The 72,089-nt window shown below is 45.1% G+C and overlaps 1 protein-coding gene across 1 annotated transcript; it reads left to right on the top strand.

Annotated features, from left to right (window-relative positions):
• Window positions 1–18,561: 18,561 nt before the first annotated feature.
• Window positions 18,562–67,763, top strand: snapc3 (small nuclear RNA activating complex, polypeptide 3). The gene is made up of 9 exons (XM_070880022.1): window positions 18,562–18,842; window positions 19,654–19,731; window positions 27,380–27,464; window positions 35,421–35,525; window positions 38,094–38,243; window positions 51,159–51,241; window positions 52,324–52,488; window positions 64,347–64,454; window positions 67,436–67,763. Exons 1-9 carry the CDS (start codon window positions 18,592–18,594, stop codon window positions 67,581–67,583), a joined length of 1,173 nt encoding a protein of 390 aa, XP_070736123.1. The 5' UTR covers window positions 18,562–18,591; the 3' UTR covers window positions 67,584–67,763.
• The last annotated feature ends 4,326 nt before the right edge of the window (window positions 67,764–72,089 follow it).

Below are 72,089 nucleotides of genomic sequence, written 5' to 3'. Positions count from 1 at the left end.
TGTTACCCCTTGGTGACATCATCCAAAGCCACAACATCAGGTTCCAGATCTACACTGATGACACCCAGCTCAATCTCACCAGCACCTCTCTCAATCCCGACACTGTATTTGATTTGTCAGACTGCTTGTCGGACATCCAGTACTGGACGAGCAGAAATTTCCTCCAACTAAATATTAGGAAGATCAAAGCCATTTCCTTCAATTGCCTCCACAATCTCTGTTCCCTAGCCACCGACTCCATCACTCTCCCTGGCAACTGTCTGTGGCTGGTTTGGGTGAAGAACCTTTTCCCCATTAAATCTCTGGTTTGGGTGAACAGTTGCACTCTAGGGCAGTCGAGGCGGTCGCTCGACCCAACTGCCTGCCTCTGTTCCACAACTATGTTCATCCCCGGTGTCCCTGGAGATGGAGTATGTGACCGATACGCATCGGAGAGACTGGGCCTATATTCCCTTCAGTTTCGAAGAATGAGAGGTGATTTCATTTTCCAGTCGGCAAACAGTGACTAGTAAGGTGTGCAGGGATCAGTGCTGGGTCCTCACAACTTAGAATCTATATTAGTGACATAGATGAAGGGACCGAGTGTAATGTAGCCAGGTTTTCTGATGATACAAGAATGGGTGTGAAAGCAAATTGTGAGGAGGACACAAAAAATCTGCAAAGGGATATAGACAGGCTAAGTGAATGGGCAAAAATTTGGCAGATGGAGAATAATGTGGGAAAATGTGAGGTTATCCACTTTGGCAGAAACTATGGGCCCAAGTTTCGGGTCGCGCCTAGAACGGCGCAGCCCCGACCTGGACGCCCGTTTTTCGCGCCACAAAGTGCGCCTAAAAAAACTTACCAAATTCTCCGGCTCCCTGCAGGTCGTTTGCAGCTCGGCGTGCGCAGCACGAGCTGTAGTGGGGTGGAGCTAAGTCTCTACGCTACAGTGGGCACGCATGTGCAGTAGCTCCAGGCGCCCAAAACTGTGTGGGAGGGGCCCGAAGCACGCAGCCCCTAGCCCTGGCCGAATGGCCTCACTGGGGCTGCGTGCATAAGGCTGCCTCCCACGCCCAGCTCCTGCTTCCTCCCGACCCGACTCGACTCCCGCTTCCCCCCCGCCCCCCCCGGACCCGACCCAACCCGACCCCCCGGACTGGACCTGACCCGCGCTCCCCCCCCCCACCCCCCACCCGACCTGACCTCCCTCTCCCTCCCTCCCTCCCTCCCCCTCCACCCCCCGGACCCGAACCGACCCGACCCGACCCGACCCGCGCTCCCTCCCTCCCCCCTACCCGAACCAACCCGACCTCCCTCCTCCCCACGCCCCCGACCCGACCCGTGCTCCCGACCACCCCCCCCCCCCGGACCAGACCCGACCCGACCCGACCCGACCCGCGCTCCCGACCCCGAGCCGCGCTCCCCCCGACTCGACCCACACTCCCCCCGACCCGACCCGCGCTCCCGACCCCGGACCCCAGACTCGGCCCAACCCAACGCCACCTACCTGTAAATCTGGTGCTGGGGACGGGCCCTGCTCAATGTCTTGGGCCCGGCCGGCCCGGCCCGTTCAGCCTCCCTCCCCCTTCTCCTTTCCCCTCCTTCTCCTTGCCCCCCTTCTCCTTCCCCCCTCCTTTCCCCCCCTTCTCCCCCCTTCCCCTCCTCCCTCCTTCCCCTTCCCCTCCTCCCCTGCTTCCCCTTCTCCCCCTTCCCTCCCTCTTCTCTCCCTTCCCTCCCCCTTCTCCCCCATCCCTTCCCCTTCCCTCCCTCCCCCTCTGCCCCCCTCCTCTCCCCCTGACCCCCCTCTCTCCCTCTACCCCCCTCCTCCCCCTCCCCTCACTGTCAGAAACAGACACTGACAGACAGAGAGTGAGAGACACAGACAGACAGACAGACAGAGAGATAGAGACCCTGACAGAGACACACTGGGGGGGGGGCATCCCAGCACGCTGTTGGAGGGCTCCCGGTGCTGCAGTCGGTAAGTAGAAAAAGTTTTATTTATTGATTTAAAAAAAAAAAAATTTTCTTATTAATTTTTTTTGATTGATTTATTGGTTGATTTATTGATGTATTTATCATTTATTATTGATGATGGCTCTTTATTTGTAAAACTGAAGTGTTTAATGTTTGTAAACTTCCCTTTAAACCCCCCCCCCCCCCAATTCCCTACGTCTGATTTGTAACCGACGCCTGATTTTCTAAAGTGTAGACAAGGTTTTTTCGAGCATACAAAAATCTTCACTTACTCCATTCTAAGTTAGTTTGGAGTAAGTTTTCACTGCCGAAACTTTGAAAACAGGCGTAAGTGGCCGGACACGACCCCTTTTGAAAAAAAAATTCTGTTCCAAAGTGAAACTGTTCTTACTGACGAGAACTGGAGCAAACTAAATGCCGAGAATTTGAATTTCTTAGATACTCCGTTCTACACCAGTTGCTCCAAAAAATCAGGAGCAACTGAGGCCGAAACTTGGGCCCATAGAAACATAGAAACATAGAAAATAGGTACAGGAGTAGGCCATTCAGCCCTTCGAGTCTGCACCAACATTCAAAAAGATCATGGCTAATCATTCAACTCAGTACCTCTGTCCGCTTTCTCTCCAGATCCCTTTAGCCGTAAGGGCCATATCCAACTCCCTCTTGAATATATCTAACAAATTGGCATCAACAACTCTCTGCGGTAGAGAATTCCACAGGTTAACAACTCTCTGAGTGAAGAAGTTTCTCCTCATCTCGGTCCTCAATGGTTTACCCCTTATCCTAAGACTATGTCCCCTGGTTCTGGACGTCCCCAACAACGGGAACATTCTACCCGCATCTAACCTGTCCAGTCCCGTCAGAATTTTATATGTATCTATGAGATCCCCTCTCATTCTTCTAAACTCCAGTGAATATAGGCCCAGTCGATCCAGTCTCTCCTCATATGTCAGTCCAGCCATCCCGGGAATCAGTCTGGTGAACCTTTGCTGCAATCCCTCAATAGCAAGAATGTCCTTCCTCAGATTAGGAGATCAAAACTGAACACAATATTTCAGGTGAGGCCTCACCAAGGCCCTGTACAACTGCAGTAAGACCTGCCTGCTCCTATACTCAAATCCCTAGCTATGAAGGCCAATATGCCATTTGCCTTCTTCACCGCCTGCTGCACCTGCACGCCAACTTTCAATGACTGATGTACCATGAAACCCAGGTCTCGTTGCACCTCCCCTTTTCCTAATTTGCCGCCATTCAGATAATATTCTGCCTTTGTGTTTTTGCCACCAAAGTGGATAACCTCATCCACATTATACTGCATCTGCCATGCATTTGCCCACTCACCCAACCTGTCCAAGTCACCCTGCAGCCTCTTAGCATCCTCCTCACAGCTCACACTGCCACCCAGCTTAGTGTCATCTTAAAACGTGGAGATACTACACTCAATTCCTTCATCTAAATCTGCCTGCCATTCTGAAAAGTACCCATTTACTCCTACTCTTTGCTTCCTGTCTGCCAACCAGTTCTCAATTCACATCAGCACACTCCCCCCAATCCCATGTGCTTTAACTTTGCACATTAATCTCTTGTGTGGGACCTTGTCAAAAGCCTTCTGAAAGTACAAATACACCACATCAACTGGCTAGCATGTGACGCGTCATTGTACGGAGTCGGGTGTGTATTACAACAAGCTAACGTTGCGGGGAAGTTGCAACCTGTCGCATATGCTTCCAGGAGCTTGTCAAAGCCGAGAGGACCTACAGCATGATTGAGAAAGAGGCATTAGTGTGTGTGTGTGTGTGTGTGTGTTCGGGGTAAAGAAAATCCATCAGTACCTGTTTGGCCTCAAATTTGAGCTGGAAACCGATCACAGGCCCCTCACATACCTGTTCGCTGAAAACAAGGGGATAAATACTAATGCCTCAGCCCGCATACAAAGGTGGGCACTCGCGCTATCAGCGTATAACTATACCATCCGCCACAGCCCAGGCATGTGCGGATGCTCTCAGTCGGCTACCATTGCCCACCACGGGGGTGGAAATGGCACAGCCTGAAAACTTGTTGATGGTGGCGCAGCCTGCAGACTTGGTGATGGTCATGGAAGCAATTGAAAATGATGAATCACCTGTCATGACCCGCCAGATTAGGACTTGGATCAGCCAAGAGCCTCTGCTGTCCCTAGTAAAAAACTGTATACTGCATGGGAGCTGGGCCCGCATCCCAGTTGAAATGCAAGAGCTAATCAAGTCGTTCCAGCGGCGAAAGGACGAGCTGTCCATTCAGGCAGGCTACCTGTTGTGGGGTAACCGTGTAGTGCTACCCAAATTGGGCAGCGAGATGTTCATCTCGGATCTCCACAGCACACACCCGTGTATAGTAATGATGAAAGCAATAGACAGATCCCACGTGTGGTGGCCCGGTATCGACTTTGACTTCGAGTCCTGTGTACATCAATGCAGCGTATGTGCTCAGTTGAGCAACACGCCCAGAGAGGCACCACTAAATTTGTGGTCCTCGCCCTCCAGACCATGGTCGAGGATCCATGTCGACTCTGCGGGCCCGTTTCTCGGTAAAATGTTCCTGGTGGTGGCGGATGCTTTTTCAAAATGGATTGAATGTGAAATAATGTCGGGAAGCACCGCCACCGCCATCATTGAAAGCCTGAGGGCCATGTTTGCCACTCAAGGCCTGCCTGACATACTAGTCAGTGACAACGGGCCATGTTTCACCAGTGCCGAATTTAAAGAATTCATGACCCACAATGGGATCAAACATGTCACCTCGGCCCCGTTTAAACCAGCCTTCAATGGGCAGGCAGAGCGGACAGTACAAACAATCAAACAGAGCCTTAAACGGGTCACAGAAGGCTCACTCCAAACCCGCCTGTCCCGAGCTACCGCACAAGACCCCACTCACTCACAGGGGTGCCACCGGCTGAGCTACTCATGAAAAGGACACTTAAAACCAGACTCTCGCTGGTTCACCCTAACCTGCATGATCAGGTAGAGAGCATGCAGCAGCAACAAAATGTAAACGATGGTCGCACCACTGTGTCACGGGAAATTGATCTGAATGACCCTGTGTATGTGCTAAACTATGGACATGGTCCCAAGTGGATCGCGGGCACGGTGATAGCTAAAGAAGGGAATAGGGTGTTTGTAGTCAAACTTGACAATGGACAAATTTGCAGAAAGCACCTGGACCAAACGACGCTGCGGTTCACAGACTGCCCTGAACAACCCACAGCAGACACCACCTTTTTCGAGCCCACAACACACACCCAAAGGATCAACGACACCACGCCGGACCAGGAAATCAAACACATCACGCCCAACAGCCCAGCAAGGCCAGGCTCACCCAGCAGCCCTGCAGGGCCAATAACACGCCAGTCCAGTGAGGGCACAGCCAACACATCAGAACAGACATTTGTACCGTGGCGGTCCACCAGGGAAAGAAAGGCTCCCGACCGCCTCACCTTGTAAATAGTTTTCACTTTGACTTTGGGGGCGGGGGAGTGATGTTGTGTATCTGCAAAGCATGCACTTCCATGTTCCCTTGGGAGCTCATCCCCTGAACTCCCAAAGGAACCCAGCATCCCTTGGGAGCACTGTATATCAGCCGGCCTCTAAGGCCTGTTCCTCACTCTGGAGTGTCTTATTAAAGACTGAGGTCACTGTTACTTTAACCTCCCTGTGTGCAGCCTCATCTGTGTTAGGAACACAATAAATCTCTTGTGTGGGACATTGTCAAAGGCCATTTGAAAGTCGAAGCACACCACATCCACTGGTTCTCCCTTGTCCACTCTACGAGTTACATCCTCAAAAAATTCCAGAAGATTTGTCAAGCATGATTTCCCTTTCATAAATCCATGCTGACTTGAACCGATCCTGTCACTGCTTTCCAAATGCGCTGCTATTTCATCTTTAATAATTGATTCCAACATTTTCCCCATTACCAATGTCAGGCTAACCGGTCTACAATTACCCGTTTTTTCTCTCCCTCCTTTCTTAAAAAGTGGGGTTACATTAGCTACCCTCCAATCCATAGGAACTGATCCAGAGTCGATAGACTGTTGGAAAATGATCACCAATGCATCCACTATTTCTAGGACCACTTCCTGAAGTACTCTGGGATGCAGACTATCAGGCCCTGGGGATTTATCGGCCTTCAATCCCATCAATTTCCCGAACACAATTTCCTGACCAGTAAGGATTTCCTTCAGTTCTTCCTTCTCGCTAGACTCTCGGTCCCCTAGTATTTCCGGAAGGTTATTTGTGTCTTCCTTAGTGAAGATAGAACCAAAGTATTTGTTCAATTGGTCTGCCATTTCTTTGTTCCCCATTATAACTTCACCTGATTCTGACTGCAAAGGACCTACATTTGTTTTCACTAATCTTTTTCTCTTCACATATCTATAGAAGCTTTTGCAGTCAGTTTTTATGTTCCCAGCAAGCTTCCTCTCATAATCTATTTTCCCCTTCCTAATTAAATCCTTTGTCCTCCTCTGCTGAATTCTAAATTTCTCCCAGTCCTCAGGTTTGCTGCTTTTTCTGGCCAAGTTATATGCCTCTTCCTTGGATTCAACACTATCCCTAATTTCTCTTGTTAGCCACGGTTGAGCCACCTTCCCAATTTTATTTTTACTCCAGACAGGGATGTACAATTGTTGAAGTTCATCCATGTGATCTTTAAATGTCTGCCATTGCCTATCCACCGTCAACCCTTTAAGTATCAATCACCAGTTTATTCGAGTCAATTCATGTCTCATACCATAATAGAAAAGCAAATTATAATTTAAATGGAGAAAAATTGCAAAGTGCTGCAGTACAGAGGGATCTGGGGGTCCTTGTGCATGAAACACAAAATGTTAGTATGCAGGTACAGCAAGTAATCAGAAAGGCAAATGGAATGTTGGCCTTTATTGCAAGTGGGATAGAGTATAAAAGCAGAGAATCTTACTACAACTGTACAGGGTATTGGTGAGGCTATACCTGGAGTACCGTTTTGGTCTCCGTATTTAAGGAAGGATATACTTGCATTGGAGTCTGTTCAGAGAAGGTTCACTAGGTTGATTCCGGAGATGAGGGGTTTGATTTATGAGAATAGGTTGCATAGGTTGGGCCTATACACATTCGAGTTTAAAAGAATGAGAGGTGATCTTATTGAAACTTATAAGATAATGAGGGGACTCGACAAAGTGGATGCAGGAAGGATATATCCACTCATAGGGGAAACTAAAACTAGGGGACATCATCTTAGAATAAGGGGCCAGCTATTTAAAACTGAGAGGAGGAGAAATTTCTTCTCTCAGAGGTTTGTAAATCTGTGGAATTCTCTGCCCTGGAGAGCTGTGGAGGCTGGGTCATTGAATATATTTAAGGTGGAGATAGACAGACTTTTGAGCGATAAGGGAGTAAAGGGTTATGGGGAGCGGACAGGGAAGTGGAGCTGAGTCCATGATCAGAACAGCCATGTTCATATTGAATGGCGGAGCAGACTCGAGGGGCCAAATGCCCTCCTCCTGCTCCCATTTCATATGTTCTTATGTTCTTATGTTCTTATGAAATGCATAAAATTCTTAAGGGGCTTAACAGGGTGGATGCTCGGAGGAGGTTTCCCCTGGCTGGGGAGTATAGAACCAGGGGTCACAGTCTCAGAATAAGGGGTCAGCCATTTAGGACTGAGATGAGGTGGGATTTCTTCACTCAAAGGATGAATTTGTTATTCTCTACCCCAGAGGGCTGTGGTTGCTTAGTCGTTGAGTATATTAAAGACAGAGATCGATACATTTTTGGATAAGGGAACCAAGGGATATGGGAATGTGGAGTTGAGGTAGAAGATCTGTTATGTCTTTAGATGCTCTTATAATGACTCCATGAGGTAATGAGTTGTACTTTAACTGTAGTGACCTTAGTCCTTTATTGATAACTCCAGAGGATCACACCTGGTGGCCTGCCTTTTATATTAAGCCTGACACACCTGTACAGTAACCTACAAGTCTCTCACTGAGGTGCCCCCTGGTGGCACACCTTGTAATAGTACAAGCAGTATCCATGTAGGATACATGACATCACTCTCCCCCAAGCCTTTAATTCAAATCGCATTCATGCATTGACTGTGCTCTGGGCTTAGCTCTATCTGGTTGACCCTTGGAGGGTCATTTCCATCTTGGGTGAGTAGGTGGTGTATCGTTGGCAGTAGAGGTGCTGGTGGTTTGTGTTTGTGCATCCATGACCACTCCATTCTCTTCCCCCACCGCCAACTCCCCCCCCCCCCCCCACATATAGATAATGCCGGTGGTTCAGTACATTCATGTACATTTAAGTCCAGAAAAGAAAATTGCATTTACATCATTACATTTGTGGTACAGTTGTGAGGCAAGTACAGTTGACTGGTGAGGTACATACTTGATATATGCTTCGAATCAGTACTGGTGTGTGAGGACAAACTAGTGCCAGAACTGCTGGATGGTGTCCAGGTAGTCTGGTGGTGGCGCGGTGCCCAGTGCTGGCAGTGGGAACCCGGTTTGCTAAAGTTGCCTGCTCTCGGGGCCTTTGCCATTGCTCCTAGCGTCGGGCAGGTTCACAGATGCCTGTGTCCTCCCTGTACTTTCCTTGCCCCCCGGGATGCTGCTGCTCCCTGAGGAACAGTCGTCTGGCAGTGCACAGGCAACTGCTGACTCGCTTGCCTGGGCTTTATTTGGTTTGGGATCCTGGCTGGTCCCGGCCCCATTTGGGAGACCCGTTGCGGGTGACCCTTCGTTCTCGGGTGTAGCCTTCGTGGTGATGGTGTCTGGGGACTGTGCCTAAGCGCGGTTTGCTCTTTCAGGCTCGTGGCAGTTGGTGCCATTGGGTGCCTGAGAGGTAGAGCCGATCAGGGGCAGGGTATCGATACTGGTGCCATTGCCCTCCTGAGATCGCTTGCTCTGCAGATTGTATGTATTGGCTGCTGGTGGCCACACTCCATGGTGCCTAACTCTGATCCCAGGGATGCAGGCTACTACATTGGGTAGCTAGCTGGACCTGTGTACTCCCGATGGGTGTCTGCCTGCTGCATTGAGTGTATACAGTTGAAATCCTACATCGCACGTTTCATTACACATAGTAAATAATCTGTAGCTCCGATCGCGATCGCGTGACTTTTCTTTGCTTATTGCATGTACACAACTCCGATCATCAATTGCACATTTTACATCGAACTCACAGTTGCTGTTACATTGATTGAGAGTGTGGAACTGTCCCTTTAAGTGTGGTGAGTTGTGAGCCTCCTTTAAGAGAGCCTTGCTATCTTTACCCCAATCCTCTTCTCCGTTTGGTACCACGTGTTGCACCATTAGCGCTGCACCTTGTGGTCTGGCCGTGGCCATCTTTTTCTTCAGCGCATCACCTCGTGGTTTGGGCACCATCTTTCCTCCATCCACGATGTCGACTGCGGTGATCCTCTTTCCCCGGGTTCTGCCACCGAAGCTGGGAAGTCGCCTTTGGATCCGATTTTCTTCCTCCGGAGTCCTGCCACTGGAGCCCGGAAGGTGCGTTCGGGTCGTCTCAGCTAGACATCTCCACGCAGTCGTGCTGAGCGGTCTGTGCCTCGGGTGCTGTGCTGGTCTGCTCTCTGGTGCTGGGTCCACCCTCAGGTGAGGGCTTGCTTTGCCTCTGAACGCGGAGGACGTCGATCGCTGGAGGGATTAAATCTTCCCAACTCCAATGGATCTTCTCCATCCACCTTCTTCCGAGTAGCATTGGTCCATCACCTGCAACAATCCACAGAGGGAACGTGTGCACCGTGTCATCATGGAGTACTTTTACATCCGCATTACAAACGACTGGTATAGGTGCGCAGCTTTGCCTGAACCGGGACCAACTTAGGTCGTTCAGCTTGATTGTCCCATAGCCTCTCAATGCTTCTTGATTCATTACTGACTAGCTCTCCCCCGTGTCCACTTCCATGAAGACTGGAACGCCATTTATCTCGACTTCCATCCTCAACGGGGAACGCTCGGTGGTGCAGGTAAACATGCTATATACCTCATCGTGGGGCTGAGCTGCCTCTCTGACTATTGTTTCATAATCCGCGATGGATTCATGGCCATCTGCAGATTCTTCATCAACACAGTGAGTCATATTTCTTTTACACATTCACTGGAGGTGGCCTTTTGTGCTGCAGCCTTTTCATACATAGTCTTTAAAACGGCACCGGTGAGCCCTGTGATTCCCTCCGCAATGCCAGCATGGTGCTACTCAGCTAGCCCCCGTCAGCGGACTCTGAGTTAAGGGACTTGGGGGCCTGTTCTCTCTTCCTTGAGAAGGTTCACCTTCTACAGTCCAGCCTCTAAAAGGCGCCACTCTCTGCACAGTACTTGCCGGGTTTGAGTCCTGAGGGTGAGTCATCTGCCTAGAGCCGCAGGTCGAGGTCATGAATGCTTGGCTCACGGAGATAGCCTTCTGCAGTGTGACTCGGTATCTGCAGACAGTAGCTTATGAAGAAGGCCCTCATGGCCGATTCCAATGACAAAGATATCCTGCAGCGCTTCGGTGAGGTGGTTGCCGAAATCACATGGTGCCGCATTTTTCGCAATTTCCTGGCCTTCGGGCTGCCGGCGGGTGTAAAACCGGTGTCTGGCCGTGAGGATGCTCTCCTTGGGCATTCTTGGATCAGCGTTACAAGCTCCTTGTACATCTTGGTCATTGTCTTTGCTGGTGCCAACAAGTCCCTGATGAGGCGATAGACAGTGGGCCCACAACTGGTTAGCAGGATAGCTCTACACTTATCAGCCAGTGTGGCCGGATTGTCACCTGCCAGGTCATTTGCTGTGAAGAAGTGGTCGAGCATCTCCACAAAGGTGTCCCAATCATCACCATTGGCGAACTGCTGCAACGTGAAGGTCCGTAATCTCATCGCCAATTGTTATGTCTTTAGATGCTCTGATAATGACTCCACGAGGCAATGTATTGTACTTGAACTGTAGTGACCTTAGTCCTTTATTGATAACTCCAGAGTAAGGATCATACCTGGTGGCCTGCCTTTTATACTAGGCCTGGCACACCTGTACAGGTAACCTACAAGTCTACCACTGAGGTGCCCCCTAGTGGCAAATCTTGTAATAGTACAAGCAGTAACCATGTAGGATACATGACAAGATCAGCCATGATCTTTTTGAATGGCGGAGCAATCTCGAAGGGCTGAATGGCCTTCTCCTGCTCCATTTTCTTGGCCCGTAATTTGTGGTCAGAGGCGAAGCAAAGGTGTAGTTAAAGTCAATGGAAGTTAATGGGGAATCCGTAATGCAAACTGCTGTGACGTCAACAAGCTGTCTAAACAGCCGATCAAAACTCAGAATTCTCACAGACAGCGAACAAGGAAGTGGGTAAGATCCAAAAATTCTAACTTTCAAAAAATGTTACCGAGAGTAAAACAAAGATTGCGGCTCTCACATGGGGAAAAGGCAAACTTGAAATAAAGATGAACAAACTTTTAAAATGTATTTTTACGTTTCTTAAAATGTTTTATTTTCATTAAAATGGATAAATTCGACACTGCACAAATGTAAAATTAATTTTCCAGGGCCATAACCTTGGTTTAGCCATCGATACCCCGAAGGTAGCAGGCCAAGTACATAAGGCATACGGAGTACTAGGGGGAGTGTTTGCTAGTGCTGTTGGGGAGGGGTTAAACTAATATGGCAGGGGGATGGGAACCGAAGCAGGGAGACAGAGGGAAGTAGAATGGGGGCAGAAGCAAAAGATAGAAAGAAGAAAAGTAAAAGAGGAGGGCAGAGAAACCCAAGGCAAAAATCAAAAAGGGCCACATTATAGCAAAATTCCAAAAGAGCAAAGAGTGTTAAAAAGACAAGCCTGAAGCCTCTGTGCCTCAATGCAAGGAGTATTCGTAATAGGGTGGACGAATTAACTGCACAGGCAGCAATAAATGAATATAATATAATTGGCATCACGGAGACATGGCTCCATGGTGACCAAGGCTGGGAACTCAACATCCAGGGGTATTCAACAGCATAGTCAGAAAGGAAAAGGAGGTAGGGTAGTGTTGCTGGTTAAAGAGGAAATTAATGCAATAGTAAGGAAGGACATTAGCTTGCATGATATGGAATGTGTATGGGTGGAGCTGCGGAATACCAAAGGGCAGAAAACGCAAGTGGGAGTTGTGTACTGACCACCAAACAGTAGTAGTGAGGTTGGGGACAGCATCAAACAAGAAAGAAAGGTAACTTGGTATGAGACATGAATTGGCTAGAATAGACGGCGAGTGATACTTAAAGGGTTGACGGTGGATAGGCAATGGCAAACATTCAAAGATCACATGGATAAACTTCAACAATTGTACACCCCTGTCTGGAGTAAAAATAAAATGGGGAAGGTGGCTCAACCGTGGCTAACAAGGGAAATTAAAGATAGTGTTAAATCCAAAGAAGAGGCATATAAATTGGCCAGAAAAAGCAGCAAACCTGAGGACTGGGAGAATTTTATAATGCAGCAGAGGAGAACAAAGGGTTTAATTCGGAGGGGGAAAATAGAGTATGAGAGGAAGCTTGCTGGGAACATAAAAACTGACTGCAAAAGCTTCTATAGATATGTGAAGAGAAAAAGATTAGTGAAGACAAACGTAGGTCCCTTGCAGCCAGATTCAGGTGAATTTATAATGGGAAAAAGAAATGGCGGACCAGTTAAACAAATACTTTGGTTCTGTCTTCATGAAGGAAGATACAAATGAACTTCCGGAAATACTAGGGGACCGAGAGTCTAGTGAGAAGGAGGAACTGAAGGAAATCCTTATTAGGCGGGAAATTGTATTAGGGAAATTGATGGGATTGAAGGCCGATAAATCCCTGGGGCCTGATAGTCTGCATCCCAGAGTACTTAAGGAAGTAGCCCTAGAAATAGTGGATGCATTGGTGATCATTTTCCAACAGTCTATCGACTCTGGATCAGTTCCTATGGACTGGAGGGTAGCTAATGTCACACCACTTTTTAAGAAAGGAGGGAGAGAGAAAACGGGTAATTATAGACCGGTTAGCCTGACATCAGTAGTGGGAAAATGTTGGAATCAATTATTAAAAATGAAATAGCAGCGCACTTGGAAAGCAGTGACGGGATTGGTCCAAGTCAGCATGGATTTATGAAAGAGAAATCCATTCAGCATGGATTTATGAAAGAAAAATCTTCCAGAATTTTTTGAGGATATAACTGGTAGAATGGACAAGAGGGAACCAGTGGATGTGGTGTATTTGGACTTTCAAAAGGCTTTTGACAAGGTCCCATACAAGAGATTGGTGTGCAAAATTAAAGCACATGGTGTTGGGGGTAATGTACGCACGTGGATAGAGAACTGGTTGGCAGACAGGAAGCAGAGAGTCGGGATAAACGGGTCCTTTTCAGAATGGCAGGCAGTGACTAGTGGAGTGCCGCAGGGCTCATTGCTGGGACCTCAGCTCTTTACAATATACATTAATGATTTAGATGAAGGAATTGAGTGTAATATCTCCAAGTTTGCAGATGACACTAAACTGGGTGGTGGTGTGAGCTGTGAGGAGGATGCTAAGAGGCTGCAGGGTGACTTGGACAGGTTAGGTGAGTGGACAAACGCATGGCAGATGCAGTATAATGTGGATAAACGTGAGGTTATCCACTTTGATGGCAAAAATACGAAGGCAGAATATTATCTGAATGGTGACAGATTAGGAAAAGGGAAGGTGCAACGAGACTTGGGTGTCATGGTACATCAATCATTGAAAGTTGGCATACAGGTACAGCAGGTGGTGAAAAAGGCAAATGGCATGTTGGCCTTCATAGCTAGAGGATTTGAGTATAGGAGCAGGGAGGTCTTACTGCAGTTGGACAGGGCCTTGGTGAGGCCTCACCTGGAACATTGTGTTCAGTTTTGGTCTCCTAACCTTAGGAAGGACGTTCTTGCTATTGAGGGATTGCAGCGACGCTTCACCAGACTGATTCTCGGGATGGCAGGACTGACATATGAGGAGAGACTGAATTGACTGGGCCTGTATTCATTGGAGTTTAGAAAGATGAGAGGGGATCGCATAGAAAAATATAAAATTCTGATGGGACTGGACAGGTTGGATGCAGGATGAATGTTCCCGATGTTGGGGAAGTCCAGAACCAGGGGACATAGTCTAAGGATAAGGGGTAAGTCGTTTAGGACTGAGATGAGGAGAAACTTCTTCACTCAGAGAGTTGTTAACCTGTGGAATTCCCTACCGCAGAGAGTGGTTGATGCCAGTTCATTGGATATATTCAAGAAAGAGTTAGATATGGCCCTTACGGCTAAAGGGATCAAGGGGTATGGAGAGAAAGCCGGAAAGAGGTACTGATGTAAATGATCAGCCATGATCTTATTGAATGGTGGTGCAGGCTTGAAGGGCCGAATGGCCTACTCCTGCACCTATTTTATATGTATCTATGTTTCTAAATTAGGAATGCGTGCAATAAAGGTACAGCAGTTATCATGGGCAACTTTAATCTACATATAGATTGGGCTAACCAAACTGGTAGCAATACAGTGGAGGAGGAACCAACGAGAGGGCTGGCCATCCTAGACTGGGTGATGTGTAATGAGAAAGGACTAATTAGCAATCTTGTTGTGCGAGGCCCCTTGGGCAAGAGTGACCATAATATGGTAGAATTCTTTATTAAGAGGGAGAGTGACACAGTTAATTCAGAGACTAGGGTCCTGAACTTAAGGAAAGGTAACTTCGATGGTATGAGACGTGAATTGGCGAGAATAGACTGGCGAGTGATACTTAAAGGGTTGACGGTGGATAGTCAATGGCAACCATTTAAAGATCACATGGATGAACTTCAACAATTGTACATCCCTGTCTGGAGTAAAATAAAACGGGGAAGGTGGCTCAACTGTGGCTAACAAGGGAAATTAGGGATAGTGTTAAATCCAAAGAAGAGGCATATAAATTGGCCAGAAAAAGCAGCAAACCTGAGGACTGGGAGAAATTTAGAATTCAGCAGAGGAGGACAAAGGGTTTAATTTGGAGGGGCAAAATAGTGTATGAGAGGAAGCTTGCTGGGAACATGAAAACTGACTGCAAATGCTTCTATACATATGTGAAGAGAAAAAGATCAGTGAAGACAAACGTTGGTCCCTTGCGGTCAGATTCAGGTGAATTTATAATGGGGAACAAAGAAATGGCAGACCAGTTGAACAAATACTTTGGTTCTGTCTTCACAAAGGAAGACACAAATAACCTTCAGGAAGTACTAGGGGACCGAGGATCTAGTGAGAAGAAGGAACTGAAGGATATCCTTATTAGGCGGGAAATTGTGTTAGGGAAATTGATGGGATTGAAGGCCGATAAATCCCCGGGGCCTGATAGTCTGCATCCCAGAGTACTTAAGGAAGTAGCCCTAGAAATAATGGATGCATTGGTGATCATTTTCCAACAGTCTATCAATTCTAGATCAGTTTCTATGGACTGGAGGGTAGCTAATGTCACACCACTTTTTAAAAAAGGAGGGAGAGAGAAAACAGGGAATTATAGACCGGTTAGCCTGACATCAGTACTGGGGAAAATGTTGGAAGCAATTGTTAAAGATGAAATAGCAGCGCATTTAGAAAGCAGTGACAGGATTGGTCCAAGTCAGCATGGATTTATGAAAGGGAAATCATGCTTGACAAATCTTCTGCAGTTTTTTGAGGATGTAACTAGTAGAGTGGACAAGGGAGAACCAGTGGATGTGGTGTATTTGGACTTTCAAAAGGCTTTTGACAAGGTCCCACACAAGAGATTGGTGTGCAAAATCAAAGCACGTGGTATGGGGGTAATGTACTCACATGGATAGAGAACTAGTTGGCAGACAGGAGGCAGAGAGTCGGGATAAACGGGTCCTTTTCAGACAGGCAGTGACTCGTGGGGTGCCGCAGGGCTCAGTGCTGGGACCCCAGCTCTTTACAATATACATTAATGATTTAGATGAAGGAATTGAGTGTAATATCTCCAAGTTTGCAGATGGCACTAAACTGGGTGGCGGTGTGAGCTGCGAGGAGGATGCTAAGAGGCTGCAGGGTGACTTGGACAGGTTAGGTGAGTGGGCAAATGCATGGCAGATGCAGTATAATGTGGATGAATGTGAGGTTATCCACTTTGGGGGCAAAAACACGAAGGCAGAATATTATCTGAATGGCGTCAGATTAGCTAAAGGGAGGTGCAACGAGACCTGGGTGTCATGGTACATCAGTCATTGAAAGTTGGCATGCAGGTACAGCAGGCGGTGAAGAAGGCAAATGGTATGTTGGCCTTCATAGCTAGGGGATTTGAGTATAGGAGCAGGGATGTCTTATTGCAGCTCTACAGGGCCTTGGTGAGGCCTCACCTGGAATATTGTGTTCAGTTTTGGTCTAATCTGAGGAAGGACGTTCTTGCTATTGAGGGAGTGTAGCGAAGGTTCACCAGACTGATTCCCGGGATGACAGGACTGACATATGAGGAGAGACTGGATCGACTGGGCCTTTATACAAGGTAGTTTAGAAGGATGAGAGGGTATCTCATAGAAATATTTAAGATTCTGATGGGACTGGACAGGTTAGATGCAGGAAGAATGTTGCCGATGTTGAGGAAGTCCAGAACCAGGGGACACAGTCTAAGGATAAGGGGTAGGCCATTTAGGACTGAGATGAGGAGAAACTTCTTCACTCAGAGAGTTGTTAACCTGTGAAATTCCCTACCGGAGAGAGTTGTTGATGCCAGTTCATTGGATATATTCAAGAGGGCGTTAGATATGGCCCTTACGGATAAAGGGACAAGGGGTATGGAGAGATAGCAGAAAAGGGGTACTGAGAGAATGATCAGCCGTGATATTGAATGGTGGTGCATGCTCGAAGGGCTGAATGGCCTACTCCTGCACCTATTTTCTATGTTTTTAATGCTTGTCTTTATTTGCCAAGGCATAGAATACAAGAGCAGGGGAGGTTATGCTTCAACTGTATAAAACACTAGTTAGGCCAGGGGGCATAATTTCAAGTAATTGGCAGAAGGTTTAGAGGGGATGAGGGGAAATTTCTTCACCCAGCTCGAGTACCGTGTGCAATTCTGGTCACCACATTACAGGAAGGATGTGATTGCACTGGAGATTTACTAGAATGTTGCCGGGAGTGGAGAATGTGAGCTATGAGGACAGATTGGATAGGCTGGGTTTGTTTTCCTTGGAACAGAGGCGGCTGAGGGCTCATTGAAGTGTATAAAATTATGAGGGGCCTAGATATGGTGGATAGAAAGGGCCTATTTCCCTTAGCAGAGGGGTCAGCAACCAGGGGGCATAAATTCAAAGTAATCCGTAGAAGGTTTAGAGGGGATGACAGGAAACTTCTCCACCCAAAGGCTGAAACTCACTGGCTGAAAGATGGTAGAGCCAGAAACCCTCACCACATTTAAATAGTACTTGGATGTGCACTTGAAATGGACTTGCTGTAATCTGCAGGGCTGCATACCTAGAACTGGAAAGTGGGGTTAGTCTGGATAGCCTGTTGTTGGCCAGCACAGATACAATGGGCCTAATTGGCCTCCTAAATTTCTATGATTCCATGATTGTAAAATCCGAGTTAAAACCATCCATGGCCTCGCTCCCCTATCGCTGTAATCTCCTCCAGCCCCAATACCTCGAGATATTTGCGCTCCTGTAATTCTGCCCTCTTGAGCATCTCTGAATATAATCGCTCAACCATTGGTGGCCTTGCCTTCTGTTGCCTTGGCCCCAAGCTCTGGAACTCCCTGCCTAAACCTCCCCGCCTCTCTACCTTTTTTCTTCTTCAAGACACTCCTTAAAACCTATCTCTTTGACCAAGCTTTTGGTCACCTGCGCTGATTTCTACTTATGTGGCGCAGTGTCAAATTTTTAATCTCATAATACCCCTGTGGAGCGCCTTGGGACATTTTACCATGTTAATGGCACCATATCATCATCATAGGCAGTCCCTCGGAATCGAGGAGGACCTGCTTCCAGTCCCAAAGTGAGTTCTTTGATGGCTGAACAGTCCAATACGAGAGCCACAGACCCTGTCACAGGTGGGACAGACATTCGTCGAGGAAAGGGGTCGATGGGGCTGGTTTGCCGCGCACACCTTCCGCTGCCTGTGCTTGGCCTCTTCATGCTCTTTGCGTCAAGACTCGAAGCGCTCGATGCCCTCCCGGATGTACTTTCTCCACCTCAGACGGTCTTCGGCCAGGGTCTCCCAGGTGTCAGTGGTGATGTCGCACTTTACCAGGGAGGCTTTGAGGGTGTCCTTATAATGTTTCCGCTGTCCTCCTTTGGCTCGTTTACCAAGAAGGAGCTCCGCATAAAGCATTTGCTCATGTAAGTACAAGTTGGTTGTTGCTACACCTAATCCTAAAGGATCTAACTGAAGTGGTTATGCATTATATTCTTACGTTCGTATCACTGGAGTGCATCATCCCCCCCAACCTAATGTGAATGTGATGTATTCAGTTTCACTCAGTACAAAGTGTTTCTTTTGGTGTTCAGTGACGCACGTCTCAAACCGCGCGGTGCACTCTGGCACTTGTAGTCCACTTCCGCTCCGGTGACGACATTTCCGAGGCCCGGAACTTTAACTCCCACAGTGCCCCGCGTTCCCGGGCCCTGTTTGAACCAAAGGGACAAGATGGCGGCGGGGCCGAGCGCCGCAGGAGCCGCTTCCGCCTCCAGCTCCGGTCGCTTTCCCGAGTATGAGCAGATGGACGTGAACACGAAAGTTTTCCATGTCGGTTCATTCGGCAGCCTGTGGCGGGAGAAGCTGGATAAAGCGTACCTGGGCTTAGAAGAGGAGGAGCAAGAGGAGGCGGTGGGGCAGCAGCTGGCAGCCCAGCTGAGCCTCCCCTTGGATATGGTGGATGAGCTGCAGATGGTGTGCGGGTGAGCGAGCGATTGGGGCGTGGCTGTGGCAATGGTGGTGGCGGAGGCCAAGGCCTGCGTTGCGGTGGTGGGTGCAGGGCGCTAATGTTTGGGGGGTGGGGGGCGGTGGTGATAAATATCCCCACTGACAGCTGGGAGTCCGTGGCCAAAGACCGCCCTAAGTGGAGGAAGTGCATCGGGGAGGGCGCTGAGCACCTCGAGTCTCATCGTCGAGAGCCTGCAGAAAACGAGCGCAGGGGGCGGAAGGAGCGTGCGGCAAACCAGTCCCACCCACCCTTTCCTTCAACGACTGTCTGTCCCACCTGTGACTAGGTCTGTAATCCCCGCATTGGACTGTTCAGTCACCTAAGAACTCACTTTGCCTCGATTTCGAGGGACTGCCTATGATGAAGATGATGGTGGGTGCGGGGGACCAAGACGAGGGTGTGGCGGTGTGCCAAGACCATGGGGCGGGGGCCAAGACTGTCGTGGCGTATGCGGGAGGCCAAGGCGAGGGAGCTATGGTTGGGAGTTTAAATTTACTGAAAAGAAAAGGTGACGGGAAGGATTTAGTATACCATCTACACACATTTCTGAAATCCTATAAATGGCTGTTTTCTGCTAATAGTAAATCAGGTTGTTTATAAATTCACGATCCATCCATTCTTCCCTCCATTAGGGCTGAAATTCATACCAGCTCGCTGGTCTAAAACGATATTATTCAGATGAAGTTTAAAGTGCTTGTTTTCTTGTTTGAGAATCACAGATAGCTACCTCTGCATCACAGTTTCACACGGTACCTATTGGAACTATTTCTTCTTTCTTTGTACAGTGTTGATACATTGAACTGCTCAGAAGAGGCGACTGATACAGAGACCATCGCAGAAGATACAGATTTGGTCACATTGGAGTACGTATTTTTATTATGTATTTGTTTCCCCCTTTGATTTTACAAAAATAGAAAAATATAACTATAAAATTGCACTTTAATAGCAGATTAATGAACTCGGTTTGTAGAGGAAATCTCAAATCCTGCCCTGGATACATGAAAAAGGAACTACGGTGAAACCTGTAAATTAGGGACACCTAAGGAGCTTTCATCAGTTGTCCATTATTTGCTGGTGTCCTTATTTTCAAAATTGTAATTGTATGTACAGTATTACGGGATTGTGTATATCTCCTGCGGTGTTCCTTTTTTTCGTCCTCACCTCCTGCCTAATTCTGGAGCTTTGCCAGCGGGAAGTAATTTCAGTTCATTTTCTGTTCGTTGGGTATCCTAGTTCATTCCTAGTCCTGTTCCATTGAGAGAGGGAAGCCCTTATCCTGGGATCTGCTATGTTGGCAGCCTGCACAATGCGAGGTGGCTGGAGTGACTGGATCCGAGCTAAATTTGCGGGGAGGGGGGCAGCGGGGGAAGAATTAACGTCCTGCAGACTCCTATTCGGGACCCCCTTCCTCTGTGTGCTGCAGCTGTTAAAGTTTGAACTGCTGGGGGGTGGGTACCAAGCTGTTAGCAACTTACCTGACGTTCTGACCACGTGACATCGGATCATGTGACTTCTACAGATGTTATTGGATTTACCTTAGCAGTTGGGTCCCTTGTAATTCAAAATCTTTTTGTAGTTTTGCATTTGCAGCTGTTAGAAAAATTCCAAGAACTAGGAGGCCACCCGAGAGCAGGTGAAGAGGAGAAACTAATGGTGGGGAAAAGGGGAAACCATTCTCTGCACCTCTCCCCCCCCCGAGCCACCAATCTCCACCTCTGCTCCCAGCTCCCATTTGCCAGTCTTGCTCTACCCCCAACTCTTGAGTCCTCAGCGATTTCAATGCATCTGGCTCCCCCATCTGACCAGCAGTTCACAGCTTTTGTGTCATGGAGATCTCTTTATCCAGCATCCATAGTGGCAGAAAAACCCCTCTATCCCTGTGATAGAGCTGTGCAAGCATTCAATCCCAAAGATAGAAAGGTTTCTTTACCGCTGTGTGTGCAGGAAGAGAGATCTCCATTCCACAAATCAGTTTTTCTTTAAAATCCTCTGCCGTCTCACACTTGCCTACATGTCTGGTGTTTTAAGTTGTATACCAACTTTCTGCGTTTAAGGCTGTCTCTTGTTTGTAATTTGTGTGTCCGTGGTTTCAAGATGCAGTTTGTATCTATTACAGTGCAAGTTATTTGGGACTGTCAGTAAGTGTCTGTTTTTAGGGGTGTCAGATTGTCCAGGTTTCTCTGTACTCAGATACTGCACAGGCATATATCCGAGAGTTCGACATTCTGCCCAGTAAAGCCCTGGGCCAGCAGAACTCCTCTCTGTCCTAATCCGCCACCTCGATGATTATATGTAAAGTGCATAGCAGAAAGTATGTCCAGACTGCACTAATTGGAGACATATAGGGTGAATTCTAGAGTGGGAGGTGTAAAGAAGAGATTGGGGAAAAGAATAGGGACAGCAGAAGAAGCCAAAACCACAGGGAAAGTTTGAGTAGACCAGGAAGTGGAGAGAGAAGATTGTATACCATTCGGGCCTAGTAGGGATTTTAGATGGAAACCGCGACCCTGCCCTACCCCCTATGGGAATGAGATGCAAAAATCCTTCTTTTTTTTTTAAATTGGTGTATTCTACCTCATTGCCATTAATTGTTTTGGGTGGAGAGCTACGTTCCTGTGCCTCTCAAACTCAGCTAACCCTTGCTCCTAACACACCAATAGCAGAGGTGGTCACAATAGCCAGTCAAATGAGCAGGCTAGAAATACAAAAGTTGTGTTTAATGAAATAATAAAGGCTACCTCTTGAGTGCTACCAACATTAGTTTAGGGATTCCAATGAGTGACCATGCTGGGGATTGCTAATGATTTTAATGTTTCCGTTGTGTCATCTAAGATTTTTGCAGAATTTGGGGTAATTTATATTAAGATGTTACTATTGAGTTAATTCTGGCCCAGAAGCGATCAAATCAACAGAGCGAATGTGAATTCAAGCCAGTTGATGAGCCTGTCCAGGATGCTTTTACTCGAGGACCACTTCAGTTTGCGACAATGAGAATCATTGACATATTTTGGAAGGGAAATATGTTGGAATCGATTCATTCTTGTGAGCTCAGTGTGGAGTTGCTGCCAGGGAAACTGTCACCTAGGAAAGCAGTAGCCAGTTTGATTGGTAGCTCAATTTGCCAATTTCCAGACGAAGAGCTGGAGGAGGATCAGAGTTTAAGTCTTTGGTTTCCTGTCTCGGTGGGACAAGGTAACAGATTGTCAGGAGGAATCTAGAATGCAACTCCCTTAAGTTTAGTGCCTTTTAGTTTGAGAATTGCTGGTTAGAAAGTGTATTTAGCCTACTAACAGTGTGGCATGTTTTGTCATATTCTATTTTGTGAGGAGAGTTATGGAATAGATTAAAATTTGCTGTTCATGTTATCTGTTCATTCGCACATTGTGGAAGATAAATCACCTTGTTGGTTTTACTTTTGACCTCGTTTCACTAGACTGCATCAGTCATCCTCGCAGAAGACAAGAGAAACACACATGCAAGATCACAGTCGCAGAATACTGCAGATGCTATAAATCTGAAATATTAACAGAAAATGCTGGAAATACTCAGCAGGTCAGGCAGAGAAATAGAGTTAACGAAAGATCATCGACCTGAAAGCTTAACTCTGTTTCTCATTCCACAGATGCTGCCTGACCTGCTGAGTATTTTCAGCAGTTTTAATTTTTATGTGCAAGATTACAGTATCCAGTTAACATACCAAGGAGTTTTATTATTGTAACTCTGTCAGAAGGCATTTGACAAGGTGCCACATAAAAGGTTACTGTACAAGATAAAAGTTCACGGGGTTGGGGGTAATATATTAGCATGGATAGAGGATTGGCTAACTAACAGGTTCATTCTCTGGTTGGCAACCAGTAATTAGTGGGGTGCCGCAGGGATCAGTGCTGGGACCCCAACTATTTACAATCTATATTAACGACTTGGAAGAAGGGACTGAGTGTAATGTAGCCAAGTTTGCTGACGATACAAAGGTGGGAGGAAAAGCTATGTGTGAGGAGGACACACAAAATCTGCAAAAGGACATAGACAGGTTAAGTGAGTGGGCAAAAGTTTGGCAGATGGAGTATAATGTTGGAAAGTGTGAGGTCATGCACTTTGGCAGAAAAAAATCAAAGAGTAAGTTATTTAAATGGAGAAAGATTGCAAAGTGCCTCAGTACAGCGGGACCTGGGGGTACTTGTGCATGAAACACAAAAGGATTGTATGCAGGTGCAGCAAATGATCAGGAAGGCCAATGGTATCTTGGCCTTTATTGCAAAGGGGATGGAGTATAAAAGCAGGGAAGTCTTGCTACAGCTATACAGGGTAGGTTGGGCCTCTACTCATTGGAATTAAGAAGAATGAAAGGTGATCTTATCGAAACGTATAAGATTATGAGGGGGCTTGACAAGGTGGATGCAGAGAGCATGTTTCAACTGATGGAGACTAGAACTAGAGGGCATGATCTTAGAATAAGGGGCCGTCCATTTAAAACAGATGAGAAGAAATTTCTTCTCGAGGGTTGTAAATCTGGAATTCGCTGCCTCAGAGAGCTGTGGATGTTGGGACATTGAATAAATTTAAGACAGAAATAGACAGTTTCTTAAACGATAAGGGGTTATGGGGAGCGGGGGAGAAGTGGAGCTGAGTCCATGATCAGATCAGCCATGATCTTATTGAATGGCGGAGCAGGCTCGAGGGGCCGTATGGCCTACTCCTGTTCCTATTTCTTATGTTCTTATATGCTATTGGTTAGTAAAGGATTGTAAGGAACATGAGATCCACTTATGGGAGAAACTGGTGATGTTGAACCTGAGATAATATCTAAGACAGACCTGTAATTTGTTGTATATCTTTTCTCCTTGACTATGTTTTAACATGCAATTTTTAACTGTAGAACAAGTGACAAACTGCATTTGATATTTCCAATTGTGGCAATTTGTTTTCAATTTGGATATCATAAGATTGCTATTAGTTTTTGGTAGCACATGGGACATTTGGATAACTTAATCTGGAGGTGGGAACCATGAAATACTTTTACTCCTAGACTCGGATCCTAGCAGGATCACATCCTTTTTTAAAGTTGAGGCTATATTAAATTAATGAGGTAAAGTATAATCTAAGATTAATTCATGACCCAAATAATTATTCAGATCAAGAGAATACATGGCACTGTGTACAATGGGCATCTTAAACTTCAGAATTTTTAGAGCAGGATACAAAGAGAGGTGAGAAAAGACCCATCAGGTTCATCTCTGCTCACCCTATCCATTATTAAATGGTGTAACCTCGCTCAAACTGCCCCCTCTCTTCCCCCCCCCCCCCCCCCCTGCCAAACCACTAGTAATGCTAAATTTTGAGGGAGACTTAAAAAAAAACTCAACTATCATAAAACTAGAGGTGTATGTTCCAGATAGAGCCAGTTGGACTGAAGATCGTTTTACCTGCAATCACAGTTCATGGAGGAAGTACAGCTTGTGACTGGGTGTTTCTGTAAAACATTTCAAAAGTTGCCTTTTCATAGTGAACTACAGGCCACAGAATGGTTTCAGTACCAGCATGGAGCATGGAATATATATTGAATTGCAATCATTTTGAAGTCCTATTCATTCACAGGATAATAACACTATAGAAACATAGGGCCGAAAATTCCAGCCTCGCCAGATCCATACGAAGTGCACAAGGACCTGACGAGGCCTCGCAAAAGCTTTTTTTGGGGCGCGATGCGCATGTGCCAAAAAACAGCTTTTCCAATCTGTCAAGGTTTCTCTAGATAGATCCTCTGCATCCCCAGCAGAAGAGCATCCATGCGGGAGAGATTGGGCTATTTGCCCAGCAAATGTCCTTCAAACCTTTACGTCTGGTAAAAGCAGGAGCATAGCTTACTTTTAACACCGACGTAACACTTTTAAAACATATAAAAATTTAATTTAAACACTCATTTTTATATTAAGAACCACGTCCATTAAGGTAAGTTTGTCTTTAACTCTATTAAAACACATTAAAAAAATTCCTCAAAATAGTTATTTTTTCTAAAACTTTTAATTACATTTAATTTCAATTAATTTTAAATATGTGAGGTGTTTTATTTATTTATTCTGTGTTTCGATGTTTAAGGGGGTTATTCTCATTGATATTTATGGGAACTCGTACAAACGGAGTTCCCATTTTTATCAATAAGAATACTGCATAGTGATTGGTGGTCCAGGCCCACGTGACTCCAGCATGTACCTACATACCTGAAAGACATCTTCCCATGCGCTACACGGCGAATCTAGGCCTCCGACCAGAATCCTCTGTTCCTCAGGGACCACCAGGTACTTTCGTAGATTTATTTTGGGTCGGAAGCGTTCATACGACCGCAATTTTCCCCCCATAGTTTTGAGAATTAACCTGCATTTCTATAGCATCTTTTACAACTTCCAAGAACCCCAATGTGCTTTACAGCCAATTAACTACTTTTGAAGTGCGGTCACTGTTGTAATGTAGGGGAATGCTGGGTCCTTCACTATTTACAATCTATATTAATGACTTGGATGAAGGGACCGAGTGTAATGTAGCCAAGTTTGCTGATGATAAAAAGATGGGTGGGAAAGCAAATTGTGAGGAGGACACAAAAAAACTGCAAAGGGATATAGACAGGCTAAGTGAGTGGGCAAAAATTTGGCAGATGAAGTATAATGTGGGAAAACATTGTGAGGTTATCCACTTTGGCAGAAAAAATAGAAAAGCATATTATAATTTAAATGGAGAAAAAGTGCTGCAGTACAGAGGGACCTGGGGGTCCTTGTGCATGAAACACAAAAAGTTAGTATGCAGGAACAGCAAGTAATCAGGAAGGCAACTGGAATGTTGGCCTTTATTGCAAGGGGGATGGAGTATAAAAGCAGCAAAGTCCTGCTACAACTGTACAGGGTATTGGTGAGACCACAGCAAGAGTACTGCGTGCAGTTTTGGTCTCCGTATTTAAGGAAGGATATACTTGCAGTGGAGGCTGTTCAGAGAAGGTTCACTAGGTTGATTCCGGAGATGAGGGTGTTGACTTATGAAAGGTTGAGTAGGTTGGGCCTATACTCATTGGAGATGATCTTATTGAAACATATAGGATAATGAGGGGGCTCGACAAGGTGGATGCAGAAAGAATATTTCTATTCATAGGGGAAAGTAAAACGAGGGGTCATAGTCTCAGAATAAGGGGCAGCCCATTTAAAACTGAGATGAGGAGGAATTTCTTCTGAGGGTTGTAAATCTATGGAATCCTCTGCCCAGAGAGCTGTGGAAGTTGGGTCATTGAATATATTTAAGGTGGAGATAGACAGTTTTTGAGTGACAAGAGGAAAAGGGGTTATGGGGAGCGGGCAGGGAAGTGGAACTGAGTCCATGATCAGATCAGTAATGATCTTATTAAAAATTGGAGCAGGCTCAAGGAGCCAGGTGGCTTACTCCTCCTATTTCTTATGTTCTTAACATAATAGCCAATCTGTGCACAGCAAGACCCCATAAACAGCAATGAGATTAATGATCAGATCATCTGTGTTACTGATGTTGGTTGAGGAATTCATGTTTAGGGAGGGAATTCCAGAGCTTGGGGCTTAGGCAGTTGAAGGCACGGCTGGCAGTGGTGAAGCGATTAAGATCGGGGATGCGAAAAAGGCCAGAATTGGAGGAATGCAGAAATCTCAGGTGGTTGTCGGGCTGGAGGAGGTTACAGAGATAGGGAGGGGTGGGACCGTGGAAGGATTTGAAAGCAAGGATGCAAATTTTAAAATCGAGGCGTTGCCGGACCAGGAGCCACTGCATGTCAGTGAGCACAGGGGTGATAGGTGAACGGAACATGCTAAGCAAATTGCGTAGGATTCTTGTCATAAAGTGTTTATTCCCTCATTTGCCTGGCATCATAATACATCTACCACCTAAATCCTGACAAGTAGATAAAGGAGCAGTTTTCTTATTAAATTCATTCCACGAATGTGGGCATCAGTGGCAGGGCCAGCCTTTATTACCCCATCTCTAGTTGACCTTGTACATCTGAGTGGCTTGCTAGGCCAATTGAGAATCAACCAGGCGGTACTGGAGTCACATATAGGCCAGATCGGGTAAGAATGACAGTTTCCTCTTCTAAAGGATATTAGTGAGTCAGTTGAATTTTTATGATAATCTGACCAGCTTCATCGTTACTTTACTGATATCAACTTTTTATTTCCAGCTTTAAAAAACAATTTAAATTCTCATACTGCCAATGTGGGACTCGAACTCATGTTCGCTCTGTTATTAGTCCAGATCTTGTCGAGCCCCCTTATTATCCTATATGTTTCAATAAGATCATCTCCAATGAGTATAGGCCCAATAATACTTGCAGGGCAGAAAAATACCAACAAAAACCAAATTTTGGACCATTGTCAAGAATTCCTCATGCAAAGAGTGGTGGCACATGGAATGGACTTACTGGTAGAATTTTGGAGTCAAACAGTTGGAGGCTGTGATGGGTGCCTTCCCTGTTGATTTTTATTTTGAAATTCTTTTCTTGTACAGAATTCGAAAGAAAATGATTGAAAAGAGAGAGGAGCGTTTGATATTTGATCGTACCTGTAGGCACGAAATGTATGACCATGAACACGTAAGTATATTTGCCCTAATCAAAGTTATAATAGTTTAAGATCAGAAACCATATTTTCTGTAAATCTGATTTGAATTTCAAAACTGAGGCGCTCTGGTTATGTGACATATTGCTACTATGAAGCAACAAAAATTGAGCATGAAATGTAGAATTATAGGGCCCAAGTTTCCACATGATTTGCGCCTGATTTTTAGGAGCAACTGGTGGAGAACGGACTATCTTAGAAATCGCAATTCTCCTCATTTTTTTTTCTGCAGTTCTAGTCAGGTAGAACAGTTCTACTTTAGAACAGAATTTTTTCTTCAAAAGGGGGCGTGTCCGGCCACTGACGCCTGATTTCAAAGTTTCCACAGTGAAAACGTACTCCAAACTAAAGTAGAATGGAGCAAGTGAAGATTTTTGTAGAACTGAAAAAACCTGTTCTACACATTAAAAAATCAGGCGCAGGTTACAAATTAGGCGTCCAGAACGAGGTGGGAGGGAGGTGGGGGGGAAGGGAACTCATTAAATTCTACAATCAATCCTTATTTATACTTCTACAAATATTATACAAATAAATCCAACCTGAATAAACATTTATAAGCAAAGAAAAGATTAAATAAACCATCTTCCTACCTGTGTGAAAGTGCTTCAGCCATCGTTCGAAGGAAACCGCCATTTGTTGCCGCGCAGGGGAGGGAGGGGAAGGAGACAGCGGCTTGTTGCCGCGCAGGGGAGGGGAGGGACGGGAAAGAGACAGCGGCTTGTTGCCGTGGAGGGAGGGGAAGGAGACAGCGGCTTGTTGCCGTGGAGGGAGGGGAAGGAGACAGTGGCTTGTTGCCGCGCAGGGGAAGGAGACAGCTGCTTGTTGCCGTGGAGGGAGGGGAAGAAGACAGCGGCTTGTTGCCGTGGAGGAAGGGGAAGGAGACAGTGGCTTGTTGCCGTGGAGGGAGGGGAAGGAGACAGCAGCTTGTTGCCGCACAGGGGAGGGAGGGGAAGGAGACGGTGAGAAGGGAAGCCGATGTGCTGATGGCAATGTGGTTTTATTAAAAAATGTTCAAAAATTAAACAGCTACAAAGAACTACAAAAATGGCCGAGTGCCAATGTTTTTTTCAACCTGAGCATGCGCAAACGCTCCAACGCGCACGCGCAGCGTTGCCGGCAGGGAAAAAACTAATTTAAATAGTACCCGCCCCCTCCCACTTACAAAATTGGCGCGAGTGTAGGCCCCGCCCCCCTGGGCGCCGCGCCAAACAGACAAGGAGCTGCAAAGCGCTCGAGAATAGCGCGTTTTTTTTCTGCCGCCGTTTTAGGCGCGAAAAACGGGCGCCCAGCTCAGAGGGGCGCCCGTTTTCTATCCTGTGGAAACTTGGGCCCGTTGTTTCAAGATTGTAAAACTGAAAATATTTAAATATGTTTGGGGATTCACTTTAAATTTTCCATATTCTGGGGAAAAAGTTATAAATTCGGGTAAAATGGTTTAATGTTCTGGAATGCAGTAATTCTGTATCATGAAGTTGAAACTGAGATGCACTAAGTTTCTAATTTCAGTGTCAAGCAAAGGCTGGATTCTTTTGCAGAGTGGGGGAGAAGACATAAGAACATAAGAAATAGGAACAGGAGTAGGCCATATGGCCCTTCGAGCCTGCTCCGCTATTCAATAAGATCATGGACTTAGCTCCATGTCCCTGCCCGCTCCCCTTAACCCCTTATTCTCTCTTCGTTTAAGAAACTGTCTCTTTCTGTCTTAAATTTATTCAATGTCCCAGCTTCCACAGCTCTCTGAGGCAGCGAATTCCACAGATTTATAATCCTCTGAGTGAAGAAATTTCTCCTCATCTCTCTTTTAAATGGGCAGCCCCTTATTCTAAGATCGTGCCCTCTAGTTGTAGTCACCCCCATTAGTGGAAACATCTTCTCTGCATTCACCTTGTCAAGCCCCCTCATAATCTTATACGTTTCGATAAGATTATCTCTCATTCTTCTGAACTCCAATGAGTAGAGGCCCAACCTACTCAACCTTTCCTCATAAGTCAACCCCTTCCTCCCCAGAATCAACCTAGTGAACCTTCTCTGCACTGCCTCCAAAGTGGGCAAAGGTGCGGCGAATGAGGGTAGGGGCCCAGAAGAGCCGAGGGCCCAGGGTCAGCATGGGCCAGCCCACACTGCGATATGTGTACGCACTAGGTCCGTATAGCAGAGCAGGTCTCCAGTCGTCCTGGTTAACCATTGCCACTGTATAAAGGCCTAGCTCTGTCGAGCCCGTGTGGTGGCTGATGTGCAACGGTCACCACTGGTTTAAAAAATCCATGCACAGGCATCTTCCATCCTCTCAATTGGAGTTCAGGACTGGAACATCGGGTCCTTCATTGAAACGTCTGTGAGCTCTTGTGGAAGCACGTCATCCTCGTTCGAGGGACCGCCTATGATATGATCCTTTCGTAAATATGGAAACCAAAACTGCACGCAGTATTCCAGGTGTGGCCTCACCAATACCTTGTATAACTGTAGCAAGACTTCCCTGCTTTTATACTCCATCCCTTTACAATAAAGGCCAAGATTCCATTGGCCTTCCTGATCACTTGCTGTATCTGCATACTATCCTTTTTGCGTTTCATGCACAAGTACCCCCAGGTCCCGCTGTACTGCAGCACTTGGCAATCTTTCTCCATTTAAATAATAACTTGTTCTTTGATGTTTTTTCTGCCGAAGTGCATGACCTCATACTCCATCTGTCAAATTTTTGCCCACTCACTTAGCCTGTCTATGTCCTTTTGCAGATTTTTTGTGTCCTCCTCACACATTGCTTTTCCTCCCATCTTTGTATCATCAGCAAACTTACACTCAGTCCATTCTTCCAAGACGTTAATACAGATTGTAAATAGTTTGGGTCCCAGCACTGATACCTGCAGCACCCCATTAGTTACTGGTTGCCAACCAGAGAATGAGCCATTTATCCCAACTCTCTGTTCTCTGTTAGTTAGCCAATCCTCTATCCATGCTAATGTATTACTCCCAACCCCGTGAACTTTTATCTTGTACAGTAACCTTTTATGTGGCACCTTGTCAAATGCCTTCTGACAGAGTTGCAATAATAAAACTCCTTGGTATGTTAACTGGACACTGCACAAACGTAAAATTAATTTTCCAGGGCCATAACCTTGGTTTAGCCATCGATACCCCGAAGGTAGCAGGCCAGGTACATAAGGTGGTTGAGAAGGCATACGGAGTCCTAGGGGGGGTGTTTGCTAGTGCTGTTGGGGAGGAGTTAAACTAATATGGCAGGGGCATGGGAACCTATGCAGGGAGACAGAGGGAAGTAGAATGGGGGCAGAAGCAAAAGTGGAGGGCAGAGAAACCTAAGACAAAAAGGGCCACATTACACCAAAATTCTAAAGGGCCAAAGTGTGTTAGAAAGACAAGCCTGAAGGCTCTGTGCCTCAATGCGAGGAGTATTTGGAATAAGGTGGACGAATTAACTGTGCAGATAGCAGTTGATGGTTATGATATAATTGGCATCACGGAGACATGACTTCAGGGTGACCAAGGCTTGGGAACTCAACATCCAGGGGTATTCAACATTTAGGAAGGATAGACAGAAAGGAAAAGGAGGTGGGGTGGCGTTGCTGCTGAAAGAGGAAATTAATGCAATAGTAAGGAAGGACATTAGCTTGGATGATGTGGAATCTATATGGGTGGAGCTACGGAATACCAAAGGACAGAAAACGCTAGTGGGACTTGTGTACAGACCACCAAACGGTAGCAGTGAGGTTGGGGACAGCATCAAACAAGAAATAAGGGATGCGTGCAATAAAGGAACAGCAGTTATCATGGGCGACTTTAATCTACATATTGATTGGGCTAACCAAACTGGTAGCAATGCGGTGGAGGAGGATTTCCTGGAGTGTATTAGGCATGGTTTTCGAGACCAATATGTCGAGGAACCAACTAGAGAGCTGGCCATCCTAGACTGGGTGATGTGTAATGAGAAAGGACTAATTAGCAATCTTGTTTTGCGAGGCCCCTTGGGGAAGAGTGACCATAAATTGGTAGAATTCTTTATTAAGATGGAGAGTGACACAGTTAATTCAGAAACTTGGGTCCTGAACTTAAGGAAAGGTAACTTTGATGGTATGAGGCGTGAATTGGCTAGAATAGACTGGCAAATGATACTTAAAGGGTTGATGGTGGTTAGGCAATGGCAAACATTTAAAGATCACATGGATGAACTTCAACAATTGTACATCCCTGTCTGGTGTAAAAATAAAACGGGGAAGGTGGCTCAACCGTGACTAACAAGGGAAATTAAGAAAAGTGTTAAATCCAAGGAAGAGGCGTGTAAATTGGCCAGAAAAAACAGCAAACCTGAAGACTGGGAGAAATTTAGAATTCAGCAGAAGAGGACAACGATTTTATTTAAGAGGGGAAAAATCGAGTACGAGAGGAAGCTTGCCGGGAACATAAAAACTGACTGCAAAAGCTTTTATAGATATGTGAAGAGAAAAAGATTAGTGAGGACAAACATTGGTCCCTTGCAGTCGGATTCAGGTCAATTTATAATGGGGAACAAAGAAATGGCAGACCAATTGAACAAATACTTTGGTTCTGTCTTCACGAAGGAAGACACAAATAACCACCTAGGGGACCGAGGGTCTAGTGAGATGGAGTAACTGAAGGATATCCTTATTAGGTGGGAAATTGTCTTAGGGTGGCCGTTAAATCCCCGGGATCCTGATAGTCTGCATCCCAGAGTACTTAAGGAAGTTCAGTATTCACTAAGGAGGACACAAACAACCTTCCGGATATAAAAGGGGTCAGAGGGTCTAGTAAGAAGGAGGAACTGAGGGAAATCCTTATTAGTCGGGAAATTGTGTTGGGGAAATTGATGGGATTGAAGGCCGATAAATCCCCAGGGCCTGATGGACTGCATCCCAGAGTACTTAAGGAGGTGGCCTTGGAAATAGCGGATGCATTGACAGTCATTTTCCAACATTCCATCGACTCTGGATCAGTTCCTATCGAGTGGAGGGTAGCCAATGTAACCCCACTTTTATAAAAAAAAAGGAGGGAGAGAAAACAAGGAAATTATAGACCGGTCAGCCTGACATCAGTAGTGGGTAAAATGATGGAATCAATTATTAAGGATGTCATAGCAGCGCATTTGGAAAGAGGTGACATGATAGGTCCAAGTCAGCATGGATTTGTGAAAGGGAAATCATGCTTGACAAACCTTCTGGAATTTTTTGAGGATGTTTCCAGTAGAGTGGACAAGGGAGAACCAGTTGATGTGGTATATTTGGACTTTCAGAAGGCTTTCGACAAGGTCCCACACAAGAGATTAATGTGCAAGAGATTAAAGCACATGGGATTGGGGGTAGTGTGCTGACATGGATTGAGAACTGGTTGTCAGACAGGAAGCAAAGAGTAGGAGTAAATGGGTACTTTTCAGAATGGCAGGCAGTGACTAGTGGGATACCGCAAGGTTCTGTGCTGGGGCCCCAGCTGTTTACAATTGTACATTAATGATTTTGACGAGGGGATTAAATGTAATATCTCCAAATTTGCGGATGACACTAAGTTGGGTGGCAGTGTCAGCTGCGAGAAGGATGCTATGAGGCTGCAGAGTGACTTGGATATGTTAGGTGAGTGGGCAAATGCATGGCAGATGAAGTATAATGTGGATAAATGTGAGGTTATCCACTTTGGTGGTAAAAACAGAGAGACAGACTATTATCTGAACGGTGACAGATTAGGAAAAGGGGAGGTGCAACGAGACCTGGGTGTCATGGCACATCAGTCATTGAAGGTTGGCATGCAGGTACAGCAGGTGGTTAAGAAAGCAAATGGCATGTTGGCCTTCATAGTGAGGGGATTTGAGTACAGGGGCAGGGAGGTGTTGCTACAGTTGTACAGGGCCTTGGTGAGGCCACACCTGGAGTATTGTGTACAGTTTTGGTCTCCTAACTTGAGGAAGGACATTCTTGCTATTGAGGGAGTGCAGCGAAGGTTCACCAGACTGATTCCCGGGATGGCGGGACTGACATATCAAGAAAGACTGGATCAACTGGGCTTGTATTCACTGGCGTTCAGAAGAATGAGAGGGGATCTCATAGAAACGTTTAAAATTCTGACGGGTTTAGACAGGTTAGATGCAGGAAGAATGTTCCCAATGTTGGGGAAGTCCAGAACAAGGGGTCACAGTCTAAGAATAAGGGGTAAGCCATTTAGGACTGAGATGAGGAGAAACTTCTTCACCCAGAGAATGGCGAACATGTGGATTTCTCTACCACAGAAAGTTGTTGAGGCCAATTCACTAAATATATTCAAAAAGGAGTTAGATGTAGTCCTTACTACTAGGGGGATCAAGGGGTATGACGAGAAAGCAGGAATGGGGGTACTGAGGTTGCATGTCCAGCCATGAACTCATTGAATGGCGGTGCAGGCTCGAAGGGCCGAATGGCCTACTCCTGCACCTATTTTCTATGTTTCTATGAAGTGGCCCTAGAAATAATGGATGCATTGCTGATCATTTTCCAACAGTCTATCGACTCTGGATCAGTTCCTATGGACTGGAGAGTAGCTAATGTAACACCACTTTTTAAAAAGGGAGGGAGTGAGAAAACCGATAATTAGCCTGAAATCAATAGTGGGGAAAATGTTGGAATCAAGTATTAAAGATGTAATAGCAGCGCATTTGGAAAGCAGTGACAGGATCGGTCCAAATCAGCATGGATTTATGAAAGGGAAATCATGGTTGACAAATCTTCTGGAATTTTTTGAGGATGTAACTAGTCGAGTGGACAAGGGAGAACCAGTGGATGTGGTGTATTTGGACTTTCAAAAGGCTTTTGACAAGGTCCCACACAAAAGATTGGTGTGCAAAATGAAAGCACATGGTTTTGTGGGTAATGTTTGACGTGGATAGAGAACTGGTTGGCAGACAGGCAGGGCTCAGTTCTGGGACCCCAGCTCTTTACAATATACATTAATGATTTAGATGAAGGAATTGAGTGTAATATCTCCAAGTTTGCAGATGGCACTAAACTGGGTGGCGGTGTGAGCTGTGAGGAGGACAGGTTAGGTGAGTGGGCAAATGCATGGCAGATGCAGTACAATGTGGATAAATATGAGGTTATCCACTTTGGGGCAAAAACAGGAAGGCAGAATATTATCTGAATGGCGGCAGATTAGGAAAATGGGAGGTGGAACGAGACCTGGGTGTCATGGTTCATCAGTCATTGAAAGTTGGCATGCAGGTACAGCAGGCAGTGAAGAAGGCAAATGTTATGTTGGCCTTCATAGCTAGGGGATTTGAGTACAGGAGCAGGGAGGTCTTACTGCAGCTGTACAGGTCCTTGGTGAGGCCTCACCTGGAATATTGTGTTCAGTTTTGGTCTCCTAATCTGAGGAAGGACATTCTAGGGAGTGGGAGTGAGGGGCTGAGGGAGTGCAGCAAAGGTTCACCAGACTGATTCCCGGGGTGGCTGGACTGACATGAGGAGAGACTGGATCAACTGGGCCTTTATACACTGGAGTTTAGAAGGATGAGAGGGAATCTCATAGAAACATATAAGATTATGACAAGTTAAATGCAGGAAGAATGTTCCCGATGTTGGGGAAGTCCAGAACCAGGGGACACAGTCTTAGGATAAGGTGTCGGCCATTTAGGACTGAGATGAGGAGTAACTTCTTCACTCAGAGAGTTGTTAACCTGTGGAATTCCCTGCCGCAGAGAGTTGTTGATGCCAGTTCATTGGATATATTCAAGAGGGAGTTAGATATGGCCCTTATGGCTAAGGGGATCAAGGGGTATGGAGAGAAAGCAGGAAAGGGGTACTGAGGGAATGATCAGCCATGATCTTATTGAATGGTGGCGCAGGCTCGAAGGGTCGAATGGCCTACTCCTACCCCTATTTTCTATGTTTTTTTCTTGGAGATTATGTCTTGTGCTTTTGTCTTTATTTTGTGAAATTCAGGAAATGCAAATGGTCGGAAGGAAGCCCAATCATCCAGAAAATTACATTCCAGCAGGAGAGGTGGTCCTAACTGTTAATGTCTACAGCCCTGTTATATTTACTAAGGTGGGTGTGCACTTATATTAGGCTATACATTAAACCAGTGTTGTCCAGTACGTTGGCCACTCGCTGCAGGTGTCTAATTGGGAATCTAGATATGACGAATTGCATTTCTGATTAGTAAATAAAAATGAGTAATAGACACAGGCGCTGGTATGTCATCTCATGACGTATGTATGTGTAATTTAACCTTTTTTGTATGTTAAGACAAATAAAAATGTCTGTTTTGGTCATTGTGAATTGCGTAGAATATACAGCACAGAATCAGGCCATTCTTCCGAACTAGTCTGTGCTGGTGTTTGTATTCCACACCAGTCTCCTCCCATTCCATCTATCTCATCTCAGCCTTTCAGCATATCTTTCTATTCTCTTTTCTGTCATGTACTCGTTCAGTTTCCTTTTGAAAACATCTGAGCTATTTGCCTCAACCACTTCCTGTTCCATGTTCTAGCCACTTTCTAAGTAAATAAATTTCTCCTTATTTCCCTATTGAATTTATTAGTAACTATCTTGTATTTATGGCCCCTAATTTTTTATTCCCCAAAAGTACAGACATTCTCTCCATATCTACCCTGTCCAATCCATTCATAATTTTAAAGACCAGCTTTTCTCTTAGTCTTCTCATTTCTAAAGTTTAAAAAGTCCCAACCTGTTCAATCTTCCCCAATAGCTATAATCTCTCAGTTCTCTTACCTTCCTGGTAAATCTCTTTTTGCACTTTCTCCAGTGCTTCTTTATCATTTTTGTAGTGTGGAGACCAGAACTGTGCACCGTATTCGTAAGTGCGGTCCTACACAAGTTTAACAAAACTGTACTACTTTTCAGTTCTATACTGGTAGAAATGAATCCCAGAGCTTTGTTAGCATTTTTAATTGCTTTGCTGACCTGCGGTGCTGCTTTTAATAATTAACCTGTAATCCTAGATCCCTTTGCTTTGTTAACCCCATTCAGTTTCTTATTTTCTTAAGTGTGGGTGATCCTGTTTTTTCTATTAAAGTGCATCATCTCACATTTTTCTGTTAAAGTTCATTTGCCACTTGCGCAGTCTGCAAATTTTTTAATGTCATTCATATTATTTTGTATTCTTCCCTGGTGTTAGCTGCACCCATCAGTTTGGTATCCCGTGCAAATTTGGATATTGAGTTATTTATTCTTAAATCATGTAAACTATGAATAACAGTGGTCAGAGCACTGATCCCTGTGGAATGCTGTTTTCTATCTTCCGCCAATCTGATTAACTGCCCTTAACCCTACTCTTTGCTTTCTGTTTTTTTTTCACTAATTTTCTAACCTATCGGATATTTATTAATGATTCCACGTGCCCTGACCTTTGCCTTGAGCCTACCCCAGTAGCTCATACCAAAGAGTAAGCCTACAACATATTAGTCATGTATCTTGAAACAATTCCGAAAAGTAAAAAGTGCATTGCCCTGTATTAACATAGCTGTCAATCAGGCATCTGTCCAATGCAGTCTGTCTACTGCAATGGCAACCTAAGTGGGCTCTATATTATGTGCTGCATATGAGCATCACTCTCACCACTGAGCACCTGTTTGGATGCAGGGGAGATCCAGTGGGCTCCAATGAAAGTCAGTAGTATGGCAATAAAAAAAAAAGTGTGGTGCTCCTAAGTTGCTGAAACAGTACTCTAGTATTGACATAAAAACACTCGCTTTGTATTTTAATACCTTTGCAGCTCAGCCCGATGCTGAAAGCCGACTCGGTAATAACCAAAAGTTTGAATAAAACAGCAAACTATGTGCTTTGCTTCCTTGGTTACTGAATGGTAGTAAATGTTGAAGTAAATATGCACATGTGAAGAACCTGTATTTCAAGTCTATATAAGATGTTTTCTACTAAAATTAAGTGTATGTGACTAAAATGGTGGTATCGTAGACACACCAGTGGCTTGTCAGCAACTTCTATTGGACAGAACTGCGTTAAATCCTTTATATCTTATGTGGAATAAGTTGCACAAAACACAATTATTTCTACGGCTTGCTTCATTCCTAGAGATTAAAACAAAAACCTGCATTTAGTGATTAAGTATGTTTTTAAAAAGTCACGTTTAACATGTTAATTGCTAATAGACTGTAATTTTGAGATGAAGCACTTTATAAAAAAAAAATCAGCAAGCTATTTGACATGACATGTGTCATTAGTGCTGTACAGGATCCTGTTTGCGTTTTGACATCCAAGCCAACGCTTCTAGCAGTGGTTGCTGTCTAACCATTTGGAGTGGGAAGAAACCATAGCTGACTTTCTCTTGTTGAATGCTGGGGCTAATTGTTATGCCCTACTGTCACTGTGGCTGAAATTAGCTTATTTGGGGATCGAACCTAGAGCTTTCCTCAACTCCGTAGCTCAGCGACTCACTGTATAAACTCGCTGTCAGTGGGGGGACAAGCTCTGAAACACATTACTTTAATAAGAGTTTTACCAGGTGTTTCCGTTCCATTTTGCTGATAGGATTTACAAGTCCATTTGTTGCTGTCTTTGTTTAGTGAAATAATGATGTTTGTGTGTTCAAAGATATTGTAACTCCACTGAAACATTTGATTTATTTGCTGACAGCACAAGGAGAACAAGCCCTATCTCACCATGCTTGTGCTGGGTAGTCAGAAACTGACTGAGCTAAGGGATGCCATCTCGTGCGTCAGTGACCTTCAGATTGGCGGAGAATTCAGCAACACTCCAGACCTAGCTCCAGAACATATTAGCAAGGTATACGCTTCTGTTCCTTTGCAATCCATTAGACTCCGCTGAAGGATGGGTCTTTGACGGATGGAGATAGCTAGAGTTAAATATGATCATTTTTCAAACAAAGTAGCTTTGCAAATTCTGTTGCAGGTATTTCTCAAAAGTTTCTGGGTACCTTGGAGAGAGTATTTCCTATGTCTGAGGAGGCTATACAACACTTTGGCAGAGGGAATAACAGTTTTGATAATCTCAGTGGCAAAGGAGGGTGTATTTCTTGAATCTACTAGAGCACAGTGTTGATTGACCTCTTGCTCCTCATCACAAGACAATTACTGTTGTCCAGCAACTCTGGCTGCTCAGTACTTATGAACATAACAAGAGGTGAGGCTTTTCTCCCTGTAGCTGATGAAATGAACCATTGCACTGAATTTCCACAGGAGGTTACAAGCGACACAGTTGGCTCATTAATATATCAACAGCTGTGTTTGAACAGTGAAGCAGCACACTCAGTTTATCTCTGTGCCATGTAGTGATTATTGTCATGTTCTTATGTATAGCCTTTTATAGAGCTTTACCCACCTGTTATACTGCTGCAGTGTGTACTGATTTACCAGTCGTAACATTTGATCCATATAGTTGTACTGACAAGTTAATATTGACAGGGCTCAGTACATTGATACAGGTTGAACCTTGAACATAGAAAATAGGTGCAGGAGTAGGCCATTCGGCCCTTCGAGCCTGCACCGCCATTCAATGAGTTCATGGCTGACATAACCTCCCTTCGTCCAGAACCACCCTTCTTCCAGAACCATTCCCGGCCATCGGGTGGCGGATGCGCAGAACTCCGACATGAACAAATTGAAGTCTTGAAGTCCTTCCTCGCTGCCGACTCCCACAATCGGTGGCCTTGCCCCGCAATCCATCCACCCTTTCCCCCCCCCCCCCCCCATGATCTTTCTGCCGCATTCCCAAGCCAGCCAGCCCCGATATCCCCTTGCTCAGTACCTGTACCGTCCAATTTAACGTGACCACCCCTCGTCCGGAAAAATCCCTTATCCAGGACAGGCCAGGTCCCAAGGTTCTGGATAAGGGAGGTTCAACCTGTACATAACAACTAAAAGCATTATACTCTTTGTACAAATGTAACCTGTTGGTAAATAAATGTGCATCAATTTAACACCGTATGCTTAACAGTTAACATGCTGTGGTAGCTTATATTGTGGTAGTATATCATAGGCGGTCCCTCGAACGAGGATGACTTGCTTCCACACCAAAAGGGATGAGTTTGCAGATGTTTCAATGAAGGACCCGATATTCCAGTCCTGAACTCCAGGGGTGGAAGATGCCTGTGTGTGGATTTTTTTAAGGTATGGTGACCGTTGCACATCAGCTACCACCCCGGCTTGACAGAGCTAGGCCTTTATCCAGTGGCAAGGATTAACCAGGATGACTGGAGACCTGCTCTGCTGCACGAACCTTGTGCGCACGCATCGCAGTGTGGGCTGGCCCGGGTTGTCCCTAGGTTCTCGGCCCTGTACCCCCATTTGCCGCACCTCCGCCACGAGATCTCGTCGCTCCTCCACCATGCTCTCTCTTTGCTCCTCCACCATGCTCTCTCTCACCGCTCCCCCGCCACAAAACATTCGCCGCACCTCCGCCACAATTTCTCACCGAACCTTAGCCACGATCTCTCAACGCTCCTCCATCCCGATCATCTGCCACATTTCTGCCTCGATCTCTCGCTGCTTCTCCACCTCAATCATCCGCCGCAGCTCCACTATGATCTCTCGCTGCTCATCTGCCCCGACCTTCCCACTCCTCTGCTGTATCTGCACCCTGCTGATGTTCTTGCCCACACTCTAAATGGTGACCTGGGCCTTGATGACGTCACCCAGTCGCCCACCTCGAAGTCGTCGCACACTTGGAACGACTTGCGCTGGAAGTATGCTTATGATGTTGAAGGGATCGCGCTCCAGCTCTTTTATCCTCCCAACCTGTGGTGGTGTCCTCTCGCAGGTCGGGATAGTATAGGAGGTCCAATGAAAGCACAACATAGCTGCATTAATCATCAATTGATAAAGGCAATATGTAATCTTGGCTGTAGCGGGATGACACTTGGTCTCAGTGCCCAAGGCTAGGGAAGGGAATATCTGCTAAGGTTCCCATCCCTGATTATTTAATGATCCATACCACAGAGATGTCAGTGGACATCAGGGGAGAACAAGTCAGGATCAGGTGTGATGCCATTTGTGATGGAATTGCTTGTCGACGTTTATTATCTAAGCTCGTGCTTGAAGAATGGTCACTTGGGGGATGCTGCTCATACCAGAGACTCAATCAGAAACCTTCTGGAATGAAGACTGGAAGAAATAAAATGCATGTTTCCAGGCTATATTTTAAGCACAGTCTAATTGAATGAAGCTAATATTACAATCCTCTTTTACAAACCAATTAAATGCTATGTGAATTGAAAAACCCCAGCTGTCAATTATAAATATAGCCGTTAATGTGAATAGAAATACAAGTATAGCTGTACAAATGAAGGTACAACACGAACGCTGGCATCTGTTTCTAGACTGCAATAAATACGTTGTATTCAGAGCTTGAGAGGCCAATTAATAAAGTCCTGAAGTACATAGCTGCCAGACTGGACCTGCGACAGGTTATGAGAACACCAACCCAAGAAAAAAAACCTACTTGATCTCGTCCTCACCAATCTACCTGTCGCAGATGCAACTGTCCATAACAGCTTTGGTAGCAGTGACCACCGCACAGTCACTGTGGAGACAAAGTCCCGTCTTCACACTGAGGACACCCTCCATTGTGTTGTGTGGCAATACCACTGTGTTAAATGGGATAGATTCAGCTCAAATCTGGGCATCCATGAAGCTCTGTGGGCCATCAGCAGCAGCAGAATTGTATTTCACCACAATATGTAACCTCATGGCCCAGCATATCCCTCACTCTACCGTTACCATTAACCCAGGCAACCAATCCCGGTTCAATGAAGAGTGTAGAAGAGCATGGCAGGAGCAGTACTAGGCGTACCTAAAATGAGGTGCCAACCTGGGGAAGCTGCAACATAGGACTACATGCATGCTAAAAAACAGAAGCAGCATGCTTATAGACGGGGCTAAACAATCCTACAAACAACGGATCAGATCAAAGCTTTGCAGTCCTGCCACATCCAGTTGTGAATGGTGGTGGACAATTAAGCAACTAACAGGAGGAGGAGTCTCCATAAATATACCCATCAATGATGGAGGAGCCTAGTACGTGAGTGCAACAGACAAGGCAACCATATTCAGCCAGAAGTGCCGAGCAGATAATCCATATTAGCCTCCTCCTGAGATTCCCACTATCATAGAAGCCAGTCTTCAGCCAATTCGATTCACTCCACGTCTTGACAAGAAACGGCTGAGCGGACTGGATACAGTAATGGCAATGGCCCCCGACAACATCCTGGCTGTCATGCTGAAGACTTGTGCTCCAGAACTATCTACACCTCTAGCCAAGCTGTTCCAGTACAGCTACAACACTGGCATCTATCGGACAATGTGGAAAACCAGTATGTCCTGTCCACAAAAAAACAGGACAAATCCAATCCAGCCAATTACCGCCACATCAGTCTACTCTCAATCATCAGCAAAATGATGGAAGCGACACTTGCTCACCACTGCCTCGTTTGGATTCTGCTAGGACCACTCGGCTCCAGATCTCATTACAGCCTTGGTCCAAACATGGACAAAAGAGCTGAATTCCAGAGGTGAGGTGAGAGTGACTGCCTTTGACATCAAGGAGCCCTAGTAAAACTCAGGTCAATGAGAATCGGGGGGGGGAAACTCTCCTGGCTGGAGCACAAAGGAAGATGGTTGTGGTGGTTGGAGGTCAATCATCCCCAGGACATCACTGCAGGAGTTCCTCAGAGCAGTGTCCTAGGCCCAGCCATCTTCAGCTGTTTCATCAGTGATCTTCCCTCCATAAGGTCAGAAGGGGGATGTTCGCTGATGATTGCACAGTGTTCAGTTCCATCCGCAACTCTTCAGATAATGAAACAGTCCATGTCTGCATGCAGCAAGACCTGGACGACATTCAGGCTTGGACTGATAAGTGGCAAGTGACAGTTGCACCAGAAAAGATATCAGGAAAGCAAAGAGAGGGCATGAAAGAATGTTGGCAAGTAAAATCAGGGAAAATCCAAAGATTTCTTATGAATACATTAAGAGCAAGAGGATAACTAGAGAAAGAATGGGGCCTATTAGAGACCACAAAGGAAATTTGTGTGTAGAGGCAGAAGATGTGGGTATGATTCTTAATGAATACTTTGCATCTGTTTTCACAAAATAGAGGGACGATGCAGACTTTGCAATGAGGGAGGAGGAGCGTGAAATATTAGACAAAATAACCATATTGAAAGAGGAAGTATTAAGAGGTTTAGCAGCTTTGAAAGTGGATAAATCCCCAGGCACAGATGAAATGTATCCCAGGCTGTTGAGTAGCAGAATCTCTCTGACCATCATTTTTCAGTCCTCCCTGGATACAGGTGTGGTGCCAGAGGATTGCTAATCTACCTTTAAAAAAGGGAGAAAGGGATAGACTGAGTAATTACAGGCCAGTCAGCCTAACCTCCATGGTGGGAAAATTATTGGAAAAAATCCTGAGGGACAGGATAAATCTTCATTTGGAAAGACGTGGATTAATTAGGAACAGTCAGCATGGATTTCTGAAAGGAGGGTCGTGTCTGACTAACTTGATTGAATTTTTCGAGGAGGTAACCAGGAGGTTCGATGAGGGCAGTGCATATAATGTTGTGTATATGGATATTTTAGCAAAGCTTTTGATAAGGTCTCACATGGCAGACTAATCACAAAAGTAATAGCCCATGGGATCCAGGGCAAAGTGGCAAGTTGAATCCAAAATTGGCTCAAAGGCAGGAAGCAAAGGGTAAAGGTTGATGGGTGTTTTTGTGACTGGAAGGCTGTATCCAGTGAGGTTCCCCAGGGCTCAGTATTAGGTCCCTTGCTTTTTGTGGTACATATCAATGACTTGGACTTGAATGTTGGGGGGAAGATTTAAGAAGTTTGCAGATGACACTAAAATAGGCTGTGTGCTTGATAATAAAGACTGCAAGAAGATATCAATGTACTGGTCAGGTGGGCAGAACAGTGGCAAATGGAATTCAATCCGGATAAGTGTGAGGTAATGCATTTGGGGAGGTCTAACAAGGCAAGGGAAGACACATTAAATGATACTGAAAAGTGTAGAGAACAAAGGGTCTTTGAAGTGCAGGTTCACAGATCCCTAAAGGTAGCAGACCAGGTTGATAAGATGGTTAAGAAGGCATATGGAATACTTGCCTTTATTAGCCGAGGCATGGATTACAAGAGCCAAGGAGGTTGTGCTTGAACTGTATAAAACACTGGTTAGGCTGCAGCTGGAGTACTGTGTGCAGTTCTGGTCACCACATTACAGGAACGATGTGATTGCACTGGAAAGGTGCAGAGGAGATTTATAAGAATGTTGCCTGGACTGGAGAATTTTGGCTATGAGGAAAGATTGGAGATGCTCGGTCTGCTTTCTTTGGAACAGAGGAGGCTGAGGGAAGACCTGATTGAGGTGTATAACATTGTGAGGGGCCTGGATAGAGTGGATAGGAAGGACCTGTTTCCCTTGGCAGAGGGGTCAACAACCAGGGGGCATAGATTTAAAGTAATTGGTGAGAGGTTTAGAGGAGGTCTGAGGGGAAATCTCTTCACCCAGAGTGTGGTTGGTGTCGGACTCACTGCCTGAAAGGGTGATAGAGGCAGGAACCCTCACCACATTTAAAAGATACTTGGATGTGCACTTAAAGTGCTGTAACCTACAGGGCTACGGACCAAGAGCTGGAAAGTGAGATTAGGCTGGATAGCTCTTGGTCGGCCAGCACGGACACAATGGGCCGCAATGGCCTCCTTCCGTGCTATAGATTTCTATGATTCTATTCTAAAGAGGGAGGTGGGTAATATTGCAGTCGTGGAAGTAATCATTCTTGGTGATGGATAGGGTTTGGAGTTTGGGACCTAGCTATGGATCAAAAAGGGTACTGAAGGTTTGCAATGTCTGGCTCAGCCTGTGCTAAAATCTAGCGATGTGAATGAAGTTGGGGCAGGGGTGTAGAGTTATGGTAACTTTGGTCTTCACAGTGTTGAGCTGAAGAAATTCTGGCCAATGTTCCCCCTAATTTTTTTGAGGTTCACGTCCCCTCCTCGCATTGGAAAAACATGCTGTGCGGGACCAACAGACAGTGTCCGCACAGCTTAGAGAGAACATTGGTTCTGGCTCATACATAACTTGATGTAAGGCCTAATAGTGTAAAGGTGTTCTGAGCTGGTAGTGGAGAGATTGAGTTGGGTGTTGTCAGCGTACATAAGAAGTGATTGATTGTGTTTAACAACACAGAGGTTGAAGAGGAATTGCTCCATGGTCACATTCACAAAAGGCGTCACCAGTGACTTGTATTAGAATGGTGTCAGTGTCGTGGCAGAGTAGACCAAGATAATTGTGGAAGAAGAGCACAGAGCTGCATGGTTAAAGGATATTGGGGAGGAAATTAAGGAATTTTTTGTTTGTTTAAACTGTAGATTATTTTGGCTCTTGCATTTCAGATCACTGTCATGGGTACATTGCCAAATCTTAGGCCCCAAGTTTCCACATGATTTGTTCCTGATTTTTAGGAGCAACTGGTGGAGAACGGAGTATCTTAGAAATCGGAATTCTCCACATTTAAGTTTTCTGCAGTTCTAGTCAGGTCGAACAGTTTCACTTTTGAACAGAATTTATTTTTCAAAAGGGGGCGTGTCCGGCCACTGACGCCTGATTTGAAAGTTTCCACAGTGAAAACGTACTCCAAACTAACTTAGAATGGAGCAAGTGAAGATTTTTGTAGGTTTGAAAAAACCTTGTCTACACATTAAAAAATCAGGCGCAGGTTACAAATTAGGCGTCGGGGAGGGGAGGGAAGGGAAGTCATTACATTCTACAATAAATCCTTAGTTATACTTATACAAATATTATACAAAAAGATCCAACCTGAATAAAAATTTATAAGCAAAGAAAAGATTAAATAAACCATGTTCCTACCTGTGTGAAAGCCAGCGGTGTGCAGTCGGGACCGACCGATGGCAGGGGGAGGCAGGGAGAAGGCTGTAGGAAGCCTCATTACTTGAGGCAGCCGTTCCCGACAGCAGGGGGGGGAGGCAGGGAGAAGGCTGCAGGAAGCCTCATTACTTGAGGCAGCCGTTTGCCGTCGGGACCGACCGACGGCTGGTGGGGGGGGGGGAAAGGGAGGGAGGGGATGGAGAAGGCTGCAGGAAGCCTCATTACTTGAGGCAGCCGTTCCCGACGGCAGGGGGGGGGGGGGGAGAGGCGGGGAGAAGGCTGCAGGAAGCCTCATTACTTGAGGCAGCCGTTCCCGACGGCAGGGGGGGGAGGCAGGGAGAAGGCTGCAGGAAGCCTCATTACTTGAGGCAGCCGTTCCCGACGGCAGTGGGGGGGGGGGAGGCAGGGAGAAGGCTGCAGGAAGCCTCATTACTTGAGGCAGCCGTTCCCGACAGCAGGGGGGGGAGGCAGGGAGAAGGCTGCAGGAAGCCTCATTACTTGAGGCAGCCGTTTGCCGTCGGGCCCGACGGACGGACGGCAGGGGGAGAAAGCTGCAAGAAGCCTCAGTGCTGATCATGGAAGGGCAATGTGGTTTTATTAAAAAATTTTAAAAATTGAACAGCTGCAAAGAATTTGAATAGTCTCAAACAAGTGCATGTATCCCGTTTATCACAGTCTATCTTTAATTACAGAATGCATTCCCTCACACACAGAAATATCAAGAAAATTAAAATACAAGCCTTTGCAAGGGTTCAATAAATACATTTTCACTTTTTCTGTAGCACTTTTTAAAATGGCTGAGTGCCAATGTTTCCTTCAGACTGCGCTTGCGTGAACGCTCCAACACGCACGTGCAGGGTTGCCGGCACGAAAAAAACTCATTTAAATTGTACCCGCCCCCTCCTACTTACAAAATCAGCGCGAGTGGTAGGCTCCGCCCCCTAGGCGCCACGACAAGCAGACATCGAGGTGCAAAGCGCTCGAGAATAGCACGTTTTTTTTTTTCAGGCGCCGTTTTCGGCGCGAAAAACGGGCACCCAGCTCGGAGGGGCACCTGTTTTGCCGCGTGTGGAAACTTGGGGCCTTAATGTTTGCACTTGCCTTGAAGTCTAAGAAAATTATCAGTAAAGTGTGCAGGTTAAAGAAAAGCAAACCCTGTTTGGTAATTGTTCATAGGCCTTATACCCTGATAAGGCTCTTCTCCACTCGAGCAGATAGACTGTTGCTCAAAATGATAAAGTAACAGATTGCAACTCTAAGGACGAATCTAATCTATTATACTTGGTAACTGCCAACCTGAGAGGATTATTTTAATTGCTGCTTTAACCCATGGGGTTTGTTCTGCTGCCCTTCCTTGAGAGAGTTTCCAGCTCAATTTCCTAGCAAGAATTAACAGGAGACTTTTTCTTGAGGTTCTCCAATCTCCTGATTCAAACAGAACCTTGCTTTTAATGAGTAGACGGTCTCATTGTGTGTTTTGAGTAACTAGTCTCTCAAAATGAAAAAGGAGATATCCGTCAAATGCAAACTGTACCAAATTGTGTGTCACAAATCACTCTAGTATGTTTCAAGGAGACTTGTAACACACTCTGCGCATGTTTTTGATACTAGCTGGCCGCTAAACTATTGTAAAGTTGTAAAGTGACAGCTATCAAAACAACATTAGACAAAAAGACCTACTTTTGGTAACACAGGCCTAAGAACTGTGGTGGCCTCATGTTTTCAAGTGAGATTTATATATCCTTTAGTTTCCAGTGTTTAAAAATTGTATTGGATTCGGAGCTGAACTGACTGCTTTACTCTCCAAGCTTAAGTTGGGAACACACCAGCACATTTGTTATCCCTTTCTGATTAATGGATTAATGTACTGAAGTGTTGTGCGTTATTCTGTTAACACATAAGAACATAAGAAATAGGAGCAGGAGTAGGCCATACGGTCCCTCGAGCTTGCTCTGCTATTCAATAAGATCATGGCTGACCCGATCATGGACTCGGATCCACTTCCCTGCCCAATCTCCATAACCCCTTATTCCCTTATCGTTTATTTTTGTCTTAAATTTATTCACTGTCCCAGCTTCCACAGCTCTTTGAGGCAGTGAATTCCACAGATCCACAACCCGGAGAAGAAATTTCTCCTCATCTCAGTTTTAAATGGGCGGTCCCTTATTCTAAGATTATGCCCTCTAGTTCTAGTCTCCCTTATCAGTGGAGACATCCTCTACATCCACCTTGTCAAGCCCCCTCATAATCTTATACGTTTTGATAAGATCACCTCTCATTCTTCTGAATTCCAATGAGTGGAGGCCCAACCTACTCAACCTTTCCTCAAGTCAACCCCCCCTCATCTCCGGAATCAACCATGTGAACCTTCTCTGAACTGCCTCCAAAGCAAGTATATCCTTTCGTAAATATGGAAACCAAAACTGCACGCAGTATTCCAGGTGTGGCCTCACCAATACCCTGTATAGCTGTAGCAAGTCTTCCGTGTTTTTATACTCCATCCCCTTTGCAATAAAGGCCATGATTCCATTGGCCTTCCTGATCACTTGCTGTACCTGCATACTAACCTTTTGTGCTTCATGCACAAGTACCCCCAGGTCCCACTGTACTGCAGCACTTTGCAATCTTTCTCCATTTAAATAATAAATTGCTCTTTGATTATTTTTTTCTGCCAAAGTGTATGACCTCACATTTTCCAACATTATACTCCATCTGCCAAATTCTTGACCACTCACTTAGCCTGTCTTTATCCTTTTGCATATTTTTTGTGTTCTTCTCAAACATTGCTTTTCCTCTCACCTTTGTATCACCAGCAAACTTGGCTACGTTACACTCAGTCCCTTCTTTCAAGTCATTAATATCGATTGTAAATAGTTGGGGTCCCAGCACTGATCCCTGCGGCACCCCACTGGTTACTGATTGCCAACCCGAGAATGAACCATTTATCCGACTCTCTGTTTTCTGTTCATTCACCAATCCTCTATCTATGCTAATATATTACCCCCAACCCTGTGAGCTTTTATCTTGTGCAGTAACCTTTTATGTGGCACCTAGTCAAATGCTATGTGGAAGTCCAAATGCACCACATCCACTCATTCCCCTTTATCCATCCTGTTTGTTACATCCTCAAAGAATTCCAGCAAATTTGTCAAACATGACGTCCCCTTCATAAATCCAGAAGAATAGACCAGAAGGTCCCATATTTGATTGATGGCTTGTGCTGAGTTACATATTTTCAGTCAGGGCAACAATTGAGAGCTTACCAACAATAGTTCTCCATGCCCTGGGAATCAGGGAGGGGGAAAAATCAGCCAGGATTAATCGCTCCTGTGAATTAAATCTGGGCAATGACTCCTACTGGAAAATGCACATGTGAGCATCTAGTGAGGTTAGGATCGGAATCTGTACAGATAGCATTGTGATGCTCTCCACAGTTGAATGTTTGATGCTCACTGTCCAGACATGTAAATGAAGAATGGGCACTCTGCTCCTCCAGTGGTTCTGTGGGTAATGATACCCCTATTTTATTACTAATCCCTGTAGACCAGAGATTCCAAGATTGACCCTTAGTCTGTTCTACGGTTCATCTTCTGAATCTGTGCAGAGTAACCGCTCCTGATGGCTATCTGGAAAGTTTATTTCTCTTTGGTGACCGTAGGATAATTTATGGAAGCCACAATCAAATAGCCTATTGGACTAGACAGACTTGCTGTCTGTTCAGTCAGGAAGAATGGTCACTTGGGAAAGATAGCACCAAGCAGCCAGTAGTTGTGAGACTAAAATCTAGGAAGACTAAATGGCCTTAGGATTGGCACCCCATTTACCACCTTAAACATTCACTCCATCACCGGCAGACCAGTCTGCAGAGTGTGCAGCTTACAAGAGGCACTGAAACATGCTGTCGGCCACTGGGAAAGTCATCGCTAGAATTCTCCTCAGTCGTCTTCTCCCTGTGGCTGAAGAGTTTCTCCCAGAGTCGCAATGCGGATTCCGTCCACTAATGGGTACAATGGACATAATCTTCACCGCACGCCAACTAAAAGAGAAATGCAGGGAACAGCACCAACTCTTGGACGTGGCCTTCTTTGATCTCACAAAGGCCTTTGACACTGTCAACCGCAAGGGACTATGGAGCGTCCTCCTCTGTTTCGGCTGCCCCCCAAAAGTTTGTCACCATCCTCTGCCTGCGCCACGATGGCATGCAAGCCGTGATCCTGACCAACGGATCCACCACAGACCCAATCTACGTCCGGACTCTGGTCAAGCAGGGCTGTGTCAACATGCCAACGCTCTTCTCAATCTTCCTTGCTGCAATGTCATCTTACTGTCATCGAACTACAGTAGGCGGACGACGCTTGTGTCTGCGCACATTCAGAGGCCGAACTCCAAGCCATCATCAAAATCTTCACCGAAGCGTACGAAAGCATGGGCCTTACACTAAACATCCGTAAGGCAAAGGTCTTGCACCAGCCTGACCCCACCACACAGCACTGCCCCCCCCCCCCCCCCCCGGTCATCAAAATCCATGGCGTGGTCTTGGACAACGTGGGCCATTTTCCATACCTCGGGAGTCTACTATCAGCAAGGGCAGACATCGGTCACCTGAGGAAGAGAGAGTTTGAAGACCAGGACCACCAGTCACCTGAGAACTCTCTGCCTATGATGATGATGCACTGAAACAACTTGCCAAGGATTGTTCTACAGCACATCCCAAACCCATGACCTCTAATAACTAGAAGGACAAAGACAGCAGGCACATGGGAACACCACCATCTCCAAATTCCCTTCCAAGTCGCACACCATCCTGACTTGGACTTTGATTGTTGGGTCAAAATCCTAAAAGCACTGGGACTACCTTCACCTCACGGACTGCAGCAGCTCAAGAAGGTGGCTCACCACCACCACCTTGAGGGCAATTAGGAATGGGCAGTAAATGCTAACCTTGCCAGCAATGCCTATATACCATGAATTTTTTTAAAGGGGGAAAGGAATGGCCAACTGGGCAGGATCCAAGGGCTTGACAGCAAGAGTTGGGTAACGTAGAACTAAGCCATCAAGGGTTAATAACTTCAGGAGAGGGAAAAATTGGGTATGTAATATAATACAAATGTATTAACAGCTCAGTAAAGTGACACACAATGCTCGAAGTGAAGGAGATTTCCCAGCTTGATGCTTGATAGCTACAAAGATTACATATCCATTAATGTTTTTTTTCCAAAAGATTTTATGAAGTCCTTAATGCTACAAATAACATGCACATGACATTTTAGTTGCTAAACTGCTGTTGGGGGAAGTGGTGATGCAAAGAATTCTAACAGTTGCATGTAAAAGTTATGAATGTGGGTTTTTCCAATTAACCTTTTCACTGAGCCTAATTTCTGTAGGCTTCAACCTGAAATGTTAACCCATCTATCCCTTCAGATATTAGTCACCTTTAAACTGCTGTGCATTTCAAGCAATTTCTGTTTTTATTGATTTCCAGCACCAAGCTTTCTTTAAGTCCCCAACTCCTAACTGTACTCTGAGTGACATCAGGCTCTTCTGTTTGATCCACTTGTTAAAATGTTAACACCTACCAAACATTGTGAATTAAATATGTAAAACCAGATGCAGCACAAACAAGAGTTTTAGCAAAATTATAACATTTATAATTAAAGAAATTAATGAAATATTAGGAACTGCTGCATTTTTGAACCTGCTGAAGTGATTAATGCCTGTTGTTTCAGCTAATTTGATTGCTTTTTATATTACGAATTTATACACACTGAATAAAAATTATAATCTTTTGCCTTTTTTTAATAGGATTTGTACAAGTCGGCCTATTTCTTCTTTGAAGAAACCTTCTATAATGACTTGAGATATTCTGAGTGCAGAGATTTGAGCAGGTACACTGGCCCTCTTAAAATAGCACAATGGAACATTCATGTAACTTCCTTTCCCACCCTGTTAGCTGAGGGTATCAAATGCACTAGTTGTAACGGTGTAGAACTACTTGTGCAGCTGTGGATATGCAATCAAATCAAGTAGTTTCCAGCAAGTTTGAGATTACTTTGGGCTAAATCCTAAATGTTACATAGTTGTTGAAGAAAATGTTTTCATACAAATCATAACTGGAGATTCCAGGTAAAAAGTGTTGAAATACACTATGGCATTTACAGCACTTTTCTGGCACATCCAGTATTGATCTACTCCTGAGTTGTGAAAAGGGAAGAAATACACATCCTCACGCCGTCCCAAAGCACGTTTTAGCCACAAAATTGCTTTTCAAGTGAAGTTACTTGTTTTGTAGGCAAATCCAATTTTGTTTCAATCAGCATCCCCACCTCATAATGTTATCCTAAATGCTGGAAGGCTGCAGTCTGTGGAACTGTAGCCAATAGAGTCAGCACCTTCAGGAGAGAAGGGGAGAACATTTTAAGGGGGAACAAAGTGTGGAAAAAATACAAAATAAAAAATAGCAATGACTAAAATTTAAGACAACAACCGAGATGTTAGTCGTTCAGGTGACAAACTAATTAAATGTAATTATCATGTATCTCATTTACAGGCAATTAAATCCATTTTGTGCTGTGCTGTACTGTTCCCAGTGGTAAAATGTTTCCAAGTGTACAAGCTTACTCGTGTTTACTGTTTGTGCGCAGGAAGGTCCCGCAGACAGCAGTGACATGAATGTCAATTTTTATTTTTTTATTGATAGAGTTGGTTAAGGGGTAAGTGTTGGCCAGGACATCAGGAGAATTATGTTATCAAACTTCACAGCCTACTTTGGTGATTCAGTGAATCTGAATGTGATAATGAATGGTTGCCATTATCCAGTAAGCTTGTTAGAATAATAGTTCTCCATACAGCAGCATAACTTTGATCAGCTAAATACTGCTTCCTCCATTTAAACAGAGGTAACTTAACTTGTGCTTTCACAATCTGTTTTACTGCACAAGATGATCCCTATTTACACTGTTCTCTTTAGGACCATTATTGAATGGGCAGAGTCACATGACAGAGGTTATGGGAAATTTCATACGGCTAAAATGGAGGACTACACTTTCAACGATATGTACATTAAAGTTGGCTTTCCCTACTTGTATGGTCACCAAGGTGATTGTGAGCATCTTATCATCATTACGGACATCAGGTATTTTAATGAATTTCAGGCTCAAAAATGCTAACTTCAGAGCACACAGGTTATTCATACTATCTTTACACTATGGTTGTTTTTGTAATGAGATGTTAAAGGTTAATAAAATTCATGAAGTGGGTCACAGAATTAACTGTATAAATGCCTACAGCGGAGAAGGACAGTGTTTGCAGATGAGCAGTCATTAAGCAGCTGAAACTCCAAAACACTGCTTCACCAAGGGTTCTTTTCCTCATTGCTATTCTTATTCTGATAATCTTTGGATGGTATTGCATTATTTAAGCTTTGTGTATTAATTTATTGGAAAAAGCACCAAAAATGAAATTTACCATTAAGCCTGGCCAAAAGTCTTCCCTCTTGATTATTTCTGTTCATAATTTATTTGTTGTCTCCCCAATGCAAATGCAGGCTGCTGGTCATCAATTATAAACTAAATTGAGTTTGATTACTATAATTAAGAAAAAAGAAAGTTTCTACCTTTAAAATCTTTCTTGGCAAGAAAACACCCTTAGCTTGTAGCAATTGCTAAAGAGACACTGAATGAGTTACACCACAGCTATGATACATTTTTGAGCCAGATAATGTCTTGTTAATGGTGTTTTCGTTGTATATTGAAAATTCTACTAGCCTGAATGTACTGAAAATGGTTAGTGCAGCAGCTTTTTTTTGTTAATTATTAATTGTCTGTACAGTATCAAAAATAGCTGCCTGTGTGACGACTGGCATTTCTCCAGCTTTTTGACAGGTAAAGAAAGATGAAATGATTGCAAAGTCAAATATTAGTTGTGAGAATTTCCACTTCCCTTTCTCCCCTCAAGCTTTCAACTTCAGAAATGGTTCAGTTCTATACTGGATTAAGAAACACATGCTTGTGTTTAGAGATTTATTTTTCTTTCAATTTTCTCTTCCCCCTCGCCCATTCTCTCCCAACTTGAAATATGATGGGATACGATTCTAGAGATGCCAGGCACCTTGTCAAAGTGGTCATTGTTCATACTTGGGGGTGTTGCTCAATATTCTCGGTGCATTTCATCACAGAGGGGACGATGGGGGCTTTTTGCAGCTAAGCTTGACCTTTCCTCATCCAATATCCACAAGTATGCACTTCCAGCAGCGATAAACGGATAGGTGTCAAGTGCAAGAACTCTGTCTAATTTTCCCCTCCCTAATTTAGGGACATTGAAGCCAGTTGTAGCACTCATACTGCCACTTCAGCTGAGATCAGTGCAAACTGGGAATTAAACCTGTGACCTTTGTATCCGTGTGTTCAGCTACTCAAGTCTTGTGATTTAATCGAGACTTGCAATTTTTATTGAAAGTGCTCCCCATCTGAGTGGCTCTTGCAATTCCACTCCGGTAAGTCATGATATCTTTCTTGTGATTGGCTGCTGGGGACATATGGGTTGGGGAGGGGGTCAGGGGTTCTCAACGGGTGACATTTTGTGTGTCCCTCTGAGAAGCACCACATGCTGCAGGCAGAGCTGCAGATATCTGGTCATGGTGAAACTGGATGGAAAGTAAAGGATGTGCCAAACCTAAGACCTGTTCATCCAGACCCGATCTCAGTTTCCTGTCGGCTGCATTGACCGGCAACTCTGCAAGAGTTACTATGCCGACCATGTCAGGGCCAGAGCCCCTGCCTACCTGGCCGCTGTCCTCCAGTACCTCGAATGGGATGGCAGCGGGAGAGGCACCGGGAGCAGGAGAAACTTGGCCGTCTCAGATTGTACCATGTCTGAGGACAAGCTCCTGGCTCCCAACTAAGGAAGGACGCAGAATAATGCCTTCATAGCTGAAAAAAATGGATGAATCTCACCAAGAAGCCACTGAAAAGGAATTAGATGGGATCTTGGGACTATTGCAGGAGTACTTAAAATCTGATCCTGAAACGCCGATCAATTTCTTTGACTTTGTAATTGATCACTATTCTCACTCGGGGGCTGTGAAGAACATATTCCATGTGTCCTTCATTGTGAGAGATGGTTTTGTTGCCATTGGGCTTAACCAAGACAAACTACCCATCATTGAGCCAGTAAATGAAGGATATTGAAAGGCTACAACCGCCACACACCGATCAGTAGATATGAAGTGTAGTACATCTTATTAAACCTATTACAAGTGGGTGAGTCACCAAGTTTTACCTGCAACAGGTGAATAAGAAGGTTGTCATCGTCATAGGCAGTCCCTCGAAATCAAGGAAGACTTGCTTCTACTGCAAAAGTGAGTTCTCAGGTGGCTGATCAATCTGTCGCAGGTGGGACAGACAGTCGTTGGAGGAAAGGATGGGTGAGAAGTCTGGTTTGCCGCACGCTCCTTCCGCTGCCTGCGTTTGCTTTCTGCATGCTCTCGGTGACAAGACTTGAGGTGCTCAGCGCCCTCCCAGATGCTCTTCCTCCACTTAGGGCGGTCTTTGGCCAGGGACTCCCAGGTGTTGGTGGGGATGTTGCACTTCATCAAGGAGGCTTTGAGGGCGTCCTTGAAAGGTTTCCTCTGCCCACCTGGGACTCGCTTCCAAATAGAGCGTTTGCTTTGGAAGTCGCGAGTCGGGCATGCAAACAATGTGGCCCATCCAACGGAGCTGGTCGAGTGTAGTCACTGCTTCGATGCTGGGGATGTTGGCCTGATTGAGAACACTGAAGTCAGAAGGTAGTTTGTTGCTGTAAGATGCCAGTGAAATGTTTTAGTAGAGGAAGTGAGAAACGCGTTTGTGTGAATTTTGAGCTGTACATGAATCCTATTCCAGATGGGTTTGTAAGATCAGGTTTTCAATCACCAGGTGAGGCAAGGAATCATTTTAGCGGAGGGAAGAAGAATGACGCAAGTTTAACTTCTATTAGCTACTTTTTTATGAAGTCCAATATTGCACTAGAGGTGGATTTATGGTTTTAGTCTTGTTGCTGATGTAAGTTAATAAAAATTGTAATAACATAAAAAGGGGGGGAAATTGGAGCTTACTTTTGAAAATCAGAATTCTGGTGTCAAATTTACATTTTTAGAAATGTTGAGGCACCTCTCCTTTTACAGGCCAACCCAATTAGCACATCTGTCTCCTGAAGAATTCAAACCGCCTGGGGGCAACAAAGGTTGCCGCTTGTACTTAACGTTAGAGTGAGTGTGGCCAACGATGTCTCCGCAAGATCCTACAAATTTCCTGGGAGGACAGGCGCACCAACATCAGCGTCCTCATTCAGGCTAACAACCCCAGCATTGAAGTACTGACCACACTTGATCAGCTCTACTGGGCAGGCCACATAGTAACGCATGCCAGATACGAGACTCCAAAAGCAAGTGCTCTACTTGGAGCTCCTTCACAGCAAATAAGCCAAAGGTGGGCAGTGGAAACATTACAAGGACACCCTCCGAGCCTCCCTGATAAAGTGCAACATCTCCACTGACACCTGGGAGTCTCTGGCCCAAGACCGCCCTAAGTGGAGGAAGTGCATCCAAGAGGGCGCTGAGCACCTCGAGTCTCAACGCCGAGAGTATGCAGAAATCAAGTGCAGACAGCGGAAAGAGTGTGCAGCAAACCAGTCCCACCCACCCCTTCCCTCAACGACTATCTGTCCCACCTGTGACAGAGTCTGTGGCTCTCGTATTGGACTATTCAGCCACCAAAGAACTCACTTCAGGAGTGGAAGCAAGTCTTCCTCGATTCCGAGGGACTGCCTATGATGATGATGATGATATGTGGCCAGCTTAAGGCATGGCTGTCAATGGTGGAGCAATTAAAATCAGGAATGCTCAAGAGGCCCGAATTGGAGGAGCGAGGAGATCTCAGAGGGTTGTAGGGCTGGAAGAGATTATGTTCTGGAAAGAGTAACGGTCAGAAGCAGAGTGAGGCTGACCTGCGAGTGATCCTCCTGCTCCTATTTCTTATGTCAGTAATCGGTTAGTGACAGCTGAATGCGCTTCCTGTCTGGCAGCAAAGGTCAGTGAGGGCTCAGGGGAAAATAGCAACTCATGATTTCTTACCAAATCTCATAATCTTTAAGAGTTTGTCTCATGATTTGAGATGGTGGGTTGGCATTACTGTAAACTCTCAGCCATCAGGAGAGCATATTCGTGACTTTCAATATTTCTATTTTTGTCTTTCACAGAGCTTGGTAACTAATAATTGCCTTTAGCACGCAGTACTTCAGAAAGGGACCATTTATTTGAGGTTTTCAATCCACACTGTCCTTTTTGTTTTGTCTAATTGCCTCTTTCCTGCCACTTGCACCATGTATCCTCCTGTACCCAGAAAGGGTAACAATTTGGACAGTGTCTTTCTCCATGAATGTTATCACTTCATGGTTAACCTAGCAGTTAGGAAGAAGAAAGATTTGCATTGTGCTTTAACAAGTCTCTGAGAAAAGCCTCAGAACCACTTCAGAGATGATGAATTATTTTGAAGCGCACTCAATGTAGACAATGCAGCAGCTGTTTTGGGGATCGGACGATTCCAAAAGAAGCAATGATCACTCAATCCAGTGTTGGCCAATATGCAGCTCACGTGCCAGATGCAGCCTTTCTGTTGCTCAAGTGTCACTCTTTGATCTTTCAACATGGTGTGTCCCGAGGCAGCTGCAGCAGCCCCCTGCATGGTACTTTAGAGGCAGAAAGTACCATTTTGTCTTGGAGTAGAATTTTCATGGAAGCATGACCTATGTTAGGTGGTACGGGACTGGGACTGGCAGTTTCTGCAGGTGGAGGGTAACAGTGTGGTAAGTGAGCAGCAGCATTGAGAGATCTTCAGCCAGCGGAAGTGCTGAAAGAGTCTCGCGACGTTGCTGTAAACCAAGATGAATGTGGTTTTAGCTTTAAGTCTGTGACTTATTACTGATAATAGATGGAGAGTTTCAGGGTTAATAACTTTTGAGATGTCGAGTGGGGTTTAATTAGATTCTTTTGGGGAGTGAAATGAAAAACTGAAGTGCTATTTTCCTGTTTGTGAGTTGGGGCGAGGAGAGAAACGAAGACAAATATAGTGAAATAATGCGCCAGTCTTTTAATTATTGGTGCTGAGCTATAAATCTGAGGATTTACCAACTACAAAGTCTTTTAAAAATGTTGGTTCTGAGCTGAGTTTTAGTGGGCTGTACCATACTTAAAATAACCCAAACATCTCTGCCCATTGTTTGATTTTTCTATGTACAGTTCCATCTGCGAGTGAGATGTGTGACTTATCGACCCTTCATGTGTAATCCAAGCCTGCATCTGTTTCCACTTTACACCTATCAAAATATCTCTTATGTGTAAAGCTTTTTCTTTGCTCCATTTTTCCTGCACGTTCTCTTGCCAGGGGTTTGAGAATGTGATCTGTCTGTCATAGCTCTACAAGCACCATTTCTTAATTAGCATGGGGGTGGGGTGGGGGAGAAAGTGAGAATCAGCCAGTGTAACTTTCCTCTTTTTGTTCTTCATTTGTGTAAAACTGCAGAATCTGAGCTTGGAGCCTCTTCCTGATAGTACAGCTAAATGAGGAATTCTTAATGAGCTTGCATAGAAATTTATAGCGCAGAAGGAGGCCATTTCAGCCCATCGTGTCCGTGCCGGCCGAGAAAGAGCCACACGGCCCTTGGTCAGCAGCCCTGAAGGTTATATATAAACCTATGAACAATGGCAGACAGGTAAAGAGCATCCGGCCCAACCAGTCCGCCCCACACAACTGCAATACCCCATGTATCGCACATTTCACACTCCACCCTACCCGGGGCCATGTGATCTCCTGGGAGAGGCAAAAAAACAGATAAAAACCCAGGCCAATTGGGGGGCGGGGGAAATCTGGGTAAATTCCTCTCCGACCCATCCAGGTGATTGAAACTAGTCCAGGCGATCATTCTGGCTGTATTCGATTCCCTGAAGTACTTGCCATCATATCTGCGTCAGCCAACAAGAGGTTATGCAATCTAATCCCACTTACCAGCTCTAGGTCCAAGCACCTTTTAAATGTGGTGAGGGTTTCTGCATCCCCCCCCACCTTTCCAGACAGTGAGTTCCAGATCCCCACAACCCTCTGCGTGAAGAAGCATCCCCTCAAATCCCCTCTTAAACCTTCCACGAACCACCTTAAACTTTTGACTCCTCGACTAAGGGAAATAGGCCCTTGCTATCCACTATATCCAGGCCCCTCAAAATTTTATACACCTCAACGAGGTCTTCCCTTGGCCTCTGTTCCAAGGAAAACAAACGCAGCCTATCCAATCTGTCCTCATAGCTAAGATTCTCCATTCCAGGCTACATTCTCGTAAATCTCTGCACCCTCTCCAGTGCAGTCGCGTCCTTCCTACAATATGGTGACCAGATGCAGTATTCCAGCTGTGGCCTAACCAGTGTATTATACAATTTAAGCATAAGAACATAAGAAATAGGAGCAGGAGTAGTCCATACAGCCCCTCGAGCCTGCTCCGCTATTTATTATGATCATGGCTAGGGGATTTGAGTATAGGAGCAGGGAGGTCTTACTGCAGTTGTACAGGGCCTTAGTGAGGCCTCACCTGGAATATTGTGTACAGTTTTGGTCTCCTAATCTGAGGAAGAACGTTCTTGCTATTGAGGGAGTGCAGCGAAGGTTCACCAGATTCCCGGGATGGCTGGACTGTTATATGAGGAGAGACTAGATCAACTGGGCCTTTATTCACTGGAGTTTAGAAGGATGAGAGGGGATTTCATAGAAACTTATAAGATTCTGATGGGACTGGAGAGGTTAGATACGGGAAGAGTGTTCCCGATGTTGGGGAAGTCCAGAACCAGGGGACATAGTCTAAGGATAAGGGGTAGGCCATTTAGGACTGAGATGAGGAGAAACTTCTTCACTCAGAAAGTTGTTAACCTGTGGAATTCCCTGCCGCAGAGTGTTGTTGATGCCAGTTCATTGGATATATTCAAGAGGGAGTTAGATATGGCCCTTACGGCTAAGGGGATCCAGGGGTATGAAGAGAAAGCAGGAAAGGGGTACTGAGGGAATGATCAGCCATGATCTTATTGAATGGCGATGCAGGCTCGAAGGGCCGAATGGCCTACTCCACCTATTTTCTATGTTTCTATGGCTGATCCGATCATGGACTCAGGTCCACTTCTCTGCCCGCTCCCCTTAACATAGAAACATAGAAAATAGGTGCATTTGTAGGCCATTCGGCCCTTCGAGTCTGCACCGCCATTCAATGAGTTCATGGCTGAACATGCAACTTCAGGAACCCATTCCTGCTTTCTCGCCATACTCCTTGATTCCCCCCAGTAGTAAGGATTACATCTAACTTCTTTTTGAATATTTTTAGTGAATTGGCCTCAACAACTTTCTGTGGTAGAGAATTCCACAGGTTCACCACTTTCTGGGTGAAGAAGTCTCTCCTCATCTCGGTCCTAAATGGCTTACCCCTTATCCTTAGACTGTGACCCCCTGGTTCTGGACTTCCCCAACATTGGGAACATTCTTCCTGCATCTAACCTGTCTAAACCCGTCAGAATTTTAAACGTTTCTATGAGATCCCCTCTCATTCTTCTGAACTCCAGTGAATACAAGCCCAGTTGATCCAGTCTTTCTTGATATGTCAATCCCGCCATCCCGGGAATCAGTCTGGTGAACCTTCACTGCACTCCCTCAATAGCAAGATTGTCCTTCCTCAAGTTAGGAGACCAAAACTGTACACAATACTCCAGGTGTGGCCTCACCAAGGCCCTGTACAACTGGAGTAACACCTCCCTGCCCCTGTACTCAAATCCCTTTGCTATGAAGGCCAACATGCCATTTGCTTTCTTAACCGCCTGCTGTACCTGCATGCCAACCTTCAATGACTGATGTACCGTGACACCCAGGTCTCGTTGCACCTCCCCTTTTCCTAATCTGTCACCATTCAGATAATAGTCTGTCTCTCTGTTTTTACCACCAAAGAGGATAACCTCACATTTATCCATATTATACTTCATCTGCCATGCATTTGCCCACTCACCTAACCTATCCAAGTCACTCTACCGCCTCATAGCATCCTCCTCGCAGCTCACACTGTTACCCAACTTAGTGTCATCCGCAAATTTGGAGATACTACATTTGATCCCCTCGTCTAAATCATTAATGTACAATGTAAACAGCTGGGGCCCCAGCACAGAACCTTGCGGTACCCCACTAGTCACTGCCTGCCATTCTGAAAAGTACCCATTTACTCCTACTCTTTGCTTCCTGTCTGCTAACCAGTTCCCTATCCACGTCAGCACACTGCCCCCAATTCCATGTGCTTTAACTTTGCACATTAATCTCTTGTGTGGGACCTTGTCAAAAGCCTTCTGAAAGTCCAAATACACCACATCAACTGGTTCTCCCTTGTCCACTCTACTGGAAACATCCTCAAAAAATTCCAGAAGATTTGTCAAGCATGATTTCCCTTTCACTTGCTGACTTGGACCTATCATGTCACCTTTCCAAACCCTTATTCCCTTATAGATTTACAACCCTCTTGAGAGAAGAAATTTCTCCTCCTCTCAGTTTTAAATGGGCGGCCACTTATTCTAAGACTTTGCCCTCTAGTTCTAGTCTCCCCTAATAATGGAAACATCCTCTCTGCATCCACCTTGTCAAGCCTCCTCATAATCTTATACGTTTCGATAAGATCACCTCATTCTTCTGAATTCCAATGAGTAGAGGCCCAACCTACTCAACCTTTCCTCATAAGTCAACTCCCTTCTCCCTGGAATCAACCTAGTGAGCCTTCTCTGAACTGCCTCCAAAGCAAGTACATCCTTTCGTAAATATGAAAACCAAAACTGCACGCAGTATTCCAGTTGTGGCCTCACCAATACCCTGTATAACTAGCAAGACTTCCCTGCTTTTATACTCCATCCCCTTTGCAATAAAGGCCATGATTCCATTGGCCTTCCTGATCACTTGCTGTACTTGCATACTATTCTTTTGTGTTTCATGCACAAATACCCCCAGGTCCCACTGTCTTTCTCCATTTAAATAATAACTTGCTCTTCGATTTTTTTCTGCCGAAGTGCATGACCTCACACTTTCCAACATTATACTATATCTGCCAAATTTCTGCCCACTCACTTAGCCTGTCTATGTCCTTTTGCATATTTTTTGTGTCCTCCTGACACATTGCTTTTCCTCCCATCTTTGTATCATCAGCAAACTTGGCTACGTTATACTTGGTCCCTTCTTCCAAGTTATAACCTTCCTGCTCTTCTATTCTATGCCTTGGCCAATAAAGACAAGTATGCCTTCTTAACCACCTTATCCACCTGGCCTGCTACTTTCAGGGATCTGTGGACAAGCACTCCAAGGTCCCTTTGTTCATCTACACTTCTAAGTGGCCTACCATTTAATGTGTATATACCCTTTCCTTATTAGCCCTCCCGAAGTGCATTACCTCACACCTCTCCGAATTAATTTCCATTTGCCACTGTTCTGCCCACCTGACCAGTAGATTGATATCCTCCTGACTTTCCTCTTCATTATCAAGCACACAGCCAATTTTAGTGTCATCTGCAAACTACTTAAATCATACCCCCTATATTCAAATCTAAATCGTTGATGTATACCACAAAAAGCAAGAGACCCAGTACTGAGCCCTGTGGAACCCCACTGGAAACATCCTTCCAGTCACAAAAACATCCATCAACCATTACCCTTTGCTTCCTACCTCAAGCCAATTTTGGATCCAACTTGCCACTTTGCCCTGGATCCCATGGGCTTTTACCTTTGTGACCAGTCTGCCATGTGGAACCTTATCAAAAGCTTTGTTAAAGTCCATATACACTACATCATACGCACTACTCTCTTCGACCCTCCTGGTTACCTCCTCGAAAAATTCAATTCGTTTATTCAAACATGATCTTCCCTTAACAAATCAGTGCTGACTGTCCCTGATTAATCCTTGCCTTTCTAAATTTAGATTTATCCTGTCCTTCAGGATTTTTTCCAATAATTTTCCCACCACTGAGGTTAGGCTGACAGGCCTATAATTACTCGGCCTATCCCTTTCTCCCTTCTTAAACAACGGTACCACATTTCCAGTCCTCCGGCACCATGCCTGAATCCAAAGAGGACTGGAAAATGATGGTCAAGGCCTCTGCTATTTCCTCGTTTGCTTCGCTCAACAGCCTGGGATGCATTTCATCCAGGCCTGGGGACTTATCCACTTTCAAAGCTGCTAAACCCCTTAATATTCCATCTCTCACTGTTTATTTCATCCAGAATTTCACACTCCTCCTCGATAGCAGTATCTGCATTGCTCCTTTCCTTTGTGAAAACAGACGCAAAGTATTAATTGAGAACCATACCCACATCTTCCGCCTCCACATACACATTGCCCTCGTGGTCTCTAAAACGCCCTACCCTTTCTTTAGTTATCCTCTTGCTCTTAATATATTTATGGAACATCTTTGGGTTTTCCTTGATTTTACTTGTCAAGAATTTTTCATGCTCTCTCTTAGCATTCCTAATATCCTTTTTAATTTCACCTCTGAACTTTTATTATTCCTCCAGAGATTCTACAGTATTTAGCTGTCGGTATATGACATAAGCTTCCCTTTTTTTCTTTATCCTCCCCTGTAAGTCCCTAGACATCCAGGGGGCTCTAGAATTGTTATTTGCAACCTTTTTCTTTAATGGCACATGTTTGGCCTGAGCCCTCCAGATCTCCTTCTTGAATGTCTTCCACTATTCCGACACTGAATTACCTTCAAGTAACTGTTTCTAGTCCACTGTGGCTAAATCACTTCTAAACTTACCAAAGTAAGCTTTTCCCGAGTTTGGGACTTTTATTCCTGGTCTACCCTTGTCCTTATCCATAACTACCTTGAATCTAACTGAATTATGGTCACTGGTACCCAAGTGCTCTTCCATTTGTCCAGCTTCATTCCCCAAAACTAAATCCAGAAATGCCCCCTCCCATGTTGGGCTTGTTGCATACGGACTAAAAAAGTTCTATTGAATGCATTTTAGGAATTCCGCACCCTCTGTACCTTTCACATTGTATTTGTCCTAATCACTATTAGGATAGTTGAAAGCCCCTAGTATTACTGCCCTCTGATTTTTGGACTTCACTGAAGTTTGCCTACATATTTGCTCTTCTATCTCCCTCCCACTGTTTGGGGGTTTATAATACACACCCAGCAGTGTGATCGCCCCTTTTTTATTTTTCAGTTCGACCCATATGCCTCATTTGATGATCCCTCTAACATATCATCCCTCCTCACAGTTGTAATAGTTTCTTTAATCTATACTGCAACCCCCCCCCCTTTTTTTACCCCCCTCTCTGTCCTGTCTACAAATCCTGTAACCAGGAATATTGAGCTGCCAAACCTGCCCCTCTTTCAGCCATGTCTCTCTAATGGTTATAATGATATACTCCCAAGTGCCAACCTGTGCTCTCAGCTTATCTGCCTTATTCGCTATACTCTTTGCATTGAAGTATATACCATTTAGCACAGGAAGACCTCCTTGATTACTACTTACTAACCCTTGTTTCCTCTGTCTTACAGATACACTTTCAACGTTCTTGCTTTCCAATTTCAGCTTTACTTCCTTCCCTATTGAATTTGTTCTCTGGTTCCCATCCCCCTGCCAAGCTAGTTTAAACTCTCCCCAGCAGCACTAGCAAAACTCCCCGCGAGGATATTGGTCTACTCTTACTACTCTGGCATAGTCCATTAAAGCTCTAAAATGTTGCGACACCATAAAGCTAAATAAAAGGAATTTGAGGGATTTTTTATGGAAAGTGTAAATATCCTTTATCATTCAATGCATAGTGTATAGAATGTAACTAAACCAAAGTACTTAGCCGTACCATTATCTCCGAGCACACTGTGCTTTATAATTCTTGTGATGAGGTTCAGAACTGGCATAAGCACTAACACTTATTTATTTGCTGTTACAGAGTCATCCATCGTGATGATTGCCTGGATAAAACATTATACCCATGTGTGATCAAAAAACCCTGGCTGTGGACTCGGAAGTGTTCTGTTTGCAAGTTATATATAGTCCGGTAGGTAGTGTGCTGTTTTATAATGTGTTAACGACCCTCATAGTTGGTGTTGTTCACAAATTTGTTTTGGGTCGGTGGGAAGGGGCAGCAATGCTTTGCTTTATGAATCAACTTTTTTTTCTTTGGCAAGTCGTGTGTCTGACATGCATAGAAACTCCTCGCTACGCTTCAAAATCTTCAAACTGAACTACTGCGAGAGCTGCATGAATAAAGTGTGTTTACTTACAATCCTTGAGGACACACTCCACATAAGCCTGGAGAACTTGGGGCAAATTAGTAAAAGTCAGTTCTTGGGGTGGGTGTGGCGGGGCATCAAAGTGTGTGTGTGAGCTAAAACTATGCACCTTGCTTTAACACACTGCTTGTCCATATAGGGCCACCCTACTCACTAGGGCACTGGCTTGCTTAGTCATCTGAAGCTAAGTGGGTCGACTCTGCTCCCAGTGGCTGGTCTCATCAATACATCTGGTATTCCATATCTGGTCAAACAGCAACTGTGTAGGCCTAAAAACAGAAAATGCTGGAAATCTCAGCGGGTCAGGCAACATCTGTGGAGAGAAAGCAGAGTTGACGTTTCAGGTCGACTACCCTTCGTCAGACCCGAAACATTAACTCTGCTTTCTCTTCACAGATGCTGCCTGACCCGCTGAGATTTCCAGCATTTTCTGTTTTTATTCCAGATTCCAGCATCCGCAGTATTTTGCTTTTGTAAGGTGTAGGCCTGCCTGCCTCAGATTATCGAACCAGAGCACTCTTCCAATATAAAATTGACTGGTTTGTCATTGTAGAGCCAATTTGACCCCAAAAGACCCCACCAAAGATCATCTCGGATCGCAGTTGCTAAAAGATTTTATTGTTGCAGTTTTCTTCCCTGTTCTCTTTGACAATGCACTCTCGACTGTGAACAATGTGAATAGGTAACTGTTTGTTTCCAGAGTATGTAATTTAACTGATGGTAGGGGTACTGTTGTGACATGGTGCATTATTCATTCTCCACATTCTTCCTGTGCCATTGAGGCACATAAGGCAGTAACCAATCAACCACATCCAATTCTGTCTTTTGGCTCTTGCTTCCAGCTCCTGTAATTGCAGGTGTGCTGCAGCTGCATCCATTGTTGTATTGTGTAGAGTTCCTCTTGGTCAACCCCTAGCACTCTCCCCAATTCCATCTCTGCCCAGGGATCCTTGTGTCGGGCATTATCAGAATGTGGCCATTATAGCTCCATCTTCTCCTGGACTGTTTCATACATTGGTGGCATCTGTGCTCTTTGAACTCGCTGGTGTACCAGCAGGTTGGATGACCGAGTGAATCCCTTCCCACACACACAGCAGGTGAACGGCCTCTCCCCGGTGTGACTGCGTCGATGAGTTTCCGGCTCAGCTGGGTAATTGAATCCCTTCCCACAGTCTCCACATTCCCACGGTTCACCTGCTCTGAGTGTGGGCAGGGATTCACTCAGTCATCCACCCTGCTGAGACACCAGCGAGTTCACAAGTGACTGCAGGGTTTGGATTCTGCTGTTGTTGCTGCTGTTATTCACATCCTAATGAACTGTGTTCATTCTGTTAGTTGGTGTTTGTTTCTGCTGATAACCCTTCAATAGGCTGGAGTTTAATATTTTGATATTTCAAAAAACAGTGTTGATATTTGATGTCTCCAAGATAAGAGGAGACTAATTGATGTCCTGTTTCTGACTGCTCCATTTTTGATCAGGGCCCAGGAGAGGAGAGGGTTTGGGGATCAGGAGCACCGAGGGCCCAGGGGCAGCACTGGCCAACCCACAATGCGATCTATGGATAGTAGGAGCATGCGTGCGCACTAGGTCTGTGCAGCAGAGTTTGGTCTCCAGTCATCTTGGTTAATCCTTGCCACTGGATCAAGACCTAGCTGTGTCAAGCCCGTGAAGTGGTTGGTGTGCAACGGCCACCCACGTTAAAAGAATCCATGCACAGGCATCTTCCACCCTTCAGTATGTAGTTCGGGACCTAGAATGTCAGGTCCCTCATTGAAACACCTGTGAACTCATCCCTTTTTGGTGTGGAAGTGGGTCATCCTCGATACGAGGGACTGCCGAATACTATACTGCTCTTTGAAGTACACTTTCATTTGTCAGTTTGTTAAACCATCTGATGTTAAAGAGCCGCTGCAGGCATCTACACTGGAAGCTGTTGAGCTTCTTTTGGATGGGTTTGTTGTACCACCACGTTTTTGATTCCGACAGTAGCACAGCTCTTTAAAGTCGATTACAACATTTTTTTTATTAACACCACAGAGAAGGTCCCATCAAAAACAAGCGTCGTTTTCTCATCACCAAATCAGAAGATGTAACGAGGAGGTGGGAGAGCACTTCCACAATAGGTGTGCCGTGGTAGCTGTTTCTTTTTTAAAATCCAGCTGTGGTTGGCAAGCAGGAGAATTCCTAAAAATTTGAGAGATTTCACGTCTGCAAAATAAAATGTTTCAATGGTTTAGAAATTGAACATGCTGTGACTGAGATAATATCAGTAATCTTATCACAGATGTGTTAGCTTTGTGATTTTAGCCTTGTCTGAAGGTCATACAGGATATTGTTCCAGTGATGACTTCTCACGTTTTCACGAGCCAGTAATGGTTCTTTTCGGCTTCTGAAACACGGCAGCAATTCAGTTTGACGTGTTACATACCGTAACATTCTTGGTATACTGTCAAATGCCTTAAAGCACTTTTATGAATGCCGTGATGCCATGTCACTTGATGTACTTTATAGTTGTGAAATGGGAATGTAACTCGTACTGATGTCATTTTCTTTTCACACTAGTATCAAACTAGTCCCTTTGTGGTTCAATAAGTAGGCAAGCTGACTACATCGAGCAGGAAGGTTTGATCAAAGAAAATCAGAGAGGGAAGGAATTGTCGCTGCAAAAATGTGTCCAAAAAGCACTGTTGAATCGGCTGTCCAAGCATAATTTTTAAAAATTGTATCACTATTTCTTTGTTTCAGATGGGTGACCAATAATGATCGTTTTGCTCCCGAGGACCCGTGCTTTTTCTGTGACGTTTGTTTCAGGATGCTTCACTATGATGCCGATGGCAATAAAATGGGAGAATTTCTTGCATATCCCTATGTTGATCCAGGAATATTTAATTGAAAGCTATGTCAAAGCAGCCAAGTCTGTTTCTTGTGGGATGCTAAATTCTGTCCCTTTTGTCTTGAGGTCTGACTGACATTGGTGGAAAAGCTTTGATTGAACTTTTACAACTGTGAACAGTGCCAAAGTTTCCATGAGGCGTATATACTCCGAATAAAGTGAAGAAAGTCTGAACAATGACTAATCGTGTACCAGAATCCACTTTCATCATTGACAAAACCACTTAACAGCCCACTATTTTAAATTCCAAGGTATTCTGTTTTATGCAGTAGGCTGACTAGATTTAAGAAATTTGCGAAGCTGTGGTTTATCAAGTTAATGTCAGCCAGGAATATGCCTATGTGGTGGTTTCACATGACAATCAGTTACACTCTGCTCCACAGACCTCCATCCTTGGCCTTCTGATTCATAGGCTGCCATTCTTCCAGAGGATTTCATTTGTGTTCTCAAAAATATCCATTGTGGGAGCTGGGTTATAGTAGTGGGTTAGACACTGGCCTTTAACTTCTGGGTCCGAGCTTCAAACCTAACCCAGACTGGTGTGAATGGAAGTCTCTGCCTGCTGGCTGTAAAGGGGCCCTATGTTTGGGCAGTCTCTACCCAGTTCCTGGTGGATATCATCATCATCATCATAGGCAGTCCCTCAGAATTGAGGAAGACTTGCTTCCACTCTTAGCATGAGTTCTTAGGTGGCTGTACAGTCCAAGATGAGATCCACAGTCCCTGTAACAGGTGGGACAGACAGTCGGCGAGGGAAGAGGTGGGTGGGACTGGTTTGCCGCACGCTTTTTCCGCTGCCTGCGCTTGATTTCTGCATGCTCTCTGCAATGAGACGAGGTGCTCAACGCCCTCCCGGATGCACTTCCTCCACTTAGGGCGGTTTTTGGCCAGGGACTCTCAGGTATCAGTGGGGATGTTGCACTTTATCAGGGACGCTTTGAGGGTGTCCTTGTAACGTTTCCGCCATCCTCCTTTGGCTCGTTTGCCGTGAAGGAGTTCCGAGTAGAGCGCTTGCTTTGGAGTCTCGTGTCTGGCATGGAATACAATGTCGGAAAATGTGAGGTTATCCACCTTGGGGGGGGGGGGGGGGGAGGGAAACAGTAAGAGAGAATATTATTTGAATGGGGAGAAATTACAACATGCTGCGGTGCAGAGGGACCTGGGGGTCCTTGTGCATGAATCCCAAAAAGTTAGTTTGCAGGTGCAGCAGGTAATCAGGAAGGCGAATGGAATGTTGGCCTTCATTGCGAGAGAGATGGAAAACAAAAGCAGGGAGGTCCTGCTGCAACTGTACAGGGTATTGGTGAGGCCGCACCTGGAGTACTGCGTGCAGTTTTGGTCACCTTACTTAAGGAAGGATATACTAGCTTTGGAGGAGGTACAGAGATGATTCACTAGGCTGATTCCGGAGATGAGGGGGTTACCTTATGATGATAGATTGAGTAGACTGGGTCTTTACTCGTTGGAGTTCAGAAGGATGAGGGGTGATCTTATAGAAACATTTAAAATAATGAAAGGGATAGACAAGATAGAGGCAGAGAGGTTGTTTCCACTGGTCGGGGAGACTAGAACTTGGGGGCACAGCCTCAAAATACGGGGGAGCCAATTTAAAACCGAGTTGAGAAGGAATTTCTTCTCCCAGAGGGTTGTGAATCTGTGGAATTCTCTGCCCAAAGAAGCAGTTGAGGCTAGCTCATTGAATGTATTCAAATCACAGAGATAGATTTTTAACCAATAAGGGAATTAAGGGTTATGGAGAGCAGGCGGGTAAGTGGAGCTGAGTCCACGGCCAGATCAGCCATGATCTTTTTGAATGGCGGAGTAGGCTCGAGGGGCTAGATGGCCTATTCCTGTTCCTAATTCTTATGTTCTTATGCGAACTATGTGGCCTGCCCAGCGGAACTGATCAAGTGTGGTCAGTGCTTCAATGCTGGGGATGTTGGCCTGGACGAGGGCACTAACGTTGGTGCGTCTGTCCTCCCAGGGGATTTGTAGGATCTTGCGGAGACATATCGTTGGTGGTATTTCTCCAGCGACTTGAGATGTCTACTGTGCATGGTCCATGTTTCTGAGCCATACAGGAGGGCGGGTATTACTAAAGTTCTGTAGACCGTGAGCTTGGTGGTAGTTTTGAGGGATTGGTCTTCATACTCTTTTCCTCAGACGGCCGAAGGCTGCACTGGCGCACTGGAGGCGGTTTTGGATCTTGTCGTCAATGCCTGCTCTTGTTGATGGGAGCCTCCCGAGATAAGGGAAGTGGTCCACATTGTCCAGGGCCGTGTCGTGGATCTTGATGACTGGCGGGCAGTGCTGTGCAGCGAGGACAGACTGGTGGAGGACCTTTGTCTTACAGATGTGTAGCGTAAGGCCCATGCTTTCGTACGCCTCAGTAAATACGTCGACTATGTGGATATAAGCCAATAACACAACTGGCTTTGGCACCAATTGCCAATCTCACCGAGGCTACAGGATATGGGTGGTAATCATTTCTATGCTGGTGCAGTCGGTCGTGTTCCTCTAAAGTTGAGGCAGAGACCTGCTTTTGAGGCGGAGTAATGAGCTTTACTGTGAATCTAACTGCTTTATCTGAGTGGAAAATGATCCATCCCTCAGCACTAATATCTCTCCTCAATGAGCACCGAAATTTTAAAGCTTTTTAAAACGTCTGTTAATTTTAATGTTTCTTTGATGACTAATAAAGGACCGTAATTGGTAGTAAAGTGATCGAGTAAATGTAATTAAAGAACCTATATTCACCACTGAAAAGTAAAACAACTGTGCACACATCTAAATCATCTGCCATTTCCACAGATGACCCAGTGAGCAGAATGCACTACCCCAAAAATAACATTTATTATTGAATAATTAATTGCAACAGATTACTTGTCTGCTCCAACTAGGAAAAGATGCCTCAAAGAGCACAGTACAATCATAGGCTCCTTCAAGGTGTCTTGATGGAAGGGGGAAGAAAGTTACTATATGCCATCGACCTTTTCGAGCACAATAGTTTAATTTAGACTGTTGCGTAGCTTTGTCTTTCTCCCTTTGCGACTGACTGAATTTGAATAAAGCCTTGGAGGATAAATGATGAGCCTGGAGATGTGATTGTATTGCACAACTGGGCTGACCTAGTCCCAATGACAGTTATGGTCTGCCCATGACTCAGATACAGATCGTTTTCCACGGGTTCTTGCCCTGCATTCTTTTTATGCTACATGTTGGATGTAAATAATAATTTGATTGATTATGTAAGCTTTAACTTTTTAAATTGGATTGAATTTCACTGTAACTCCAGTGACGCTGCCATTATCAATTGTGGTGTCATCTCCACGAATACAAAAAATCTTGTTTTTTTTAAACCTTCCATTTAGGTGGTGGTATTCTTCAAACTTTGGAGAAGCGTAGGCAGGTTTTCTGTGGTCTTATACTCTGGTAGCTATAATGCTGGTATCTGAGCTCTGCCTAGTGGCAGAACATGGGTACTATAATACATCCCTTTCCACACAGTATTTTCTGCCTGTATGTATAAGAACATAAGAAATAGGAGCAGTAGGAGGCCATTTTACCCCTCGAGCCTGCTCCGCCATTTAATAAGGTCATTGGCTGATCTGATCATGGACTCAGCTCCACATCCCTGCCCTCTCCCCATAACCTTTTATTCCCTTATCGCTCAAGAATCTGTCTTATCACTGCCTTAAATATATTCAATGACCCAGCCTCCACGGCTCTCTGGGGCAGAGAATTCCACAGATTTACAACCCTCATCTCAGTTTAAAATGGGCAGCTTCTTATTCTAATATGCTCCCTAGTTTTAGTTTCCCCTGAGTGCAAATATCCTCTCTGCATCCACCTTGTCGAGCCCCCTCATTATCTTATATGTTTCGATAAGATCACACCTCATTCTTCTGAACTCCAATGTGTATAGGCTCAACTTTTCTTCATAAGTCAACCCCCTCATCTCCAGAATCAACCTAGTAAACCGAATGGCCTGCTCCTGCACCTAATTTCTATGTTTCTCTGAACTGTCTCCAATGCAAGTATATCCTTCCTTAAATACGGAGACCAAAACTATGCAGTACTCCAGGTGTTGCCTCATCAATACCCTGTACAGTTGTAGCAGGACTTCTCTGCTTTTATACTCTATCCCCCTTGCAATAAAGGCGAACATTCCATTTGCCTTCCTAATTACTTGCTGTACCTGCGTACTGACTTTTTGTGTTTCATGCACAAGGATTCCCAGGTCCCTCTGTAGTGCAGTACTTTGCAATTTTTCTCCATTTAAATTATAATTTGTTTTTCTGCCAAAGTGGATAACCTCACAATGTTTTCCCACATTATATTCCATCTGCCAAATTTTTGCCCACTCAGTCTGTCTGTCTCCCTTTGCAGATTATTTGTGTCCTCATAATTTGCTTTCCCACCCATCTTTGTATCAGAAAACTTGGCTACATTACACTTGGTCCCTTCATTCAAGTCATTAATATAGATTGTAAATAGTTGAGGTCC

The sequence above is a fragment of the Pristiophorus japonicus genome, chromosome 1 (assembly GCF_044704955.1).
Source record: "Pristiophorus japonicus isolate sPriJap1 chromosome 1, sPriJap1.hap1, whole genome shotgun sequence".
Taxonomy (NCBI): domain Eukaryota; kingdom Metazoa; phylum Chordata; class Chondrichthyes; family Pristiophoridae; genus Pristiophorus; species Pristiophorus japonicus.
This window is presented reverse-complemented; position numbering and strand designations above follow the sequence as displayed.

Bases quoted from the DNA above. Each gene is read 5' to 3' on its own strand.
- snapc3 (XM_070880022.1), top strand. From the start codon at position 18,592: ATGGCGGCGGGGCCGAGCGCCGCAGGAGCCGCTTCCGCCTCCAGCTCC. The intron at 18,843-19,653 runs GTGAGCGAGCGA...TTCTTTGTACAG, and splicing joins GAGCTGCAGATGGTGTGCGG to TGTTGATACATTGAACTGCT. The intron at 19,732-27,379 runs GTACGTATTTTT...TTTCTTGTACAG, and splicing joins ACAGATTTGGTCACATTGGA to AATTCGAAAGAAAATGATTG.